The sequence below is a fragment of the Lepidochelys kempii genome, chromosome 7, assembly GCF_965140285.1.
Source record: "Lepidochelys kempii isolate rLepKem1 chromosome 7, rLepKem1.hap1, whole genome shotgun sequence".
Classification (NCBI taxonomy): domain Eukaryota; kingdom Metazoa; phylum Chordata; order Testudines; family Cheloniidae; genus Lepidochelys; species Lepidochelys kempii.
This window is the reverse complement of record NC_136386.1, coordinates 44,305,475-44,377,106: the sequence shown is the minus strand read 5'-3', so window position 1 is coordinate 44,377,106 and position 71,632 is coordinate 44,305,475. Positions and strand designations below refer to the sequence as shown.

Sequence of the window (71,632 nt, the reverse complement as noted above, 5' to 3'; positions counted from 1 at the left end):
TTCCTGGACACTACAGTGCTAATAAACAATGGTCACATAAACACCACCCTATACCGGAAACCTACTGACCGCTATTCCTACCTGCATGCCTCCAGCTTTCACCCTGACCACACCACACGATCCATCGTCTACAGCCAAGCTCTGCGATACAACCGCATTTGCTCCAACCCCTCAGACAGAGACAAACACCTACAAGATCTCTGTCAAGCTTTCTTACAACTACAATACCCACCTGCTGAAGTAAAGAAACAGATTGATAGAGCCAGAAGAGTTCCCAGAAGTTACCTACTACAGGACAGGCCTAACAAAGAAAATAACAGAACGCCACTAGCCGTCACCTTCAGCCCCCAACTAAAACCCCTCCAACACATTATTAAGGATCTACAACCTATCCTGAAGGATGACCCAACACTCTCACAAATCTTGGGAGACAGGCCAGTCCTTGCCTACAGACAGCCCCGCAACCTGAAGCAAATACTCACCAACAACCACATACCACACAACAGAACCACTAACCCAGGAACTTATCCTTGCAACAAAGCCCGTTGCCAATTGTGCCCACATATCTATTCAGGCGACACCATCACAGGGCCTAATAACATCAGCCACACTATCAGAGGCTCGTATACCTGCACATCCACCAATGTGATATATGCCATCATGTGCCAGCAATGCCCCTCTGCCATGTACATTGGTCAAACTGGACAGTCTCTACGTAAAAGAATAAATGGACACAAATCAGATGTCAAGAATTATAACATTCATAAACCAGTCGGAGAACACTTCAATCTCTCTGGTCACGCAATCACAGACATGAAGGTCGCTATCTTAAAACAAAAAAACTTCAAATCCAGACTCCAGCGAGAAACTGCTGAATTGGAATTCATTTGCAAATTGGATACTATTAATTTAGGCTTAAATAGAGACTGGGAGTGGCTAAGTCATTATGCAAGGTAGCCTATTTCCTCTTGTTTTTTCCTACCCCCCCCCCCCCAGATGTTCTGGTTTAACTTGGATTTAAACTTGGAGAGTGGTCAGTTTGGATGAGCTGTTACCAGCAGGAGAGTGAGTTTGTGTGTGTATGGGGGTGGGGGGGATGTGAGAAAACCTGGATTTGTGCTGGAAATGGCCCACCTTAATTATGCACATTGTAGGGAGAATGGTCACTTTGGATGAGCTATTACCAGCAGGATAGTGAGTTTGTGTGTGTGGTTTTTGGGAGGGGGAGGAGGGGGTGAGAGAACCTGGATTTGTGCAGGAAATGGCCCAACTTTATTATCATGCACATTGTGTAAAGAGTTGTCACTTTGGATGGGCTATCACCAGCAGGAGAATGAATTTGTGTGAGGGGGTGGAGGGTGAGAAAACCTGGATTTGTGCTGGAAATGGCCCACCTGATGATCACTTTAGATAAGCTATTACCAGCAGGACAGTGGGGTGGGAGGAGGTATTTTTTCATATTCTCTGTGTATAAATAAAGTCTGCTGCAGTTTCCACGGCATGCATCCGATGAAGTGAGCTGTAGCTCACGAAAGCTCATGCTCAAATAAATTGGTTAGTCTCTAAGGTGCCACAAGTACTCCTTTTCTTTTTGCAGAGAGGTGAGAACACAGAGTCAGTAGTAAGAAATGAGGCAAAAGCCTATATGGAAAACAGAGGGCCTAAGCCATGTCTCAAGTGGATGCTTGGGTTGAACATGGGCATCACCGCACAAAGTAGGTGTGTACAAATACTGATGGATGTGCTGCTTTCACTGGGCACGTGAGCATGCATTGTTGCATGGCTTACAAAGCATTGTACAGAAATGGGCAGAGGGGCAGGAAGCCCCCGGATCAGGATGGAACACTGCACAGTGAGACCTATAGTATCCATAGACTGCCTCTTTGCAGCCACCCTCTTCTTTAATACAATCTGATCCCCGGGTATGTTTTGCCCACTCAGGTCTACCCTTAGCTCCCATCAAGCAGCCATCATGCACATCAGGTGTGCGTGGGGGGGAAACATGGCCCTCCAGTTGTAGCATCTCCTTGCTACCTGATCCTAGCCACCTCAAAACACGCAAGGTCTAGCCAGCAGATTGGAGCAGAATTGCTAATGTGGGTGCCGGGGCAGAGACTGAAGCAACGGGCTGGGCTGAATCAGGGGGGAAATGTGTGACTAACCTAAAGAGACATCAACAGCAGCAACAGAAACGTAGGTGGTAGGAATAGATTTTTCCAGGATCCCACTGGCTGGGTAACGTGTAACTCATGTTATAATAAAAGGGTAAGAGCAATAGGAGGGAGCAAAGCAGCACAGTAAGAAGAAAAGGAGGACTTGTGGCACCTTCGAGACTAACCAATTTATTTGAGCATAAGCTTTCGTGAGCTACAGCTCGCTTCATCGGATGCATAAGCACAGTAAGGGGGAGCAAAGCAGCACAACGTGAGAAGCCGCATCACAGAGAAACAGCCCCTTCACCTCTGTGCACCAAAAAGGTGTTAATCTGTGCTGTGAACAGGTTTGGGCGTGGGTAATGGGGGCAGAGGGGTTGTGTCATCAGGTCACTATGCAAGATTGTGAGCTCACACCGATCTCAATCCCAAATAACTATGCTGAGGCCAATGGAATTGCCTGGATTTACAGCAGTGTAGCTGAGATAAGACTTGGATCCTGCAGCGTCATTCTAGTGATGGGCAAACCTCCTCAAGGGTTCAGCTCGGGTAAGCATGTCCAGCCTCTAGGATCAGGAAGTCTCAAGGGACCAGGCTTTCTTACAAGGCCTCCAGCTATTGCCAAGTTCGGACGGGCCAGGGAATAGCCTTCGCTGGATGTTTAGCTGAGCTGCTTGAAGTCAAGATGAGAGAGATTTAATACATTAGTTACCCTTAACAAACTGCTCCCCTTTCACACTCCCTTTGCTCTCCCTGCCTCTAGTCCATTCCTCTCTTCTGGCCTTCCCATCTCTCTTCCTCCCTCTCACACCGCAAGGACCTAGTCTTCTGGCACTTCCCCAGGCAGATGGCTTGCTCTCTTCCCCTGCTGGCTGCATTCCAGGGACAGTCTCTCAAAGCGCAGGTTTTCTGGCTACCTGCTTCTCCCTCCCTCCAGCCAGCCCTCCCTGGAGCCGCTGCTGGAGCTCTGGCATTGAAGGTGGTGTTCCAGAAAGTGGCAAGGGATCTCTCTAATGCACGATACTCCTCCTTCAGGCAGGAAGCTTGGCAGAGCTAGGAGGAGTGGGAGTCCAGGAACTTCCAAGCAGGGAAATCACTTACTTCTAATCTTCCCGCCTTTCCAGCCTGCCTCTACCTGCCTGCTTCAGGGGGAGATGCAGAATGTACCTTTCCCTTGGCCTTCTTGGTAGGCTGGGTGGTGAGTACAGAGTGCATGAGATTCCATGCTTGGTGGAGGAGTTGGCTTTGGTTTTTACATGAAGATAAATAACAGGGAAGAAACTTGTGACCATAGTCCAGCACAGTGGCTTAGTTCCTGATCCCTGTTCTCTACTAACTTATCTTGGAAGGGCCAGATTGGGACACCTTTACTCACATTGGATATAATGTTGCTCCTCACACAGTCCCTTTGAATTCAAGGAGACTGTAAGTGGGGTCTGATGCTACTCAACATGTCAGAATCCCGGTTGCCGATCCCCGGGGACTGACGGTCTGAGCAGCACGACCAGTCAAATCAGTGGGGGCAGATCCTTCCGTTTACCTTCTGTGAAGAGAAAACTTTGGTGTCTGTAGTTAGGAAGGGAAGAGAGAGACTTCCAGGGTGACTGTCTGTCCCCATTCCCTATGCAGAGCTCTCAGGGAAGTCAATGGGCTCCTCATGCAGGTGCTGATCTAATGGGGTGATTATTGTAGAGTTTCTGCACACTGGCTACAGTAAAGACTGGGTGACCTGCTGTCTCGCTATTGGTTGGAGGTCTGTGATGGGTAAAAGAAGAGAGCGGGTGTAACCGTTTGCCCAGCCTGCTCCCAAGTTGAATTAGTCTGGAGCCAGAGTTGTGCTGAGAACTGCTCATCTGCAGAGCAGCCAGCTGCTAGGGAGAGCTGGCTGGGCAGCTGTCTTGCTCTCAGGATTCTCTCTTGTATTTCAGAAGCCAGGTGCTTTGGGCCCAATCCTGCAGCCTTCACTCAGCCAAAGCTCCCGGTGATGTCCTTGGGGGCAGGACTGGTCAAACATGTTCCATATAAACTGTTTTTTGACTAAACAACCCAATTCGGTCTGCTTTTTAGTGGAAAATGTAGGTGTTTTCTTGACCGGCAGAGCTGCCGTTTAGTGGCAGAGCAACATGCTGTATTTGCGCTCGGGTTCTTTCAAGCCTGCCGTGGCTGTGCCTTCTGTTCCCATGGGGAGGGAGTCTGTGAGTAGCTCTAGAGCCATCCTCTGCCCCCTCTTGCAGCCTCACGCCCTGAAGAGAGAGCTCACCCCCAACATCAGGGAGCTCTGACACAGGCCCCGCCCTCTCTGGTTCACTGTGCGGGTGCTCTTCGTTGGGGTTGAAGGAGAGAAATAAAATGGGGATCTCAGTTCTCTCCCCATAAAGCAATGAAGAACAGGAGAAAAAACCATTGCGAAGACTATTTTCTCAGACTCCTCCATACCATGGGTGAGGGCCCAATCCCAGGCCCTTTGAAAGCAATGACAAAGCTTCCGCTGCCGGCAGTAGAACTTGGATCTGGCCCTTAGGGAATGCCCCAGGGGTAAACTCAGACACAAGGAACAAGTAGAGCCGGCCCAAGTTGCAAGGTTCAGAGCCAGACCTTGGTCTGGATTCTGAGGCTCCCAAAACTCAGGACCGTTCAGCGTGGGGAAGGGTTTGCTCTGGCTCCTGATACAGCGAGGGGCAGAGCTGAGGAACTTTGGATCCAGGTTCAGCCCCAGCCTCTTTCGCAGTTCCTGGGATTTGGACCCTCTCTACAGAAATACTTGCTTGACAGTTGCTGTGCTACAAAACCCAACCTGTGTTCAGTTTATTGTGCTCCAAGGTGCGTTGGCAGGATTTCAAACTCGGTAGCTGTTGCTCAGCTGTTTCCCACTGAGTTTCTTCCTCTCTGGGTACAGCTGTGGCCTTGCCATGACACATTCTCCGAGAGAAAGATGCTGTTGCTGCACAATGGTCTCATCTCCACAATGCATTAGTCAGAGGCAGTAGGAAGAAGGTGCAATATTGGAAGCCGGGGGAAATGCAGCCTACTGCTAATTTCTTTGCTTTTCATGAAATTAACCCGTTAGGGTTTAGGTGGTGGAATCCAGCAGCTGTGGACTGTGAGCTACAATCAGGCTAGCTGTGGATGAACATTTAAGAAGCATACATACTTCCGTGACTGTCGGGGTTTTGGTACATGTTGCAGCCTCAATTGTCTGGGAAAGGGAACCAGATTTCTCTGCTCTGGGCCGGCTTCTTTATGTGCTCACCAGTTTTAGAAGCGTGAAGGGCTTTGCTCAGCAGCAAAATTCCACAGCTCACCCTGCAGTGAGAGCTCCAGATCTTGGCACCATAGCTGTAAGGACCAAATTGGTAGAAAGTTGAGATCTAGCCCACAAGGTTTGGATTGTTGTGATGCAAAGACGAAGGAGTTCTAAGGCTCATATTGCAATCCCTGGGAGTTAGGTGCCTAAATACCTTTTGAGGATCTGGGCCTAATACACCATGTGGGAAGTCAGACTGTATTGTCAGGATGCTCCCCTCTGGCTTTGAAAACTAGCAGGTAAAACAGTTTGATAAGCATTTTCTTTATACAAAAGAGAACATGCTTGTGATGGTTCGGAGGATCTGTCTATGCACAGCCTATGAATACTGGTTGATCTTATGAAATTGCTGTATCAGTGAATGTCCCAGTGGCTGTGGAGTCAGCCATGTGCTGTCAGGGCTGTCACATGTATCTCCCAGACCAGGGACAACGGAGGCTTATTAAAACCTTGATGGTGCCCATTTACGTGGGAGTGCTGGGGGCCAATGGGCACGTTTGTTACACTTGAGTGCCCAGTCCCCTATCTTCAGGACACCCACAGTGTACACTGCTTTGCTGCCTCTGTGGAAGCAGTGCACCCCAGTTCACTGGTTTCACCTCAGTTCATTGCGCTCCTTAGCACAAGTCACTAAAGGCACATCTATACTAAAACACTGCATTGGCGCAGCTGCATCGCTCTAAGCAGACAGGCGAGAGCTCTTCCATGAGCTTAGTTAATCCACCTCCCTGAGAGGCAGTAGCTATGTTGGTGGGAGAAGCGCTGTCTCCGGGGGGCGGGGGGGGGGGTTAAGTTCGTATAACTACGTTGTTCAGGGATGTGGATTTTTCACACCTGTGAGTGATGTAGTTACACCGATACACGTCTGCAGTGTAGACGGGACCTTAGACAGGCTTGTAGTAAAACCAGACTGAAATGTATTTAACAGAGCTTGAGATAACGATTCAGATAAAGGCAAGTAGGAGGACTGGGAAACATAAGGTTACAGTTAAAAGAAACAAAACGTAATCTGTAACCTACATTTAGCTTATGAGACAGGAAAGTAATTAGTTACTATTTCTCACCCACTGGCTAGTTCTTGCAGCACTTGTCCAGTTCAGAGAGTTGGGACCCACTTCATGAAACAACTCCCGCTGGCAGAGTCACTCCTCTGTAATGGGTAACCATACGGACCATGTCTTCTCTTATCCAGTCACAAGCCATTGCCTCTCAGCCAAGAAGGTCCCCTCTTCTGAGAACTCCCCAGGGGTTCATTTGTCTTGTAAATCTCCAGACTACTGTGACCCCAAAACCCATTAATGGCAACAGGAAAGGGGCTTACAGGAGTGTCCTGAGCCTGGTATGTACATTCTGGTTCACCAAAGAATGTCACATGAGGTCGGAAATGAAAGCTGGGGTCACTCTAGTCACTACTATCATTGTAAAATGTCTGTACAGATAAGTAAGGAGTTATGTGTATATGCTGAAAATATGTCCGTAGGGTCTGGGTCAAGGTTTGAGCCCCAAACAGAGAGGGAGGAACAGGTTTTCTGTCCTACAAGAGATGTTTATTTACCTGTGTCTCTGTTGGGATGTAAATTAAGCATTGTAAGCTAATGCAATGGATACCCTTTGCATATGAAGTCAATGAAGAGATGTGAAGTCAAGAGGGAAACAGCACACAGGAAAAATAAGCCTGGTGGTTATCCTGTCTTTGAGGACAAACCATGAACTTTGGGGGGATAGATGTAGAAGGCAAAGAAGACCCCCTCCCTTTCCTGCACCTAGGAAGTAAACAGGCAGTGCACTTACATTAATGAAAATGGGATCTCAGCCAAAAATGGTTGAAAATGCTGCAGGATTCTGGGTGAGAGAAGACAGGAGGTTAACTGGTTAGTTAAGTTTAGCCTCTAGAAAGTGTGTTACAATTTGGTTTTGTATGTAGCAGTTTCTTTCCAGTATTCTGACTTGCTATTCCTTGAATCTCTGAGAACAAATGGATTCTTGTTTTCACTATAAATACATCAGAGTGTTGTGCTTTTAAGCAAAGGGAGCCGAATAACATACGCTAATTCAGACTGTTCTGTGGGGGACAGCAGACCTGGTATTTCTGAGGGTGGTCAGTGGATAAGTGGCAGAATGTTTCAGAGGGACTCTGGGACTGGGCTGCATCTACTGTTAACCTGCAAGGTACAGTAAGGGCTGGCACAGCCCAGGAGCTGCCACCCAGCTGGGCACAAGCAAGACTCTCTCATGCTGGAGGCAGGGTGTGAATAAGGTGACTCTCAGTTGTGGGTCCCCTGAGAATCGTCCCATCTGCATCTAGTCCTCACCACAAACACAGGCTGTCTCCACTGATGACAATCCTTCTTATGTTGATTGAGTCAGCTGTCACACTTCCCTTCTGCAGGGGATGTGTTCCAAGTCTGTTGTGAGTGAAACCTAATATCCTACATGTTAAGTAGCTTTCGAATTGTTTCCCGTGCAAACCTCTTGCATAACTGACAATCAGATAGTTCTTTGCTTTTGGCGGAGACTACACACAACCTCCTCTGGTGAAATATTAAGATGGCTGGATACATTCTAGGAGAAATCAGTGTTTCCAACTGTGATAGGCTGCCCCAGGGTGCAACCTGGAACTGGAGTACCACTGAGTCCTCTGTCTTGTCAGTCTCGGTTCCCTCTCACACTGTGATGTTGTGCCAAGATGCAAAAGCCCTCCAAGTTTCCTCTCACACAAACATCCACAGGCAGGGGCCATGCCCAGCTGCGTTCATGAATGCTCTAGCCAGCTACTGCATGAACCAACAATAGAAAGGCTCCAGCCAATTACTCTCCAGCCTTGTACCGCTGGACTGTCCTGTCCTGTCCTGTCCTGTCTTGTCCTGGTCAAAATCTTGACCAGTATGAGTTTATTACCCAGTCCACCCCTTCCTCAATGTGGAGAGGAATATGCACAAGCCTTTGTTAACTGAGCTGAGATTTTCCTTAAGCACTTCACTCAAACCACATTATTTTTAGGTAAAATATAAAATAGATAGATTTTAAGTGATAAGTGACAGATGTACAGATAAAAGATTACCTAAGAAATAAACAAAACTGCAATCTAAGTCTTATACACTAGACAAGATTTGAATCAAGCAGTGTCTTACCCTGTTAGATAGTGCAAGCAGTCTGCTGATGTTTCATACACAGGCAGGGCCTTCTTCTTTCCTGCCTGGGACAAGCACTTTCCCCAGGTCAGTCTTTGTTCCACACGTGTTCTGTTGTGTGGGGTGTGAGGCCAATCAATGATGTCACTTCACCCCTTTTATATCTTCTTCCAACTCACTGGAAAGGTCTTTTGCTGTGTTATAAGTTCAACAGCCTCCTCTGGGTATGTGCTATCCCTGAGAGGTTTCCATTGTTCACAGTTCCTGGAGCAATCTTTGTGAGTGTTTGTATTCTCCTCAATGAGCCATCAACATTGTTTGGCCTTTTTATTGTTGTACCTGAAAGGCTGCTTGTGGGTGTTCCCAACCACACAACATGTTTCAGTGTCACATACGTAGCAAAACTTCATAACTTCACATACAATGACAGCACATACAGCTTAACAGGATATTAATGTCCAACAGATCAAGACTTTTAGAATGATACCTCACAAGGCATACTGTGTACAAAACATATCATAATTTATATGCCAGTGGTGAATATGGGGGTGCCAGGGTGTTGCTTTGGGGCACAGAGTATCACACCAATCTCTCAGCAGGAGGCTGGGGTTTGGGGATTTCTCACTATCCTGTCAGGAGAACAAAGATCAGGTGTGAATGCTGGGTCTTAAAAAAAAATCATAGTTCCTGAGACATTTAGGGGGAAGGCAGGGGGACTCAGACACAGGAAACTTGGGCTCAGGAGAGAAACATAGGGATGTGCTTTTGTAGCATAGATGTCCTGTTTAACTGTGTGACCAGACAAGGAAGAAAGAAACTACCTGCAGAGGAGAAGCCATGTGCCATAAGGGGGATCTTGGACTCTGAGAGGACTCTGATCGAAGTCTAGAGAATAGTCAAGCAGTGAGGAAACAGAGGCAGCGAAATGCGTGTCGATGTTTACGATTTTTTTTCTGGATCTGTACATTGCTTATTTTAACTGAAGCGACAAGTGTTGATTTGGGTAGCCTCTGTTGGCTATGAGCTATCTATTATGAAGCCTCTGTTGGCTTTGAGCTATCATGTGCCCCTGAAGAGGTGAACTGTAAACCCAGAGAGCCCACAAGGTTGCAGCTCTGGGAAAGGGTGTGGTTAAGCTACTGGGGGGTCTCCACTTTTCCTGGGGGCCTAGGGTAGCTGGGCCATAAGCTCCCGTTTCTGCAAAGGGGTAATAGAGAGGCCATGCCCAGGAAAGATGCCAAAGAGATCAAGAGAAGAGTCTGGAGGCTGCTCAGACCAAAGGAAGCTTAAGAGCACATGAGCCCAATGAAGTGGGACCCAAACAAAGCAGCCGGCTGAGTGTGCAGCTGGGGGAGCTCTACCAGGGCTGGCTGACAATGCTTTACAAGGCTTAACAGAATCAGTTATTGCAGAGTGAGAACACTCGAGGATCTAGGCAAAGGAGAAAAGAGACATTGTCAGAGGAGAGGTGAATGGAAACGGAGAACCAATGAGAAGAGGAGAGATACAGGAAGGCTTATGCTAGTGGTTACTTAGTGAATATCAAGCTCTTATATAGCCCTCTTCCTCCATCAGTCTCAAAGCACTGGCTAGCAACCAGATTACAAGTCCTCAGGAGAAGCTGGGTATATAATCTGCTTGTTAGCCCATTTTGCCACACCTACACTGCATTGCTACCTGTGTGGGCTAGGTTAAAGCTCATATGGGCTACCGGTACTAAAATCACATAGTCACTTGCAGTGTAGATCAATCCTGAGAGAGAGAGGACCCATGTGCAAAATAGTGGGATAGTTCATGAACCTGATCACTGCAGTTCTATGATGTTATTAATTGTGTCAGCACTATTGTTAGAGGGAGAGAGAGAGGTCTGATTTTTTTTAATTTAATTTATTTTTTTTTAAATTCAGAGTTAGTCGCTTCAGATCCTCAAGCTCTGCGTCTGCAGGAGAGGTGGCTCACCAGGCCAAAGCAATCTGACATTTCCATGGGGCGGGTGAAGCTAATGAATCAGGATAGGGACTGCAACGCTAGCTTTCTGCTGAATAGATATAAAGGCAAATGTAAATTCTAAATTTTCCAGGGAGTATTTTTACCTTAGCTCAACATTAATACCGATAAAAATAGTCACAAATTAGTATAGGGGTGGAAAGCAAGGCTTTCTACCATTGAAACCATGCATATGTTTCTCTAGAGAGTTAACCTCTTGTATGCGTTAGTAAAAGACAATGTAAACCATCCAACCTTTGCAGTAATAACTGCCCTTCCACAGCAGAATCTCAGCTAAGTAATTATATGGTAGATCCATAGCAAATTACAGGAAACTGTTCTTTACTTTGTAGGAATTCAATGCTGCAAGGAGGCTGCAGTGTCAAATAATGCAGCTGGATAGAAAAATGTGTGCAGTGTCATTAATCTGCAAATTTCAAAGTGTTGCAAAGGTGGGTAAGATTTATGATCACTGTTCTACAGATGGGGAAACTGAGGCACGGAGCTTGTGATTTTGCTCAAGGTCACATAGGGCATCAAAGGCAGAGCTAGGAATAGAACCTGGAGCTCTGGACTCAGTGCTCTGTCCAAACACTATCTCTCATATGTAATGCTTCAGAGTGTCAGCCAGTTACTGGAGGGAGTCAGGAAGGAATAATGCATTCTATGTATAGCAATCTGAGCTTAAATTCAGCCAGAGCCATCCGGAGCAGAACTCTGGTAAATATTTTCAAACCTGCAGTCCATTGCCCCCACTTTCTCACCCTTTCTCTGCCCCTTCCCCTCCCCCTCCCTCTTCTCATTTTGCCACCGGACAAACAAAAAATGAAAATCAACCCCCAAAATGTTTGGCTTTCACTGAAGAAAACTTGAAAAATTTTGAAAATCAAATGTTGTGCATAACTTCTTTTCATGAGAGAGGTCCATTTTTGATGTGGGGAAGAGAGGAAATGTTTTTAGGCTAAATATTTTGACCAGCTCTAATTACAACCTTCTTTACTGTAAGAGTCATCAGAAACACTGAAGTGATAAGCTATCTCTGACGTACACATTGATTCTGCAGGATTTCAATAATGGTACTTCGGGAGAGTACATCTACTACCTATGGGTCACTTCCCTATTGTCTTCACTTGCTTGTTGTTTCCGACAGGCATTAATTCGATACCAATAGACAGCAGCATTCCTCTTTACTAAGATTTCAACTACTTCCTCTGCTTGATCTTGTGATCAGAACTTTATTTGGGAGCAGTAACCACAGCAGAGACAGGGAGGAGAGCATTTTGGATAGGCGTTTGCGAACAATACTATTAGCTCTTATACTGCTATAACTTAAGCTTCTGATGTTTGTCTCAAGATGTTAGAGACAAACATCAGAAGCTTAAGTTATGGCAGTATAAAGCTAATAGTATTGTTCGCAATGACCCAAATGAAGGGAGACATTAAAACACAGAGGGGAAAGTTTTGAATAATGTGGAGTTGATGCCTTTACTTTGTAAATTGCCAAATACATGTATGTCCTCATGAGACTGAAGTTAGAGGGGAAAGGATGGGTAAAGGAGATAAAGTCTGGGAACATGGGAAGGAAGAAGAGAATTCATGGCACGAAAGAGAAAGCAAGGATTATCAGCTACTCTGCAGGTGAGGAAATAGATATCTGAATTTTCAACTAGTGAGGTAAACCCTATAGAATATCTGCTGGCAGCTCTCCAGATTTTGTACTAATGGATATAGAGTAGGGACACATGCTCTTGTTTTTCAAGACACCAGCCAGCTTGTGCACTTTAGGATCAAGGCTGGTTTCTCCGTACCAAAGATAACTTGATGTGTGAGAGGCAGCACAGAATGTGATGAGTAAGATGGTGATAAACAGCAGGAAATAAGGGAGTTGAGAGAACAGCACCGGAAGCATCAACAGAGGGGATTGGGATGGAAGGGCCGGCAAAATAGCTATTGAAGAGCAAACCAGGCTTGAAAGTCAAGTGGAATCAAGGTGTTTGAGCAAGCTTTAATACATCCTCATTTTCTAAGGAGAAACTATGGGGCCAGATGTCCAGATATAATCCAAGAGTGGTCTGTGCAGGCAAGATTATAAATAGACTAGGAAAGGGAGTGATGTGTTGCTACTGATGAGATCAAGAACATAGGTATTGGTGTGGATGGGGAAAGATGAAAATAGATATGAATATGGGATCCAAGTAGAGAGAAGGAGATCTGAAGAAAAGAAACTTTCAGAAGCAGGACAGCCTCCTGAGTGAGACACTAGCATGTTAAAACCACTTGGACCGCTTTAACAGTCCAATCAGCAGCTATAGTGATACATACATACTGCAGTTATTATGCCATACTCTTCTCTCCCAGCAAAAACACAGCTTGTCCTCAAGTGTGAGGGATTCTTAGGAATATAGTCCAACAGTCAGGAAGCAGCCTGTAACAGCCTATGTACAGACATCACAATGGTGGCAGCTAAACCACACACATGACTAGATGAACACAAATGAATCATGAGCCATTATTCTGTTTCTTATTCTATCCAGTAAAAACATACACACACGTACAGATTAAAGTGGCCAAATGAATGAGAGGGGAATCGTGAGTTAGGTCTCTGCAAATAGCCAAACCCACTCCCCTCTCTCTGGCTGAATTCCTCATCCACAAAACGGCCAAGAAACGTGAACAGCTGACTCCATGGGCATCATGGCCAGATACAATAGCTACATATGACAGTATATCTGGCAATCTCTCTGATCTCATTCCAGTGAGGTTTTCATGATCAGGTATATTTCTGATTCCTACATGTTTCCTCCAACTGGATCATGGGGAATTCAGACGTGGCTAATATAGGTCTGACTGCCTGCTCCACCTTGTCTTATTCATGGTAGAGTGTGTGTGTGTGTGTTAGTATATAGAAATTTGCAAAGAAAGCTCTGTTAACTGATAACATTTGCACTGACTAGCAGTGATTTCCCCCCACCCCCTTCCTCCCCCACTCAGTGGAAAAGGACCCTGTTGGAGGAGGTTATTATCTTGATGCTGATTACATTGGTTTCTACTGCATTTTCTAATCACTGACTCATGGGGGCAGCATTCAGACAGACTTGCATAAAGCTGCCTCCTTGCAGTCCTGGGCAGAGAGAGGCCGTGACTCAATGTGAGCCTGCCAACAGGACAGGAAGCTGAGCAAGATGGTGCTCTCAGAATGAAGAAAAGGAAGCGCATGCTTTCTCAATTACCTCCACACTTGCCTCTTACTCTGACCTATGACTATACACTCAACTAAAGCCTATTTGAACTGGGCTCAGGCATATCTCTCAACATTCTAATGCACAGACAGGGGACCAAACATACCAAGCAACATCTAGACGTGAGCTTTGGCCAAAGTCAATGGACCAGATCTCCCACTGTCTTGCCCATTGTGTAGTTATTAACATCAGTGCAAAGTGGTTGGAGTTTGATAGTGCTTTGCACCTTTGTCAATGACTGCCCAAGATAATAGAGAATCAGGTCCACTCAGCCCACCCAGATATTTCTGGATGTCATATATTTTTTTTAACTTTACAAATGCTTTCGATACAGATGTGCTTTCTTTGTATGACGTTGCTGTTTCATTTATGAATCGCATGGACTCAGAGGTCAGCTAGTATACAAGTTAGTTTCACTGTGGCTTGTAAGTACTGAAACATCCTGTTCTGTAACACCAATATTTGTAACTTCTTACAGCAACGCTCCTTACTGAATCATAATCGTTTCCCACAATAGCCAACAGTAAAAATACACAGGGCAAGAGGAAGTAGACTACCATATTTTGTTCCTGTTTCTTAGGCCTTTAACTCACTGATGCCCGGAGCTGGCGCTGCATATAAGAGGATTAAGCAATTGCTTAGGGCTCCAAGCAGCAAAAGGGGGCCCCCCTATTCACTTATTTTCATAAGAATTTGCCTGTTTTATTATGGGGGGGTGGGGGATATTGCTGCTTAGGGCCCCCAAAGGGCTGGCACCGCTACTGCTGAAAACAATAGCTTTTGTTCCCACTTAATGAGTTTTGCAATGGGACTATTTACATGCTTAAAGTGAATCATGCATTTGCTGAATCAGGACCAGAATGAAGACTCAAGCTCTTAAAGATCAGCCTAAGAGGAAACAGCATTTGATAGGTTTTTTTTCATTTAAATCAAAAAGAAAAGAAAATCCTCCTTAAAAGCAACCCAAATGCATTTCATGAACAAAGTATCAATGACAAATGGGTGCCTCAGAAAACTGTAAATCTTCAGCATATGTAAGTGACTACTGTACCACAAGGGCACTGGTTAAACTAAAGTTCCAGTTACAAGCCCTGACTTTGGGAAATCCTGATGTGGAGCTTTCAAGACCTTTTCAAAGACAACATGATGTTTGTTGCCAGTCTGAATAAAAAGTGTATTTTTAAAATGTAATTTAAAACAAATGAGTTGAGTAGCTTTTAAAATCTAAGCATTTATAAAGAATGAGGCCCAGAGTTTTAAAACTACAGTTATTTTTCTATGATATGTAGGCTTGTCAGAACTTGATGGTTTTTTTTTAAATTTGATAAAAAAAATTTCTTAAAAAGCTGAGAAAAAATGATCAATTTAAAATGTTCACAGTTGGGGGATGGTTCAGACATTTATTTATTGTCAGTAGACATTGAGAGTCAAAACATTAAAGCTTTATAACCATTAAAACAAAAATTGGCAACATCACACATCAAAACATACAAAGTAAATCAAACTTTAGTACATCCTTAAATCAAACTTTAGTACATTCTCAAGTTGCCTTTTTCTTACTTTGCCGATCTCAATTATGAGCAAAGGGGAATATTTTTGTCCTCTTGTGTAAATACAGTGAAATCAGCATTTATTGACTAAAAATCTAATCCTTCCAAACCTGCATATACAGCCCTGATCCTGCACTCTCCTCTGCATAGATGACCCTCCTGATTTAGATGGGATTCTGCCTGAGCACAAGGGTCTGCCTGCAGAGACTCTGATTAATCTTTCACATTATTTGATAGAAAAATGTAGAGTATTAGGCTCCTGACAACAGAGATTATGTCCATCCAAGGTTTAGAGGGTCTGTCCTACTCTCATTGAAGTTAATAGAAGTTTGGAAATTGACTATGAGAGAAGAACTGGTCTGTATGAAAACAGAACAATCTGTTTTTTAAAATACTCCTACATGTTGAAAAGGAGAGACTTGTAATGTCTGATCTGTAACCAGAAGACTTTATACCAAACACTGAAAGCTGCAGGGAACAGAGCAGTCATCCATTAAAAAAACTGACACAAAACAGGATAATTCTTCCAATTATTTTTATATTTTGAAAGTTCAATATTTCAGTATGCAAGGCTCATTTTTATGTTTGTGCATGTTGAAAAGCAAGACACCCTTCTAATCTAAAAATGTACAGGGATTCACATATAAACATGTTCTTTTAAAAAATGTAACCTGAAAATAAATGGGAATTTAGAAGTTCAGATGAGTCTGGGTTACGTTTTAGTTTGTAACTACACTTCATGCTGTTTTTTTTAAATTAGACAACTGAGTCTCTTTGCACCTAAAAACAGAATTACTTTAGAGATTCAGCTGAATCGTTATTGTTCATTTTAATAATTTACCAGTTAATTTGTAAAAACTAGCCTGAGCACAAGAGATCAGGAGAGGACTATTTAAAAAAAAAGGAGGAGGGGGGAGATTTCAAGCTGTTTGGGACTGGATCTGTCTTTACTCTTGTGGCTTGGGCAGCATTGAGTCTGCTTAACACAATGTATTAACAGGTTTCAGAGTAACAGCCGTGTTAGTCTGTATTCGCAAAAAGAAAAGGAGTACTTGTGGCACCTTAGAGACTAACCAATTTATTTGAGCATGAGCTTTCGTGAGCTACAGCTCACTTCATCGGATGCATACTGTGGAAACTGCAGCAGACTTTATATACACACAGAGAATATGAACCAATACCTCCTCCCACCCCACTGTCCTGCTGGTAATAGCTTATCTAAAGTGATCATCAGGTTGGGCCATTTCCAGCACAAATCCAGGTTTTCTTGCCCTCCACCCCCCCACACAAATTCACTCTCCTGCTGGTGATAGCCCATTACCAGCAGGACAGTGGGGTGGGAGGAGGTATTGTTTCATATTCTCTGTGTGTATATAAAGTCTGCTGCAGTTTCCACGGTATGCATCCGATGAAGTGAGCTGTAGCTCACGAAAGCTCATGCTCAAATAAATTGGTTAGTCTCTAAGGTGCCACAAGTCCTCCTTTTCTTTTTACAATGTAATAAGGAGAAATCGTGTTTGCTTGAGTGTTCTCAGCTCAGTGAATGTGCCCAGCTTAGCTGCAGTGCCTGGGTCTCTGCAGCAGCCTCGCTAGCACCCGTGTCCTAATGCTCCCACGGGTGTGTGCTGGATGATCAACCTGAGCAGGACGGGTATTAAACCCTGAGCACCAAGGCTCACAATGGAGAAAAATGACAAGCCCCTTTGTAAGTAACGCCGCTGCGGCTTTGATCAATTGCGTGACAGCCCTTGCTCCTGAGCCTGCCTCTCCCGACATTCAGTTACCACTCTACCTGCGGCTCCATTCACCTCCTCTGAGCCCGCCCCCTTCCCGCGCTTTGCAATGGGCAACTTGAGACACCAGGTTCCAAACACCCCGCCCCTCTTCCCCCGGATAGGACCTCTCGCGTTCCATCGCCGCCCACTGGAACGTCTCATTGGCGCCGCGAACGAACGGGAAGGGAGGGGGAGGAGGGAGACTCCCCCCTCCCCCCAACGGAAAAGTCGAGTGGAGCAGCGGGCCAGTCAATCAGTAAAGCTGTTTAAAGGGCCAGCTAGGAGCCCCGGGACGTGTTGCCGAGTGGTCTCAGCGCTGTTGGAGCAGTTTGTTTGTGGAGTTGAACTGTGGGTTCAATCTTTGTATCCAGGTACCAATAATGCACGAGGAGGTTCCTGCTTCGAACCCCTTGAGGACGTTGCAATGCTTCCATTCTGCCAGTGTGAGCTGAACCGGCCAGTGGCAGCCAGCCCCTTGTTGAGTTGTGCAGATTGTAACACAGAGAGCATATACTTTGGAACGCCCAGGCTCACATACCGCCCAGCCTGGACTACACCAGCCCGCAATCGCAGGGGGCTGGACCCGATTTTCCACTCGCTGGTGCTAATCAGGAGTGACTCCACTGAATTCAGACTGGTGTAAACCTAATTTCCAGAGGGAAATCAGTCCCGCTCTATCCTGACGCGAAATAGGGATTGCTTCACTCCCCTCTGTCATATTACAGAGTGTCCCTTGTGTGTGCTGTATGCTACCCCTGCTTGTGTCTTGTTAGCTCAGGAGAGGTTTGGAGCAGCACAAACTCTGTGATGGTTTTTAGAGAACAAGGGAGACTGGGTTTGGGAACAGCCCTAGCTCCAAGCAGTTTAGAGAGTGCGCAAGGGAATGAGAAAGGTGCAGTGATGTGCGAGGATCATGACAGACGCTGATTATTACGGTAGAGAGAGTGAAAACATCCAGATTATGGTCACAAGAGCCTGCACAACAACCGATGATGTGCAGCAATCTAATATTTAGTTAATTATTTCTGATTGCACTATTCTGTCTTTGAGAGAGAGACTCAAGTCACCCAAAGTAACTGAAGGAGGTGCCCATTCATTCCTCCTGTCCTTTGTAAAAGAAGCCAGTTTATTTTTCCGTACCTATTTAAGGATGAAAACCTCCTATTAAGATCCACTATTTGCCCGACGGCTGATCTACTGGGCTGTCGCTGTTTTATTCCAGGGTCGAGTGGTGCCCTTACCCCAGCACCTTCCCCATTGATAAACAACGGGAGAAACCGGGTGGAATAAGCTCGTGTCTCCAGCCTGTGACACGTACTGGTTTGTTCTCACTGAAGTGAAGGCAGGCAACGAGCTGCTCTCGGCTCAGGCACAGAAATATTGTGCAGCTGTGTGGAAATGCCTCACCTAACATAGCCAGTGGGTTCGCTCTGCTCTCTCAGCTCTCCTTCCTTTAAGATTGTTTTAAAACCATGTGGTAGCCATGGTGGTAAGGGGGGAGGAGGAGGGTGTTTTCCAGAAAGCGGGGGGACCCGGCCCTTCAGGTTGGGGGCAGGCTGCACTTGCCATCGATTTCCCAGGCGGTGGCAGCTGGGTCCATGGGTAGAGGTGCGCCTGGAAGGGTGGGAGAGCCCCGCGTCCCCTTTAAGGCTGGCCTCTCGGCTGCGCTCTCCCTCCCCGGTCCCGCCTCCCGGAGCATGACACGCCGCTCCGATGGCGAAGCCCCTTTTTAATTGAGGCTGTCAGGCGGCAGAGCCAGCCCGCGAGGGTAGGAAGCGAATCGACCGCGGCGGTAGCGTCTTTCAGGCTGGAGCGGTAGCGGCCACGCTGCCAGAGGGCGAGGGCAGCCCCGCAATCCGCAGCGAGCGTCCACCTCCCCGGGGCGGGGGCAGGCGCCGGGCGATCCCCCTCTCGCCGCTTCTGCAAGGGGAAGGCGGCATCTCTGCTTCAGCAGGCTCCCCCGGAGGGAGGAGAGCGGGTCTGGCAGCCCTGGGATCGCTCTCGCCTCCCCTGCCTGCCCCTCTGGCGCCCGCTGCCTGCGGCTCGGTGGTGCACTGGGAGTGGACCGGGGGAGGGAAGGGGGCCTTTCCCTTGCGGCAGCGGCGGCCCGTGGGCTCCCTTCCTCGGACCCGGGGGGCGCCCCCTGTCCTCCGAGCCTCATGAAAAATCACCTGTGGGGCAGCTCCCCCCGGGCTCCCATGGCGGCGGCGGTGCCGTGGAAGAGCGTGGAGTGGCTGCAGGAGGAGCTGGAGTCCGGCGGGGGCAGCTCGCTGCTGCTGCTCGACTGCCGCCCCCACGAGCTCTTCGAGTCCTCGCACATCGAGACGGCCATCAACCTGGCCATCCCGGGCCTCATGCTGCGCCGCCTCAAGAAGGGCAACCTGCCCATCCGCTCCATCATCCCCAACCACGAGGACAAGGAGCGCTTCGCCAAGCGCTGCAAGGCGGACACCGTGCTGCTCTATGACGAGGCCACGGCCGAGTGGCAGCAGGACAACGGCGCCCCCAGCTCTGTCCTGGGGCTGCTGCTGCAGAAGCTGCGGGACGATGGGTGCAAGGCGTATTACCTGAAAGGTAAGGGGCGGGGGCGGATCGGTCCCTATCCCAGCCTCCCTCCCTCCCCGAAAAGGGGCTCGCAGATCGCCCTCCCTAAACTCGCCAGTCCCCAATCTGCCTCTCTCCTCGGACCTCAGAGCTTCTCCCCCCCACCCATGTGATCACAGATGTGTTTCCTTTGGCGGCCCCGCAAACTCTGTCCAGCCCCCCCGCCCCGTGCTTTGCAGTTTATCCCCCAGGACGGATTTCCTATTTTAGGGCTTTTTTCCTCCTCCTTGTTTCCCCTCCCCCATATGCCCTCGATTGGCTCTGACTCTTCTCTGAGGAGAAATCGAGACTTTTGGGGGGATAATAGACCCCCCCCCACACACACACACAAGGATTATCTCTTTTTAATCTCCTGTGTGTGGAGGGGGAAGCCGAGCTAGGATGTGATTTCAGACTTGGAGCGAAAGACACACACACACTTTCTTTTGCCTGGATTATTTTCTCCCTTGTTAATCTTTTTACAAAATGGTTCCGTGTGCTGAGGGAGTGGAGAGTTTGGCCAGATCGCCCCGAATTTTGCATTTGTGTCTTGGGAGGGGGGAACCGCTATCACCACCTCCTTTGCAACTCGTCTGGGAAGCGAATTGACCCCCTCCCCTTTTCCAATCCAGAGGCTAAAAGAGAACAGGGGGATTCCCCTCTCTCCCTCCAGAGAGCAGGGCAGGGTGAAAGTAACAACCTAGCAGATTCCTTTCCCTTCCCCACCCTTAAGGATTTGCCCCTCATCCGTTTCTTTAGTCCACATCTGATTCCTACTGGAGGGAGATAGATGCATCTTTCGTCTTCTTTTCTCTCTCAAAGGAAAATTCAGATTGGCACAGATCATGCGCAGTCTCCTATGTCCTAAACTGACCTGCAGTAATTAGAGCAGCCCCCAAAACTCCCCACAGTAAAGCAGAACTTTATTATCCAGCAGAGAAGAGTGGAGGCGGGATACCCCATTGGCATGAAAACAATCCCTTGTGTACTAATAACCCCCGCTCTCATGTGTGCCTCTGACTGGCTGTAGAAACCATTTGGGGACAGACGGTTTGCTCCCAGAGTATTTTTAAAGGCCTGCCTCCGGCATTCTGGAGTGGCAGGGTCCCTTTCTTGACATTTACCCAGAAGAAGATCTGACTATCTTCCCCGTAGACTAAAGCTTAATTTTTTTTAAAAAAAAGCAAAGTTTGAGTGGTCAGAGCTTCATTTTCCATCAAAACTGCTCTTGGTTCCCCCTCTCCATCTTGAAATTCCTAGATCCAGTAACCTCTGTGGAAGAGGGGATGTTTCTTGTACTGATACCTTCCCCTTTAGCCTCTGAGACACACACTCCATTGATGTACACCCAGGGATAGCTCAGAGCAACTAGGTTTCCTCCCCGGGATTCACTCTATAGAAGTGGGAGGGTGCCTTGCTTTTAGTCTCTGAAGAAAACGCTCAACTCCTCGTAGCTCCATACTTAAGATCTTGATTTATATTCCACTTTGTTAATTATTTTCTTTCCTCCTCTAACTGTCTCAAAAGGCACCCCCCGAACACTGGCCTAGTTAGACACCCTCTGTTCCCAAAGCACACCCCATTGCGGTCGCTGGGCGGCAGGGTTGAGGCAGAAATGGTAAATGAAGCAGAAGCAAAATTGTCACTTTCAACCATTTAAAACCACACTCCGCTTCCCCCCCCCCCCCAGGAGCCCAGTGATATGTGGGGGAGGGAGGAGATGATCAGGCTCTTTGGAGTGCATGGCGGGGGTGGGGAATGGATTATCTGGGGACAGAGCATTTCCTTCTTTCTAGCATTTAGGTCTGTTCGTAAGTGAAATAAAGGGACCTGCCTGCCGATATGTTTCAGTCATAGCTTTTGATCTGATTGTGGATATGCTCTTCCCCTTCCTGATGAAATCCCTTCCCCCACCCCATATCTCTTTAGTGTTATCTGATTAGCTCTGTCATTTGCTTTTTAAACTGCTCTCTCCCATAAGAAGGAAGAAACAGCTTTGAAGTTACTTTTAAGCCATCTTTAATGGTGAGGGGAGGAGTTAGATTTCTCTTGCTCTCCTTTTTTCCTGGGGCTTTGGTGGGAAATGTTTTCAATTAAAATTCCAAGATGGCTTCTCCATGTTGTCTTTCTCTATTGGGGGAGGGAAGAGGAGGAGGGGAAGAAAGAGCCCTGTTTTCATGAATGGATGTGGCTGGAGCTGTCTGTTCTACTCAATGACCCACTCACAACCACCAAACCCACTAACAAAGTTTCCAGGAGGCTTTCTAATGACACCTTGTCAGCTTTGGATGATGATGGCTAAACTCCTGTTTAATATATATTAAAAAGAAGGTAGATTTCTCCCCCCTCCCCACTTTCCGTTCCTTCCTCAGACTGCTAAGCTGAGACACTGAAGAGGAAATGCTGAGAAATCAGCATTTTGGATCCTCTCGGTCTCTTCTTTGTATTTTTATATAAAACGATTCTCTTATGTTAAAAAATTCTGTAACAAATGATCCAATGCAAAGTGTGTCTGTACCGTACAGCTTAGAGGTTGGAATCAATCTACCATGCAAAACCCATGTCATTTTAACTGTTTTTAAAGTGAAATCTTTTGTAGATGGGGTTTGAATGGTTTGACTGTTTTTTGTGGCTTCCTTACACGTTAAATAGCACAATAGCTCTTGTCTGAGCCATCTCAAATGGAAAAAGACTTAGGTTTACATCTCCACGAACCTCAAGGTATTAAATTATTAGGAAACTAAAATTTACCAAAATTTACTAAAATTTGACTCTGGTGAAAGCCAGCTCAGGTTCAATGAGTCTCTTGCAACTGATTTTTAAATGGGAAGTGGATTGAGCCCCTACTTAGTAATTCTGCTACCCATACTCCTGTACCATACTACATCAGTAGTTCCGTTTACTTCAGTGGGACTGTTTGCTGAGTAAAGTGCTACTCTACAGGAGTAAGGGTAGCACTATCGGGCCTATAATCTACATTTCAGGGATCTGAATTTACACTCCCTTTTTGCTAGGGAGAAACAAAGACCAAAGTAAATTGTGTTTTACCAAATTTAACCCACTAACGGATGCAAGAATCTCTTGTTTTAAATAGTAACTTGCCTTTTTTCCCCCAGGTGGCTTTAACAAATTTCAGACCGAATATTCTGAGCATTGTGAGACCAACCTTGACAGCTCCTCACCCAGCAATTCTCCTCCTGCATCTGTCCTTGGCCTTGGAGGACTAAGGATCAGCTCTGATTGCTCTGACGGCGAGTCTGACAGGGAGCCAAGCAGTGCCACAGAGTCGGATGGGAGCCCAATCCCTAACAACCAGCCTGCCTTCCCTGTCCAGATCCTACCCTACCTGTATCTGGGTTGTGCCAAAGATTCTACCAACCTAGATGTCTTGGGCAAATACGGCATCAAGTACATCTTAAATGTGACTCCCAACCTGCCAAACATGTTCGAGCACAACGGAGAGTTTAAATACAAACAGATTCCCATCTCGGATCACTGGAGCCAGAATCTCTCTCAGTTCTTTCCTGAGGCCATCGCTTTCATTGGTAGGTGTTGGAATTCCGCTGTTGGCAGAACATGCCTTTAGCAATCACAACTTGAGATTGCAGTGAGCTACGGTGCCATAGCAGTCACCACTTGTCTGTATGTGGATGTAAAAGTTGTACACTTCTCAGATCAGATGTTGGTCACGTGCCAAGATCAAGCCACCCAAAATCAACTGCTTTTCAGTGTCCAATCTGAGGTACTTTTTGAAGTGCCTCATCTTCAGAGTACTGGTGCTGACCAAGCCCGTCTCCCTTTAAGGCATCTGAAGTTGGGTTCCCCACAATTGATTACTTTTAACAACCTCAGCTATGGGGCCTGATTGTCCACTGCCTCCCACCTCACATAGGTATTCACATCCGTATAAAATTACTATACAAGGCGGTGGAGAATCAGGAGTAGGGTACCTTCTTGTTTTGGGAAATGTGGACTGACAAGAAATGTTGTGGTTTGACTGATGTCTACAGTTGCCTGTTCCCCATACCTGTAGGGAGATTCTTAATCCTTAGAGGTAAAATCAGAGGACTTGTCTACATAGGGAAATGTATGGGTGTAATTATACCGTTCTACTTCTACTGGTGTAACTGCCAATGTAGCTGCTCCTATTCCAGTGTAACACGGAGTTCTAGTGGTACAATAATAGCAATACAATCATACTGATATAGTTATGCTGGTAAATTTCCCTGTGTAAACAAGCCCTAAGACACTTTTACTAAAGGTCCTTGCAGGACAGATCCCTTCCCAGGTTAGCTTTAACATCCAGAAATGCTTTTTGTTCTGTGGTAGATGACTGTCAGGCTGAATAAAATGCATGCTTCCAGTGTGCATGTCAGCTGTTCAAGGATGGTAGTCATTGGCCTACTAACACCAGATTTTTATTAGGATTGAATGGCACAAGCAGCTGTCCTCAATTGAACCATTAGAAAGCTTTGATATCTCTAGGAAATGAAATGATCCCCTTGCCTTCATACCATAGGCTGTGTAAGGGGCCTAGGTGCTTCTACTGTGAGGCCTTAAATGGAACAATACAGTATTAGGACCTTGGGTGCTTTGCAGCTATGTTGGAGGAACCAGTTGCCATTGCTCCCCCCATAGCACTGTTCTGGTCCAAAGCCCAAGGGTTTAGCAAGGTGCAGGGATGCTGTTTCACCTTCCTGGTGGATGCATCAGGTTCCTGATGAGCTGTGGCATTTGGGTTGTTTGTGCTATAGTCAACCCATGTTTCTGTGAACACCAACCTCTTGTGCTTTGTCTTTAATGACAGGAAATGGAGGATTATCTCACTTGCTTACTATAAATCCAAAACTTAGAAATGGGGCTTTGCTCAGACAAAAGACACACACACTTCAGCGAAATTCTGAAATTGCAGGAGCAGCAATGCAATCTGAAGAGTTGGTGTCCTTTCTCTTGGAGTTTCTCACACAGTAATGGGGACTAGGAAGTCAAACCTGAGGCTTATTTTTAATTTTTGTATCCTACTCTCCGCCCATCCCTGAGTCTGTAGTGTTGGAGTACTTTTTATTTATATATATTTTTTAAAAGCTCTGGCTTTGACTAGAGCGGGACTGGAGGTTTCCTTTCTCATGGTACCTTATTCTTCACAGCCACGCTCTATGGCAAATGACTTGTTTGAAACATTGTTCTGCCCAGAAGTAAACTTTGCAGTATATTTTAACGTATGCCATGTTCTTAGCGGCATTCCTCTCTCTCTCAACGCTATGATGTCAGTTCACGCTATGATGTCAGTTCACGCTGTTCAGGCTCTGAGAAAGAGACAGTACATCTGTGTTCTTCAAGCAGTGGCAGCAGTTGCTAAGAGAAATGGCAGTTTTACTGCAAGCTATCTTTCCTTTTCCCTCTGCCACCGTATGTCCTGATAGATTCACTATAGCACAAATCTTGCTATAGGGAAGTCTGTTTTCCCAATCCCCACGCCTAAAGAACAAGATCACAGTAATTAAGTTCCTCTATTTTAAAGTTCACTTGAATCCATTTCCACTGTACAGTAGTCCGAAAATAAATGTCTTTAAAAAACAAAACACACAAAAAACCCCCTCAGTTTTGCTGATTTTTGTGTGTCTCATTTCTGGTCACATGACGGGTTCGACTTCACAACCCCATCTTAGCACTGATTGATTAATATGAATTGTGAGAGGGGTGTGGAGCAGGTCTGGGTGCCAGGAACTCTGGAGTTGGAATTTCAACTCTCTCTGGCCTTGGGCAAGTGACTTAACCGCACTAGTTTCTTCCCTTTATGAAACCGAAAGCAATCCTACTAACCTCACAGGGGTGTTGTAAGCTTTAATTAATTAGTCTTTGTTAAGCACCGGGAAGCTGAAGTGCTAAGTATGACTGAGTGCATCACTGGGGTATATTGTCAGGGTGCCTGATTTTTGAGGAGAAAAATATGTGGAGTTAAATTACAAAGTGTCACTCTGAACGGCTGGAGCAGTGGGTCCATTGCTGGCAATGACCTGGTTCTATAGGCGTGAAGCTGCTATCTAGCCCTGCTCCAGGACATGCATTTTTACTACAGAAGTCTAAATGTATCCTTGTTTTTCCCCCTCTTTGTTTCAGATGAGGCCCGTACCAAGAAATGTGGTATCCTGGTTCACTGCCTCGCCGGCATCAGCAGGTCTGTAACAGTAACCGTTGCCTACTTGATGCAAAAAATGAACTTGTCCCTGAATGACGCCTATGACTTCGTGAAAAGGAAAAAGTCGAATATCTCCCCGAACTTCAACTTCATGGGCCAGCTCCTGGACTTTGAGAGGACTCTGGGGCTCAACAGCCCATGTGACAACCGCTCCCCCAGTGAGCAACTGTACTTCACCACCCCCACCAATCACAACCTGTTCCAGCTGAACACCTTGGAGTCCACATGAAGGGGATGTTGTTTGGTTGGGAACTCGAGCCTTGAATAGCTTCTCTTGAGCATTTCAAATATTAAAAATGTATGTATCTTGCCAGGCAGCCTTGAAAGAACTAGTTTCTCCAAGTAGAGGTGTCTGATCGCTGCTTTAAAAAGGCTAAGGCCATTTATTAGTATCCTGATGCTAATCAAAGTGGATCAAAGAGTAGTCTCTTTACAGGGGTTATTTAATATGGGGGATCTTGTGGCGTTCTGAGCGCAGCTGTTACCGGCAATAACTGCTTTCCTGGATGTGTTGAGACTAGTGAACCGCACACACTCACACAAACCACACGCAAAGCTACCTGCGTGGTAGGTTGTTGTGGAAAGTAGAGGAGACTTACGCACTTGGCAACCTTGAACAAAGGGTGTTGGCCCAAGACTATTTTAAAACCCACGTTTACCTTTTTTTTTAAAAAAAGGTAATCTTACCCTCTGAGTCTTGGGCTCCAACTTGTTTTAAATATGTAAGTTCCTGACTGTTTGTACAGACGAGGTTGCAAAACCAGTATTTTATTTTGTTCTTGTTTGATCTTTCTTTTCTTTTTTCTTTCTTTTTTTTTTTTTTAATCAAATGTTTATATTGACCAAATGCATTTTGCACACTTTGTGAAGCCTTGAGACGTCCTGGCATATTACTGGGTACACCCTGAGAGAGACACATGCTGCTGTTCTTGCTAGCATCTGGTAGGAAGCTTTGTTATTTGTGAAGGCCAGTTGGTCTTAGCCTCTCTGCCACTTCCACACTCACAATCATAAACTCTGCACTGAATCAGCCAAGGTGACTAAGCTGCAAGCTTTTTTTTTAAATACCACCCCCATTACCCCACCACCAAAAAACACTGTCTGCTGTTGCCAGAGGTAAACCTGGTGGAGCCTCCAGAGTTGGTAGAAGCATGTCTGAGGCTAGCCCTCATCCTCTGCCGTCAGTCGAATGATGGTTGGTGTCATCCAGCTGGCCTGAAATCATTCCAGCTTCTGAAGTGAAGAAAGTACTTGTGATGTTGGCACTTATCTGGCACACTTAATTCTTTTATGTGTGCAGGGGTGGGAATCGAGTGCTACTGGTACTCCAAAAGACTGGAGCAGAGCAAAGTTTCTACAGCATGACACTGCTGCGGAGTCATGTGCAAACCATGGAAGGGGAGTGGAAATGTGTGAAATAATGACCAGAATGTTGTAAAAACTGGCAAATTCCAAGACTTTCAGAGCGTTCAATGGAGATTCGATGGGTTTCCTTTTTTTGAGTAACTTTTTGCCGTGCCTTCTAGAACAAGAAGACTTGTTCATGTTTCTGGCTAACGTTTGGCAAAGGTTTCATACGCTGAAGAAGTGGTACTAACGTCTGGGAGGAGGGCAGAATGGATCTGGAGGTTTCTTTTATTGGCTGCAATGTAGTCCTTCCCTTCTCCCCACCTCCTTATCCACTGGAACTCTCATGTAACTAACATGAAAAAGAAAAAAAGAGAAAGCCACGGAATTTTTTTCTAAATTTATCCAGGTTTTTGTATTTTTTTTTTCAAAAAAAAAAAATAAAAGAAGAAAAAAAAGAACCCCTCCATATAGAGGAAAGTTCGATGCTGTCGTCATGATTTTTTTTTTTTTGGTTGGTTGTCTTCTGTTTGTTTTTTTTGTTTTGTTTTGTAACAATGTTGGGATTGTGGGTCATCAGGGAAGGGAGAATGGACATAAGTATGGCTGAGAGTGAGCGAGCAAATTGAAAATATCCTAATTGCATTTTACCTCATGGAGGAACTTTTTTTTTTTTTCAGGGATTTTTAGACAGTGCATCTGTATTGCATTACAGCTAAGCTGGCTTATAAAGGCTTCCTGTGCTGTAAGTGATCTGTCTTCTTTAAAGGAAAGAGATACATCCTCTGATTAATCCAAATGAGAGCTTGTTAGCGAGGGATGGTTTTTGCTTTCTGAGTTATGAAGGTAAATTAATGACCCTATATATATACTGAACCAATATTGGGACTTTTGTTTATATTGCAAATAAATATTATTTTTTCTTTAAAAATCATGTTTCTGTGTCCAGTGCTTGGCTAGTCAGCGAAACCTGTCTGTATAAGGGCGGGCTGTTCTCTTATCCCTTTTTATGGCCCGTTTTATGTCCTCCTGTGACCGTGAACGGCACTTTCTGGGTTGTGTTCAAGCATGGTGTTTGGTTTCGTGAACAGTGTAACTTCCGATGAAGTGAGCTGTAGCTCACGAGAGCTTATGCTCAAATAAATTGGTTAGTCTCTAAGGTGCCACTAGTACTCCTTTTCTTTTTTAGTGTAATTTTTGAGATCTTGCAGTAGTGGGGGTGGTGGTGGGGAGAATGAGGACTGAATACACCAGAGAACAAAGAACAGCATGAGACGCATACTGGTTTTGACCCTCTTGCACCGCCACCCAAAAAAGCCCTCTGTTCATAAGGCACATGTGGCTTGAGGGGGACACCTGGCCCTTGCCAATAACTTCTATAGTGGATGTAAAGGGGCCGCTTTCATTTCAGTGGCAAGTAACGGTAACTTAGGGCCTGATGCTGAAGCAAGAAGTCAGTTGGAATTGTAGATGCTCTGCATTTTTCAGATCAGGTTGATAGTCCCCTTGCTACTTCGTTTGGCATGTTGAATGTCATGTGAAATCAGGAGTTGGGGGAGAGGGGAGCTCGAAATCACCACATGTACTTCTAGTTACAGCCCAGCTGTGAGGGCAGAGCCCTAGCTCTGGTACCTAACCGCCTGGTACAAGAACTATGACATGGAACCATTTCTAGAGTTTAAACTTTGGTGCATGATTCAGATTTGTGACTTGGGCTATGCCCTAATGCAGATGTAGTTGTATTTCAGAAAGGAAGTGATAGACGGGTCTTTACTCTGACTCAATGGCCTGATAGCATCTGTTTACCAAGAGGAACAGAAAGATCCTATCTATTTGATCTGTAGTCCAAATGAAGACAAAATGCAAATCACCACTCATTCATTTAGGCCAAACAAGATTATTTTGTTGTTCAAATGGGTTTAACACCTACAAAGTGTTCATGTGTTTTTTATTTAGTTGAAAAGTTGAACATTCCCCCACAGAACTGCAAATCCAAGCTGCACCAATGTGAACTGGGAAGTGAAACTCGGCAGTTTAGTTCCATTGTCCCAGCTGAGAGAAATTTTAAAAAAAGCAAAGTTCTATTTTTTCAGTATTCTTTGTTTCAATCCAGTGGGTGAATAACAAACTTACTTATTTTTAATCCTTTCTGTGGACCAGAGTCCTCAAATGAGGTGTTTTTTGTTTTGTTTTGTTTTTTCTTTTTGTACCTGGTGTCGGGGAACAAAAGACTGTCGCTTTTTATTCTGCAAAGGACCTCAGATGTAGTGGTGGTGGTGGGGCTAATATAGTCAAAAGTCTGAAGCAGAAGAAAAGTGAACCTTTGTGTGTTGCTTACCTCCCCCTAATGTGTCCCCATCGCAGAAAGCTTACTGCATGATAGAAATCCATATATTGATTTAGAGGCTTGTTTGTGGTTCGACAAATGAAAATCCATCTTGTACACAGGGAAAGATGGACCTTTAAATTTTTCCTCCCTTAATTACATGGTACAGCGGTTCATCTGGAAGATTGGAAACCATGAAAAAGCATAAATGTGGGCTGGAAAGGTGCAGAACAGCTCAGCAGGTAGTAACGTGGTTATATTCTCTTCAATCTGATTTTTCTCTTTCCTACAATACTGTTGGATAGGATTCAGGTTAATAATAGCATTTAGCATCAGCCATGTGAGCTGGCTTTCACAGTAGCTTGATTGTAGCTGTCTGGAACAGTGCAGATGCTATTTTTAATCTCTCTAACTACAAGAATTTGTATTCATGCAACGTCTGTGTGAAACAAGCTATGTTAGTTCTGAAGGGCTTGATCTCACAATGCCCCACACCCTAGCATGGCTTCAGGTGGTTGCAAATGTTACCAGCAGCAGGTTGCATTAGAAGGTCCTTTTGCCTAAGTTGTGAAAGAGTTTGCCCCTGCTAAGCATCCCTACCTCCGGAGAGTGGTATCTCCCAGCGGTCTCTTAAGGAAGTTTGTCCAAGTTTCTCTGGCCCTGACATGGAAGCCCAGCCATGTGCTTAAGCATCTGTGCGTGTTAAGGAGCTCTGGGGTTCTTGCTCCTTGTTACAGAGGATTTGCACAGAGACATATGACTTCTGAAGTCTTAGAGATAATTCCGTGAGGAGAAAAAAACTGAAAGCAACCAGTAAACACAGCAAAGCCCTAAAAGCCACAGAGAAGTGTAGTAATCAGAACTAGAAAAGGCTGATGAGACGGAGTCTATTTCTCCTGCCCTAGCAAGTACATGTGCCCAGTGTTGGATGAGCCCCCAGACCCCTCAGTAGCTAAGCAGAGGAGCTAGGGCTGGGTGAGAGAAATGCCACTATCTGGTGAAATTCAGATGAGTGGAGTTCAGTGCAGCCAGAAGATGCTGTTTTACATACAGCAGGGAAGGCTTCTGGATAAATAATTAGCCTCAAGCAACTCATACCTTGCTCTTACACAAAGTGGGTTGCTCTACAAACAAAGCTAGGTGACCCCTCTCCCCCTGATTTGGGGGGAGAAACCCCTTCAAATATTCTCAGCTGTGATGCAGCAGGCACATGGGAATTGAAAGGGGAAATTTCACCTGCAAGTTGCATCTCATCCATCCCTATCTTTAAGTGCTAGGAGCCCATCAGACTGGCCCTATAGGGCCATCTCTGTACTAACGGGTTGCTTTTCATATCCCTGCCTCTGTCAGTTTCCAGCCAAGGAAAAGTAGGAAACTCTGAATTTATGCTGACAGTGACCTGTCAGCCAATGTCACAGTGGAAGAGAAGGGAATCTAAGATTTGGCTTTTTTTTTTTAATGGCTCCCCACAAATCTTTCTTACTTACCTATCCCCAGGGCATAATCTCCCCTCCGAACCCCCCACTCTCCCACGGATTGTAATAGTCCAGTAAGTTAAGTCAAATGCCTCATCAAGAAAAATGGGCTTGAATGTTGGAAATCTGGGACATTGGCTTAAAAAAATCTCTGTAAAACAAATGGCTCTGCTTTGGTTCTCCTCAAATTTGGGGGCTGAAGGGCAGTAGAGCACTAGAAAAATTTACGGGAATTCGAGAGAACTGGGAGCTAGAGCTACAGGTGAGGTGAACATAACAATGGCCCTATTGCATCAGACCAAAGGTCCATCTAGCCCCGTATCCTGTCTTCCGACAGTGGCCAGTGCCAGGTGCCCCAGAGGGAATGAACAGAACAGGTAATAATCAAGTAATCCATGCCCCATCACTCATTGCCTTTCGCCTTCATGCCCTGCTAGCTGCCCCACACTCAGCTCTGACTCCCCTCGGCACACAGCCCTTGTGCACGGTACACAGTGCCTATGCTCCCTACTCCAGCACCTGTGTCATTGCTGGGCAACCCTCGCCATGGCAACCTGCCACCCTCTGAAAGCCCCAGCCCAGCCTGAGATAGATGAGGTAGCAGCCCAGATAGGGTTGCCAGCCCTCCAGGAATTAAAGATTAATCTTTAATTAAAGATTGTCATGTGATGAAAGCTCCAAGAATACATCCAACCAAAATTGGCAACCCTAGTCCTGGAGGAAGGAAACAAAGTCCTAGAGATTAGTTCAGAGCTGGGGTAAATTGCTAAAATGGCAGGATTGGAACAGCACATGGGGGGCAGGGGGAACGTTTAGGACCTTCTGGCTGGTCCAGTGTCTGCCATGCCCCTTAAAGGGGCTGTGTTAGCCGGGGGTGGGGTGGGAAGGTTGCAGTGCAGAGGCCCTTGCTCTAGACCACTAGCAGATGTACTGAGAACACTGCTTTAGGGTAGAAGCCCCAGTTTCATTGGCAGGGGATGGTAGGCCCTACCCCTGCTCCCTCCCACCCCCCACCAGTGCAAGCAAACTCCTGGGCATGTCCAATGGAGCTAGACCAATTGACACTAGCGGAGGGTATGGTCCCATGAACTCTGTTTCTTTTCCCCTGCTTAGGTTATTTCTGTCCAGGAGTCTGATCCAATTTGCATTAAAGCCAATGAAAATACTTCAATGGCAGTTGGACTGCCTCTCACCTAGCTCTGAGCTCTTAGGTTATCACCACAGGCCAGAGATTTGGGATGAAATCCTTCTTGCCATCAACGTCAGTGGGGCCAGGATTTCACTCCCAGACTCTTCATTCCTCTGAATAGTGTCAAGCGATAATAATGTAGGCTTGGAATTTGCCTCTTGCTTTGTGGCACAGAGAGCCAAATAAGCAAAGCAAACTCTTAAAGCGTTAAGCCCAATTTGCCTGTGTGGATTTCCAGAGTAACAGGATTGCTGAGGTTTCCCCCCGCCCCCCCTCAGTTTTGAGCAAAAATAGGATGGGTATAGTTGGAAATTTTGAATGCATATAAATAGTTCAGCTAATCAACACATTTCTGTATTAATAGCCAACTGGCACATGCTCAGAGAGTCGTGCACTTGGCTGCTTGAAAAGTGCTTTTTTCTTTATCACAAGCTTAAATTCTTCCCTTTTAATTGTGTTTTGGGCAAGAATTCCATGCTGGTGAAAGGGGGGTTAACCTGGGAGCACGAGTGGCTGAATGGAACAATGTCCACAAAACAGATGCAACCTGACTACCGAGCTGCAGGGAGATCTCTTTGAATCAGACCTATCCTACCCTGCTGTCCGTATCCACCTGCTCCTTTTCCCCAAGTTCCTCCATCCAAACCCTGATGCTTCCCTCCTCCCGGGTTTACCTAAAGGCTTCTCCAGCCCAAGCGTTGCTAACTTCTCCCACCTGCCTGCTCTGATTTTTCCCTGCTACGAAGGGCTGCTCAGCCATATCCAGGGCAACTCTCTTGCACATTCATCATGGCCTTTTTTTTTCAGACTCTCTCCCAGAGCTGCTGGTGGTCATGGGAGCTTCTCTGGAAGGGGCCTGGGACAGAGCTTGGGTGAGGGTAGCAATGCATGGATAAGGAGGGGATCAAAGTGCTGGAAGGCAATGAAGGTGTAGTAGACCGTGCCATGGGGCATTACCTGGCATTACATCGGCAGGGTCGGGGGAGACATTGGTCAGGCGAGTTATCAGCAAGGATGAGGGCATTTCCTGGTCAGGCTGTTTAAGAGCAGTTGGGCAGTGGCTGGAGTAGCCATGATGGAGGAACATGGTGCTTTGCTTGGGGAAGACATGGGGGCTGGGGTTATTTCCTGAGGGGTGCATGGAATGAGGCAGTGACTCAGCAATATTTGGAGGGGCTACTGGGGTGGGGTGTGGGGCAGGAGGCTGGAGGATGCAGTCACAGGGTTGGGACAGACCATGGCTGGAAGGTGGGAGGATGGCATTGCCTGGAGGCAGCAGCGATAGGGATAGCAGGGTACCAGTGACAGCAATAGAATGGCACCAGCACCAGTGAGCCTCTGGAGGTTAAACAGGGGATCCCTCCTGCTTTTTACCAGAGGATCTCAAAGTGGGGGACTAGCACACACCAAGACTCCTGTTCTGCAACGAGAGCCTCACCCCTGTGCCCATGCAGGGCTCTGGACATGGGCAGGGCCCACCACTGCACAGCCATGCTGGAGGCTCAATAATAACTCAGGGACCCCTCCTGAATTATCAGTACCACTTTTGTTCACAGCTACCAGGATAGCAGGTGTTTCTCGGAGGTCTCTCATCCGGTTGCTGCCAGTTGCTGCTAGTGGTTAGCCTGTAACTGGTTGCCGGTTCCCAGTCCAAGCTAGCGTAGTGGAAGGATAAGGCCCCATTTAAAATCTAGCCCTGAAAAGGGGGCGGAGCTGGGGGAGAGGAATAAGCAGAAATGAAAAAGAATTTAGCCTGGGGGTTTCTTGTATAAGTGAGTTCCTTTCCTTTCCCCAACAGCTGCTTCAAGTCCCAGCTCTAATTAGTTACCATGGCACCCAGGAGGAAATTGAAAGCTTGATTCTGAGTCCACTCCCCTTTTTGCTGGAGTTGGTCTTCCTGCCTGCCACCTGGGGATGGCTCAGCTCTTGGCTGAAGGATGGGCTCCTTTGTGAACACTGCTGGTAACTTTAAGGGCATGTCTACACTGGCAGAGTTACAGCATCGGGAGTTACAGCACCGCTCAGAGAGCGCTGAAGGGAAACTGCTGTTGTGGGTTCACACTGTCAGCTGCCTGTGCAATAGCATGTTCATGCTTGCAGCAGTATTCGGAGCTTTGCACTCTGGGTAGCTATCCCACAGTGAATTTCTTCCTCTTCTGCCACTAAGAATTGTGGGAAGACGGAGGGGTCACGGGGCACCCTGGGTCCTGTCCCAATGACTTGTGATGCATTGCTTCACATGCCAGCAATCCCTGTGCTTCCGGTTGCATTTGGTGCCATCTTTCAATGGTTTTTGTACTGCACGCCCTGCCTCTTCGGGCTGCAGGAATGGATCCTGAATGGGGAGTAGTATGCTGCTTGCTCTGACCAACACGTCACGAGTGGCAGTGGAGTTATTCCTTAAACTACAAAGGCAAGAGGAGCGGGACATTGATCTCACCACGCGTACGAGCTACGACATGAGATTGCTTGTTGCATTCATGGAGGTGCTGACCACAGTGAAATGCCACTTTTGGGCTTGGAAAACAAGCACTGAGTGGTGGGATCACATTGTGATGGATGTCTGGGATGATGACTAGCAGTGGCTACAGAACTTTCGGATGAGGAAAGCCACTTTTATGGGACTGGGTGATGAGCTCGCCCCAGCCCTGCAGTGCAAGGACACGAGAATGAGAGCTGCCCTGCCGTTGGAGAAGCACGTAGCGATTGCACTGTGGAAGCTGGCTACTCCAGACCTCTACTGATCGGTCGCTAACCAGTTCAGAGTGGGAAAGTCACTTGTTGGACTCATGTTGATGGAAGTGTGCAGGGCCATTAATCACATCCTTCTCTGAAAGGCCATGACTCTGGGCAGTGTGCGTGACATTGTGGCTGGCTTTGACGAAGGTTTCTAACCATCAAAGGAGTGAAGTTTTGGAATAGCCTTCCAAGGGAAGCAGTGGGGGCAAAAGATCTGTCTGGCTTTAAGATTAAACTCGATAAGTTTATGGAGGAGATGGTATGAAGGGATAACATGGTTTTGGTAATTAAATATTCATGGTAAATAGGCCCAATGGCCTGTGATAGGATATTAGATGGGGTGGGATCTGAGTTACCCAGGAAAGAATTTTCTGTAGTATCTGGCTGGTGAATCTTGCCCATATGCTCAGGGTTTAGCTGATCGCCATATTTGGGGTCGGGAAGGAATTTTCCTCCAGGGCAGATTGGAAGAGGCCCTGGAGGTTTTTTGCCTTTCTCTGTAGCATGGGTCACTTGCTGGAGGATTCTCTGCTCCTTGAAGTCTTTAAACCACGATTTGAGGACTTCAATAGCTCAGACACAGGTGAGAGGTCTTTTGCAGGAGTGGTGGGTGAAATTCTGTGGCCTGCGTTGTGCAGGAGGTCAGACTAGATGATCATAATGGTCCCTTCTGACCTAAATATCTATGAATCTAAAATGGGCTTCCGTAATTGCAGAGGGGCGATAGATGGCATGTATATTCTAATTCTGGCACCAGACCACCTAGCACATTAATCGCAAGGGGTATTTTTCAGGGGTATTGCAGGTGCTTGTGGATCACTGAGGGCGTTTCACAGACATTAAGGCAAGCTGGTCCAGAAAGGTGCATGATGCATGCATCTTTTGGAACACTGGCCTGTTCAGGAAGCTGCAAGCAGGGACTTTCTTTCTGGACCAGAAGATCACTGTAGGGGAAGTCGAAATGCCCATTGTGATCCTGGGAGATCCTGCCTACCCCTTAATGCTGTAGCTATAAGCCATACACGGGGCAACTTGACAGCAGCAAGGAGTGGTTCAACCACAGGCTGAGGCAGTGCAGAATGACTGCTGAGTGTGCTTTTGGCCTTTTAAAGGCCCACTGGCGCTGCCTCTATAGGAAGCTGGACCTGGCCGATGACAATATTCCTATGCTTACAGCCGTGTGCTGTACGCTCCATAATATGTGTGAAGGGAAGGGTGAAAGCTTCACTCAGGGCTGGACCGCAGAGGCTCAGCTCCTGGAGGCTGAGTTGGAACAGCCAGAGACCAGGGCTATTAGAGGGGAACAGCATGGGGCCATAAGAATCAGGGATGCTTTGAGGCAGCAATTTGAAGCTGAAATCCACTAATATTTGTTGCTATGCTCGGGAGTGCAGTGCTTGTAATGCAAGGAGGTGACTGTGATTGGTGCAGATGATGCAATATGAAGGTTTAACGTAACCGTCTGTTGCTTTGCAGGACTCTGTTTGCTTTCAATTAATAGAATAAAGATTGCTTTCAAACCAACACAATTCTTTTATTAAAAAACAACAACCAGAGGAGAGAGTGAAACAAACAAAAAAAAATCCGCAGTGAGTGGGATGGGTGAAGGGAATGTCCCAGGAGGAGGAGGGGTCCCAGGAGAGGTAAAGATTTGTGTATGTCCAAAGCTCATAGCCACCTCTCTCCTTTGGAGTACAATGCAGCGGGTACTGTACTTCAGCAGGGCCAAACTGCAGAGGGATGGGTGTTAAGTGCAGTGGGTAGTTGGAGTCCGCAGTGCTGGACTGTGAGGGGGGAGGAGTGGAATGTGAGGAATGGACTGGAGCCAGGAGGTTGATAAGAGTGTGTTGGCAGTGTGTGGGGGGATCATGGGAAAGAAATTTGTGACAGTGGCTGCAGGGGAGGGCAGGTGCGGAGCTGCTCGATTTGAAGAGCTAGTATCACCTGGAGCATATCTGCTTGGTGCTCCATAATGTTTAAGAGCCACTCCAGGGCTTAATTCTGGCGTGCCGCGTTCATCTTTTGGTACCTCTTCTAGCTGTCCTGCCACTCCTTCAATTCCTGTTTCTCGGCAGTGGAGTGCATCATAACATCATGCACAAAGTCCTCCTTAGTTCTTCTTGGCCACTTTCTAATTCTGCGCAGCCGCTCAGCCTCCGATAACAAAGAGGGAGGCTGGGCTCCCAAAGTCATCTCTGTGAAGTTTAAACGCAACATTTTACAGAAGCACTATTGTTTGCAACACACAGAACACTGATTCAGTGCTTTAAAACACAGCCAGTACTCACACACCTGTCACTAACTGGCTGAACCCAGGCAAGCACAGATGAGCCACAAGACCCCCAAAATGGTGAGTAGCTGCAGGGGCAAGGTAAATCACTCTTCCCGGACCCTGCTGTACACTGGGCACATGGCTCTTGGGGCAAGCCAGCATGGGGAGGGGAGGCATAATCATTCCTGTCCTCACACTTTCCACAGGATGTGATCCTTATGGAAGATATCTCACTGCTGAGGATGAGCAGGGAATCAAGGGAGGGTCTTCTCCACACCTGTGGCTTCCACCTTGGCCCCTATGCAGCTTGCCTGTGTGCAGCAATCGTGTCTCCCCGCCCCCCCCCCCCCGCCCCATGGCACAGTGGGGTGGGAAAGTTACTGTTAATGGGGCAAGAAACAAAGCAGCTCTGCCAAAGAACCTGTGGCAGTGGATTGCCCAGTATCTCCATGAGAGTTTCCTGGAGATCTGAGGCAGATTCCCGTGAAGAGAGGGAGTCAATCAACAGCCTGTTCCGCTACTCAGACTAGGCACGTGGTGGGAGACAAGCCTGCTTTCTGCAACCCTCCTGCTCCCAACAACTCGCTTCAGAGATTCCCAAAGTCAAATCCACTTACCTGGGGCCTCCTCTTCTGTTTGTGCTTTGCCAACATCTGACAGCTGTGATTTGCTAGCCTCCTCCTGAGTAAAAAAAGAGCTCCTGGCTGCATGCATCTTTGACCTCTGAGTCGTCCTCTGCCTCTAGGTCCCCCTTCTCCTCCACATCCTTGTCCAAGATTTCCTCCTCCTGGCTTGGTCCACTCTCGATTGGCACACGAGACACCGAAGTATCCACAGTGGCCTTCGCAGTGGAGGTGGGATCACTGCCAAGTATTGCGTCCAGCTCTTTGTAGAGCTGGCAGCTCGTGGGCACAGCACCGGAGCAGGGGTTTGCCTCCCGTGCCTTGTGGTAGGCGTTCCGCAAACTGCTTCACTTTGACCCTGCACTGCAATGTGTCCCAGTCATAGTCCCTTTCTGTCATGCATTGTGAAAACTGTCCGTAGGTATCATAATTCCTACGGCTGGAGCGCAGCTAGGATTGGACAGCCTCCTCTCCCCAAATGCTGGTGAGGTCCAGCAGCTCGGCATTGCTCCAAGCGGGGGATCGCCTGGTGGGGGGAGCAGGCTTGGCCACCTGGAAAGATGTGCTGAGACCACTGCACACGTCACCGAGCAAACGGGAAGGGGACTTTCACATTTCCAAAGGAATTTACAGGGTGGGGCTGGTGGTTGGTCACCTGAGGGCAGGGCAGTAGAGCTCAAACCGACGACCAGAGAGGTGAGAACAGACCTTGTGGGACACCTCCCAGGGGCCAATCGCAGCGCTGTAATCGGCCACGGTGTCTACACTGGTACTGTACCTCCGGTGCAGAAAGCTGTATGCCTCTCGTTGGGGTGGTTTTTTTACAAGGCTACAACTGCGCTGTTTCTGCGCACTAAGTGCTTTGGCAGTGTGTCCACCTTGGGAGTTACAGCGCTCAGAGCTGCTTTACTGTGCAGAAACGTGCCATTGTAGATGGGGCCTAAGTCTCATTGGTGTTCTTGTGGTGCTGTTCTCACCCTGCCTCAGGCATTCTCCTCTCCCTTCTGTTCCATTAGCTTGGGGCTCAGCTACCTGCAGGCTGTGAAAGGAGCTGATGAGTGGTAAAGGTTTTTCTCTTCCTCTGGAGAAGAACTCCTAAGGGAGACCACCTGTGCGACATGCTGCCTCCCAGGGCTTCATTTTCCTGCAGATTCAGGCATTATCCCAAATGTTGTGGCTGTTATAGACCTGGGGAAAGACTCAACATGAGGCAACTTGGCTGAAATGCAGTGTAAGTCAGAGCTGAGCTGCAAGAGTGCCTAGGGAAAGGGGGGGCCTAATGCAGCAGGTCTGATTAGACCTTGGTGTTGTTTCTTTCTCCTCCATGACTTTGTGATACAGGAGGACCAAGGAGCAGTAGGAGAGTGGTCGAGGGGAAATATATAAGCCCTAGGCTAATTAAGGCGTGGTTCCCTGTAGACTAGGTAGGGTGGCTACAGGTTAATTTGAGCATGTGTAGTCAATTAAGGCCTGTCAATTAAGGCCTGTTAAGGAACCTAATAAAATCCCCCTGCTTCAGGCAGTTGGGAAGGAGGAGGAAGGAGTGAGGCCTAGAGCTTGGAGGAGTGTTTTGAAAAATTAGAGAATCAAAGTAGGGGAGGGAGACTCCCTTCCCCAGCATCTAAGGACTGGAGGTACTGGGTAAGAACCTACAGGGGTTGAGAGGGCTGTGGCTCAGAGTGAGGTGCAAACCCAGACCCTTCCCTTCTCTACCACCTTCCTGGGCTACTAGGAGGCCCCTTGGTGTCCCAAGAGCAGGAACAAGGGGTGGCATCTTAGTCCCCCTGCCAAGAAAAGTGCAGGACCCACCATACTAACATCAGCCATCTTGTCATTGCTTGTTCATGCTTTGCATCATTGTTGCCCCAGCAGTGGTGCAAATGAAGACCAGGGTTTGTTTGGTTTGAAGTCAGACATGGGGGTGTTTAGCTTTGACTGGAGAAAACTGTTGGCCCTGCTGCACTCCGGTGTAGGGCGAGCATTACACTCTCTGTGGCTTAGGCACATCATGCAGGAGGGAGCTCTGTGTGGCTGGGACCCAGAAGAAACCCACCCTGCCCAATAGGGCATTACAGCCCCTCTGGTACAGGTTGGGGGAGGGTGTACTGAATACTGACACTGGGCAGTTTACTAGGTGGTGGCTCATTTGGACCAGGCCTTAAAAACAGAGGTTCTGGGTGCTCTCTGCATGGCCACGAAAGCCCCCAGGGGCCTCTTGCTAAAGGTGGGAGCTTGTCCTAACGTCAACTTGTGTGAAGAGTCCTTTGCCTGTGTTCGTGGTGGGCAAAGTGATTGCTGCATGTTCTGGATGGAAGCCGCAGGGCCCTGGCAGTGGAAGCTCTTGCCATTAACACAGACTGTGGTACTGTTTGCAGCTCTCCAGTGTATGTAAACACACATGCACTTCCCCCTAGGACAGAGTTCTGCCAAGGAACAACAGCCAGGGGAGGGGGCCCCACGGCTCCTGAGTTTTATTCCTGGCTCACTCTCTAGCCAGGGGCAAATTGCCTTACTCCTCTATGCCTCAGTTTACCTCCTATGAAAGGCCAAGTTTGGGATAGCTCCATGGGTGACCCTTGATGCATGCTGTTGAATGAGAATTTGCATATATGCCCCATCCTCTTCCGGACTCTGCCCTATTCTCTCCCTCCTTTGATTCCTTGGCTTGCTCCTCCTCAGCAGCAGCTACAGCTGCTGCCTCCATCCTGGCCTGATGCCAGCAGTGGGACCAGGGAGAAGGGGCAGGGGCACTGACTGTGCCATAGTGGCCCTCAGGGGCAGAGGGAAGGAACTGCAGTTCATGCATGTAGCCTGGCTGGATGCACGAGGAGACAGCCAGTCTGGGAAACAGGGCTGCTGCCTGCATGATGCCGGGTGAGAACTGAAATTTGGTAGCCCCAGAAAGGGGCATTGTCATTGGTTAAATCAATGATCTCCCAAAGCTTAGAGCTGAAACTGGCAACCCTGAACATGCGAGAGGGGGAGGTCTGCAGCTATGTCTTGACATGGGTGGGGGGTTCCTCTATTATCCTTTGCTGGGCATCAGAAGAAACTCACATGGCCGAATCACTATGAGCCCTGCATTTAAAATGAAGGAGCTGTGAAAATGCGAGCAATAAATATTTTAGTGATGTCCCACAAGTGAAGTTTTTTGGCAAGACTGACTTTAAATTTGCACTAAGCTATTAGCTGGAGAAGTGAGGGGAAATGGCCTAAGAACCATGTCCTGAATATTTATGGCTTTGAAAGGAAAGATTTCTTCCAAGTGTAAATTAAACATAGAGCTCAGATATCTTTGGGGGAGGAGGGTGGAGAGAGAGAGTGGGGGAATCCATCTAGTGAGCAGTCTGGCTCGGCTATTTATGTCTAATGAGCATGATCTGCTCATAAGTCTAGGAGAAGCTTGAGGTACAAAATAGTCACACAACTGAAAGTGGGAATAATAACCTATTTCTCTTGTATGGCAGCTTCCATCCCAAAGATCCCCCAAAGCTTTAGAGACTCTACAGTATATAGACAAGTGTCACTTCACCAGCTGCTGAAATAATATATCCAACTCTCGAGACAAAGAATAAAGAACCAGTGCACCTAATGGTATGTTTGGGGGAGGTTTCCAGCCAATGACTATCACCTGCAGGTGCTTTTTTACTGTGAAATAGAGATTATTTTCTGGGGACGCATATAGCAGTGATCCTAAGATACAGCAATAGTATCTGGCGTTAGGCTAATCTTGTGAGACTTTACAGGATCAGCATTGGCTGGGTCAAAACATGGGCAGGTGACTTCCAGGGAAAACCCAAGTGCCACAGGAGGTGGATTGGTGGGTGTACAGGCAGCATGATGCTTTCTGTTGGTATGAAACGCTGTGATGGCTGGAGGTCTCCTCCTTTGAAGTGTAAAATATAGGTCCTGACTGGCCACTAGAGTTCCAATGACAAGTTTTGAAAGATTCTGAGATCCTCCCTGAATTCCTACTTGAACATTCTGACTGAGCTCAGCCCTCCTGCACATGTAATTGCATAGGGGATCCTTCATTTTCTGCCCTACAACTCTTGGGCAATACTGCTGTGCACTGCCAAACAGCTGAAGTATTCCAATCCAGAGGTGGTTGGATTTCATCTCTAGGCAAAGGCTTCCCTTATGTGTCCCTCACCTGCCTCAGAGGGTGTCATGAGGCTCAATGAATGTTTGTAGAACACAGAGAGCTCCTCTATTATACGAGGCACCATAAGGAAGCAAAGTATTATAACTGAGAAGCACCTTGATTTATCTGTGATTAATCAGTAAAAATGAATCTGCACTTAGCAAGGGGCTTTTGTCTGGGAATAGGCCACCAGCAGGACTGATGATGCATCTAGAATCCATGGAGTGGACAGAACAAGCAATTTCAATGACAAAGAGCTGGCTGCAACTGGCTTCCGAGTTTCTAATACAGCCGAGGGTCTTCCCTGACTACTACACGATTCCTACTTAGATGTATTTAAAGTGTGATGAAAGATGCATCTGCTTAGCTTGGCGGTTTAGCTGGCGGGGGATCTATTGTTGGGAAAAGAGGCAGGACTTTTGACATGGTCTTCCACAGTATTCTTGCCAGCAAGTTAAAGAAGTATGAAGGGCTGATGAATGGACTAAAGGTGGATAGAAAGCTGGCTAGATTGTCGGGCTCAATGGGTAGTGATCAATGGCTCCATATCTAGTTGGCAGCCTGTATCAAGTGGAGTGCCCCAAGGGTTCGTCCTCAGGCCGGTTTTGTTCAATATCTTCATAAATGATCTGGAGGATGGTGTGGATTGTACCCTCTGCAAATTTGCAGATGACCTAAACTGGGAGGAGTGGTAGATAAATTAGAGGATTAGGCCAAAAGAAATCTGAGGTTCAACAAGGACAAGTGCAGAGTCCTGCACTTAGGATGGAAGAATCCCATGCACCGCTACAGACTAGGGTCTGAATGGCTAGGCAGCAATTCTGCAGAAAAGGACCTAGGGGTTACAGTGGACGAGAAACTGGATATGAGTCAACAGTGTGCCCCTTGTTGCCAAGGAGGCCAATGGCATTTTGGGATATATAAGTAGGGGCATTGCCAGCAGATCGAGGGACGTGATCATTCCCCTCTATTCGACGTTGGTGAGGCCTCATCTGGAGTACTGTGTCCAGTTTTGGGCCCAACACTACAAGAAGGATGTGGAAAAATTGGAAAACGTCCGGCGGAGGGCAACAAAAATGATTAGGGGACTGGAACACATGACTTATGAGGAGAGGCTGAGGGAGCTGGGATTGTTTAGTCTGCAGAAGAGAAGAATGAGGGGGGATTTGATAGCTGCTTTCAGCTACCTGAAAGGGGGTTCCAAAGAGGATGGATCTAGACTGTTCTCAGTGGTAGCTGATGACAGAACAAGGAGTAATGGTCTCAAGTTGCAGTGGGGGAGGTTTAGGTTGGATATTAGGGAAAAACTTTTTCACTAGGTGGTGAAGCACTGGAATGTGTTACCTAGGGAGGTGGTGGAATCTCCTTCCTTAGAAGTTTTTAAGGTCAGGCTTGACAAAGCCCTGGCTGGGATGATTTAGTTGGGGATTGTTCCTGCTTTGAGTAGGGGGTTGGACTAGATGACCTCCTGAGGTCCCTTCCAACCCTGATATTCTGTGATCTGATTTGGTTGCCTCATACATTCCTACACAGAGCAATGATGGGATGCAGGTTGGAAATGGGAGAGAGTGCTGCAAATTGAAGGCTGAGATGAGACCCATATGGGGAAAGCATGCAGAGTGCCCACTAGCATTAAAGGTGGGGGCAGGGAGAGGTGGTGGTGGTCAATCGTGGATTATATGTAGGCTCAAGATGAGGGTTGGAAACTGAATTAGGGAGATTAGGTTTGCTGGTGCTGTCATCTCACAAATTGTTCCTGTACCATCTGTGGCCTCATCTGGATGAGAATGAATAGTGTTCCCTTCTGATTCAGACTCTGAGACAGGTTTCAGAGTAGCAGCCATGTTAGTCTCTATTCACAAAAAGAAAAGGAGTACTTGTGGCACCTTAGAGACTAACCAATTTATTTGAGCATAAGCTTTCGTGAGCTACAGCTCACTTCTATACTTTTTATACACTCAAAGCATGAAAAAATGGGTGTTTACCACTACAAAAGGTTTTCTCTCCCCCCCCACCCCACTCTCCTGCTGGTAATAGCTCAGCTAAAGTGATCACTCTCCTGACTCTGAGACAGAAGCACAGAGGCAAGTTTGGGTTTGGGGATTTGAAAGTGCAACATCTCCTGGAATTCAAAGAGATCTGAAGTTCTGGTTGTGGCCTAGCTCCGATTAGTAGCTTGCCTTTCACGGAGACCAGATGAATGCACACAGCCTTAAAAAAATAGCTGGCAAAGGGACAGAATTCAAACATGAAGAAACCTCTGTCTTCTGGAAAGCCACTTGCTGGGGTTCCTACGGCATTACTTTGGTAGCTCTGGTATTTGCTCTGCACCCAAGTATTCTGCTCTTCCTGTTTCCAACTGCTGCCCTAAAGACAGATTCTTTGGGATTTTTGTACCTTGTGTGTTTGCTTTTCCTTGCCTACTCAGAAGCCATCCCAGTGCCACCACTGGTAAACATCTTTACAGTTGCTTCCTGTACAATCCTGTCTCCAGTTCTGTTTTGTTTGGTCTTTTTTACATGAGAGTTGCTGTAATAAAACCCTGAACAAAGTTGCAGGAATTCGACAGGGCTATGCTTTGATGGCACCTGTTATGGAAAAGCCTATACCAGAGAGGCTCAAAGGGTTACAAGCTTTAGGTCTGCATCTATGGTTCTTGAAAGCATGGGTGGGTTTGGTTCTAGAACTTTGAACTGACCCTTTACAAAGATTGGGGGAAATTGTGAATTCTGGGTCTGGATTCAGAACCATGTTGCCCCAGCGCCTTGGATTTGGGATTTTGGTTTGGGCCTCTCTGCACCACATTAACCATGCAGCCAAATCTGTCTATGGAAGCAGGTTTGTAGTGTAGCTCTGACAGTTTTATCAATTTTTGGTTTCCACTTTGGGTGTGAAAATATGGTCTTGTGATGCTACTTCCTTCCCTGAAGGGTTGGCTCTGTGTCACACCTGGGCCATGTCTACACAGCATAGCTATGTTGCTGTCACCTCAGTGTAGATTCAGCCTACAGCGACAGACAGGGTTTTTCCATCGTGGCAGGAACTCCACCTCCCCAAGGGATGGTAGCTAGGTTGCTAGAAGCATTCATCCATCAACCTAGCTGCACCTACACTGAGGACTAGGTTGACAAAGTAACCTCCATTTTAAATGTCACCCAAGCCCTAAGCTCCAAGGGCCTGATCTGAAGCCCACTGACATCTGAAAAACTCCTATTGACTTCATTAGGTTTTGGATCAAGCACTAAGAGCAAAGGCCAAATGCTTTAGGCTTATGTAAACTAGACATCACTAGCCCTTTGTTTATGACCCTACTCTCACCAGCACCAGAGGCAAACAACCATAGACTTGAATGGGAACAGGACTGGCTCCAGTGTGCATCATTGACCGTCTTTCCATGGGTGCCAGCTGTCTTTTCCTGCACTGGAACATGTACCATTGGATGTTCCCTTTCCCTCCGATGGTACCCAGTGTTCCATGTGTTTTTTTTTTTTTTTAATCCAAGCAAAACAGGATGTAGGCTTCTGTTCTTGTTCCATTTCCCAGTGATGTAGGTTAGAGCAAGCGCCTGGATGTATCCACCCTGCATCCAAACATCTCGCTTAGCTTTCTGCTAAATAGAAGTCAACATCAGGCTTGATATCCATTCATTCATTCCCCGAATAGCTTTCTCTCTCATTGGATGGCTTCTGGCCGCTGGGATAGTCCAAGCCTGTTCTGACAGGCCTCTTATCTGCCTCCAAGCTGTTGCTGCTTCCTCTGCCTCTAGTTTTGTGTGGGAGGTGTTTTGTCTTTCCTGACTTGTGCTGACTGAAATGTGTGCTGAGTTCTGCCCAAACATGCGCTGCTAGTACAGCTCAGTGCTGAAATTCTCCGGTGATTATTTACATCCACAACATGTTTGGGTTGTGAATACGAGTATCTCACAGTTTGGGGCGGGTGGTGGTGGTTTGTTGTTGAAGACTGGTGAAGCCACAGTGCTTCCCTTACTCAGTAAGCTTCCAGCAGCTGAGTCAGGCAGCAAAACAGCAGCCAGCACACTAGCTTTTGAGTATTGTCATCAATTCCAAGGCCAGAGGGACCAGTGTGATCATCTAGTCTGACCTCTTGTGTAACATGGCCCAGAGACCTTCCCCACAATAATTCCTGGAGCAGAGCTTTTAGAAATGCATCCAATTTTGATTTAAAAATTCTCAGTGATAGAGAATCCACCATGATCCTTGGTAATTTTTTCCAGTGGTTAATCTCTCACTATTAAAAATGTATGCCTTATTTCCAATCTGAATTTTTCTTCTTTCAACTTCCAGCCATTGGATTATGTTAACCTTTCTCTGCTCGATTGAAGAGCCCATTACTAAACGTTTGTTCCCCATGCAGGTATTTATGAAGTGTGATCAAGTCACCCCTTAAGCTTCTTTTTTAAGCTAAATAGATTGAGCTCCTTGAGTCTATCATTATAAGGCAGGTTTTCTAATCCTTTAATAGTTCTTGGGGCACTTCACTGAATAGGGTTGCCAACTGTCTAATCACACAAACCCAAACACCATGGCCCCATGCCCACTTACTCCAGCTCCCTTCTCTCACTCCATCACTTGCTGTCCCCCACCCTCACTCACTTTCACTGGGTTGGAGCAGGGGGTTGGGCTTGGGGGGGGGGGGGGTAAGGCCAAGGGCTTCAGAGTGTGTGGGGGGTGTTCAAGCAATTGTTTAACTTTAATAACTGATCCAGCAAGCCCAGAGGTGCCAGGGCTATGAACTGCCAAGCCTAGAGGTGCTGGAGCTCAGCCCTGGTAAGCCCTGGCACAAATTAAGTAGTGGGTCATACCAGTGCCAGATACAGAGTACAATAACCGCCCTACTTCTACTTGAGTCCCCTGTTTATACATCCCAGGATGGCATCAGCCCTGTTCTGCACTAGTTGCTCAGCTGACTGGCCACCACAAGCTCCAAATCTCTTTCATGGTCACCACTTTGCAGGACAGAGTCCTGCATTGTGTGAGTTTGGCTTATATTCTTTGTTCCCAGGTCTGATGTACCCTACACATGAATGCAAAGGTTTGAACTCCACAACAAATACTTTTCTCCCTGCCCCCTGAAAATATCAGTGTAATAAGCATGCTCCTTTCTTTAATTACTCAGCTGAGACCCTGGGCAGTTTTTAGAGCTTAAAGAAAGGAGGCGAGACAAGAAGGAAGCAGATTGAGCTCTAGAGAATCTCAACGTTTTCTTTGCCCAGCGTGTAATAAGAATCAAGTCCTACTGGAAACTGCCTTCTTCCAGCTTGGATGCAAAAGGATTTCATGTCCCTTGAAGGCCTGGATTATGTCTGTCTCGCTTCTCTAGGGACCCAGGTGGCTGCTAGACCAGCACTTCTCTTCACCTCTGCTCCCATCTGAAACTCAAACAAGGCAGCGGAGCTCTGAGCGCCCAGAAACCCCCTTTCTAGTGAAACTGAGGAGGTCACTGCTTGGCTGCTGTGCTGGAGCTAGTGACTGGGGGAGGGGGAGGAGGACTCTGCCTTTTGTTCAGTAGGAGACTCCTGTTACTTCCCAAACCTGCCTAGCCCAAAAGTAGCTCCCTTTTCATTCTGCCTGTTCCCATGGTCACCTTTGGCTTCTGAAACTGCTTTTGGCTTGGGTTCAGCTCAGTCCCCCTTCTAGCCCTCAATGGAAAACAGGGGCGATCCTCCTGGGTGTGTGAAGGACACAGCTTGGGAGGAGCTGGTGGTTGGCCAAAAGGGTACAACATACAGCATCCGATGAAGTGAGCTGTAGCTCACAAAAGCTTATGCTCAAATAACTTTGTTAATCTCTAAGGTGCCACAAGTACTCCTTTTTTTTTTGCGGATACAGACTAACATGACTGCTACTCTGAAACATACACTTTGCATCCCACAGAGGGAGGGAGATGAGGGCCTTGGCTTGCTCCACAGTGATTATTCTGACTGATCAAGAACAGAGGCATGTTCATGTCACAGCTGGCTCCTGTGTTGTCAGCCTCAGTGGAAGAACCAATCACTGCACAGTGGCAAGTGAACGACCCTCTTTCATGCTTACAGAGGAGTCCCTGGCTGGAGTGCACACTGGTAGGGCAATGTGCAATGTACCCTCTCCTCAGGAATAGGAAGGAGACAACAGAACAGGAAAGAAAGGTACTTACCATTGGGAAGACAGAAAGATGCAGCATAATTGCCACAGGGTTATCGCTACTTGTTTCTGCCCAATTTAAAAGGCCAGCTCCAGAAAGGCATGCTGGGGAGAGTTTCTGGTAGAGGGCTGTCAAAGCTAATTCCCCACTCTGGCACTTCAAGTGCAGAAGGTGGGGGCCTGCAAGGAGTCTAAAAACTAATACTGGCCATTCCAGGCTTGGATTAAGCTCCAAGGTTACAGCTTTTCTCTGGCCTTGGAGGGGTAGATGCTGCTACCACCCAAGTGCAGAAACCCTTTGAGAACCCAGGAAGGCGCACTTGGGAATTCCTTCCTGTGGGGTACCCTCAAGCCCTTTCACCCCCACTCTGGGGAAGAGCTGAGAGAGAATGGGGGGGGGAGGGGAAGAAATCAACTGTTGCCACCAGCTAATTAAACATGTGCACAAACCTCTTAAGACACACAAGTCCAATTCTGTTCTTAAAGGTAAATTTTATTAAATAAAAAAAGAGAATAAATCTGGGAATTCAGGCTATTGCTAGATTTTTTTTTTTTTTTAAAAGAGCAACTGCAAGGATTAATCACCAAGAATAGTTTTCTTGAGGTTCAGCTTAAAAGTTACAAGCAAAACGAAAGCACCTGGGGTTAGTACAGAGGAGTCCACAAGCCATAATTAAATACAAGGGGTAACCCAATCACGTCTTCCTAGACATTTCCTGATCTACTTACATATTTGGGGTTTCAAATGAGTAGTTCCTAGGTATGATACTGATTTCCCCCCCCATACCTGGCCCAAGCTTCTTACAGCATAGCTGCTGCCCTGTCTGCCTCTCCCCGGGAGAACAACAGACAGGCCTACTAAAGGGGAGTCTTGTTTCAATTTTAAAAAGTTCTAGCCTTCCCATTGGCTCTTTTGGTCAGGTGCCCACTCACTTCCTTTTACCTATGCATCACAGTGGGACTTTTTAACCCTTTACAGGTAGAGCAATTAGAGATCAGCTACTAACGGGGATCTTATAGCTACTGGCTGGCTGGGCCCATAAAAGGGAGCTACCCCTCCCTGTCCTTCATTTATCACAAGGGCAGTGCTGTAGTGCGGAGAATTAGTGGGGGAAATGCAAGCTGCTGGGGAGATGCTCCAGGAGCACATTGTACATATTGCCCACATAGCACAGCGGCGGCACAAGGAAAAGCTGCCCTGCTGCTGTCTGTGTTGGTGCTGCCCTTTGCCTAATCCAGTTTCTTCAGGCTCCCAAGCTGTGCCCCTGCTCTGCACAGGGCCCATGGGCTGAAATAATTTATGACCATGCTCTGGTAGCTCCAAGTAGCAGGGCTGTTTGTGCAGCAGGCATTCCAGGGAAGCAATGGGCCGCCTGCTGCTGCTGATCATCAGCTGTGGATAGACAAAGCGCTTCAGACCCTTCTGTAGGGAATGGTCCTGACGACTGTGCAATCCATCCACTGCACATCTCTAAATTTGATAGCCCAAACTCAGCTCTCACACTGCTCTAAATCCAGAGTATTTCCACTGACTTATTCAAAGCAATGTAACTCATAGTGGAATTTACGCAGGTTTCCTCTTTTTTTTTTTTTTTTTTTTTAAAAGTCCCCAATCAATGCTTCTCATCCTGCAGAGATGCATTTGGCCCAGTGTATGCGGTTCATTACCCTTCCATTTCTGGAATCCAGGCCACCTCCTGTTATCAGCGCCAAGCTACCATGTTATCTGGCAGCACTCTCCACTCGGGAGAGGCCCCAGGAGGTGGGTAGGTCAGTCTGCAGAGCTGTTGAGTTATTATTTAATCACATTACATCAGCAGCGAAAGCACTGAACGCCAGTGGTAACGAGTGAATTACTCTCTGCCCTGTAAGGCTGAAGAGCAGCTGCCTGTGGTTCACCTGGCTTTAGTCACTGTCACTGGTTTCCTTTCCTCGTGGGAACTGATCTCACTCCCACCATTCAGCTAACAAGTTGGATGACTGGGCACTCCCTTTGAAGTAGGATGGGGGCACTCGCTGATCTCTTTTTAGATCAGGATGATTCGCTCCCTGCTGAAACGCAGACACCTGGTGTGGACCAGGACAACAGCACATCACACAGCAGTCTGGCCTGTTCTGGGAAGGGAAGAACAGAGGCTGTAGCTGAAACTACAGAGAATTTTAGGGTTGCAGAAATGGGTCAGCATTTGGCTAGGACTCTGGGGCTGACTCCTATCCTTCCCATTTCCTGAGCCAGAGGCAGGTTGGTAGCTGGTGAGGGGGCTTTGCATAGGGCTGATCCTTGCATTATTTGGTTTGGCCAACAATGCAGCCTCAGGGCCCATGACAACCCAGCCCTGACCATTCAAGGAGAAAGTGCTGTGCACCTTACGGTTAATGACTTCATGAGGACCTCTTCTCAATAGATTTCCCCACCAAGGGTTTGGCTGTACTGGGGCTTTAGTCCCCGCTAACTTGGGTTAGTGGGCATTTGGAGGGAGAGATAGCTCAGTGGTTTGAGCATTGGCCTGCTAAACCCAGGGTTGTGAGTTCAATCCTTGAGAGGGCCATTTAGGGGTCTGGGGCAAAAATTGGGGATTGGTCCTGCTTCAAGTAGGGGGTTGGACTAGATGACCTCCTGAGGTCCCTTCCAACCCTAACCTTCTATGAAAGCCTGTGCATGTATGACACAGATCCCAAAAGTGCATTAACTCCCCATTTGCTAAGCAGGCTGTTCTGAGGTTCATAAGATACTAAATTCTCTGTTAATTGAGTTAATGCGTAATTGAGTGAGTTCATTGACAATCCTCCTGCTCCTATTCCACAATGCCCTGAGCAGCCTTGGCCAGCCTGTTTGTTTCCCTGTATGGCCCCCACTACTCTAGGTCACATTGTCCAGTGGTCCCCTTCCCTGGTCAAAAGCCCATTTGCTGCTAGATTGGATTATATCCACATCCCAGCAATATTATTCTAGCAGCATTTCTGCATGCCTCGAGCATCCATTTGGAACCATGCAGAGATCTTTGATTTCCTCATCATCTAGGGAGAAATGCTGATGCAGAGAAATGATTGCAACCGCCACAATAAGAATATATTCGAGAGAGAAAGCACCAGCGGGGAGACAACCCAAATCCCCAGCGCTTAGTGCAAGCCCCCCTCGTGTGTGTGTGTGTGCAATGATGTGGATTGAAACAGAAAACAGCTGTCCATGTGCCCACTGTTCACTGAGGTTTATGTACTGCACACCACCTAGTACGCGTCTACTTGGCATGTAGAAAACCTGGTGTATAGATGTACCCCAGGAACTGCCAAGGAGCTCTTAGTCTGAACTTGGGGAATCCTATCTAGGGAGAAACCCAGAAAGTTTTGAGCTTCAGCAGGTTACAGTGCTCTGCTCTTAGTTGCCTTGAACATATGCTCCTGCTGGGCCAGCGTTGTCAGCAATAGGCCAGTGAATAAATGCTGCTCATGGAGTGGCAACTCTCCCTTCCTCTCCAGCCATCAGCAGTTGTGGTGGAACTTGCCTAGTTCTGCTGTGTTGGGGAAATAAAGGTTTGGAGGGGCAATTACTGCCTGCAAACTACAGAGTAGGGGTAGAGTGCAGGGATGGGAAGGGACCAAGGAAGATAAATCTACTGCACTGCCATTCCCCCAGTGCCCCCCGCCCCCATGCAGAGCAGAGGTGCAGGGGGAAATGCCGTCTCAGGGATTCAGCCGCAGGCCTGGGGATAGTCTTTCATGCCCCAGCCCTTACAGAACTCCCTGTATCCAGGCCTGCTGATGGGATCTGGGCATGGAGTGGGAAACATAGCCCTTAATGCAGGTGGGGTAGCAACAGGTTCCGTAGTGTTATGACTGGGTATATATCCGAGGGAATTACAGTGGATGTATATTACTCTTGTTATGTATTAGGTTAGGAAAGGGAGGCTGCCAAAAGGTAATCACTCTAACAGCAACCCTCCCACAACCATAAAGGTGATTACAGTACATCTGCTACCAAAGGGGGATTGTGACAGCTTGAGAGCTGCAGACATGGCAATACACGTTAGCCTGAAGGCACTGGGTAATGTGTGCGGGATACCCAGAGGGAAAAAGGATTCCTTTTTGGCTAATGAAAAGTATTGATAAAACTTCCCACCCCCACCTGCTGTGTTGAAATCAGTGGCTTCATTAAGTAATGGAAGATGATCTCTATAGAGTATCAGAGTAGCGGCCGTGTTAGTCTGTATCTGCAAAAAGAACACAAGTACTCCTGCTCTTTCTATAGAGTGTGATGATACAAGCCAGGCTGCTCCTGAGCCCCTTATGAGTGTGGGGGTGGGATGGGGGGGCATGTTTGGCTGGTGGGGAGGAGGAAGGGCACTCCACTTGTTCTGTGGTGTTTTCGGGCTGTGATGCTGTGTCACGGTGATGCAGTCAATGCCTGCATTGTGACCATGTCATCGTGCGCTGACTCACAGAAAAGGCCGTCACGATGCCCTGACTCTAAGGGCGCCACAGGATGGGTGCTGTGCTCATTCTGCTACTCCCATAGCCCTGCCCTATTTATCTTGCATGACTGTCCCACAGATGTTGGGATGCAATAAGTGGCTACCCCAAGAAGGCTCATCTAATGGTGTAATGAGGCTTTTCTCTCCTCCCCTAACTTAAGGGGTGCCATGTTCCTGGCCAAGGAGGAATGAACAGTCCAAGGACTCCAAATCCCATCCATGCCAGTGCTTGGTTGGGTGGAGGGAGATGTTTAAGAGATGTGATGACTTCACTCTTCCAGTATCTGAGCAGGCTGCCCCCATGCCAAGCCCACCCCATGCCATCCTAGAGCAAGCGTCAGAGAACCTGGACTATGATACATCCTTCTATGTGATGTTCTTAAGTCATCAGCCCAATAATTCCATACTGATTTGCAGGGCTGTTATGGTATAATAATGACTCTATTAATCTCTGTATCCTTAGTTGGCGCCTTCCTGTCCACACATACTAGCTATTCCTTATCAATGGGAAGGAAGTGCCACAAGATCTGTTCCAATTGCCAGAAGCACAAGGGTTGTGGTTGGGGGAAGGAGGATTTTTTTTTTTTAGTGTGGTGGTGTATGTACCAAATGAAAGGAAGCTGCAGAGGAAATTTCAGAATGTATTTAGTGAATGGAAAAAAACTATTAATTTTTCCTAGAGTAGATTTAATTTGTGATTTCTGATAGTCCTGCATAATCACATGGGTGAATAATCTCTTTGATCTTCTGCTTTAATAAAAGGATAAGAAGCAGATGCTGTGTGCATCTCCCTGAAAGATGCAGTGGAGTGGGGGGAGAAGGGGTTTTAAAAACTACCTTCATTTTCAACCAAATGTTCTGGTTTAAACCTAACACTTTGGGTAAAAGTTTTCTCTTTTGAAAGAACTGAAACTTCCCCCCTGAAAACTGAAATTTATTTAAATGTTTTTTGAAAACACCCTTTTTTCACCCAACTGAAAAAAAAAAAGTGGGGAAATTGATATTGGCGGGGGGAAAAAGAAAATTCCCGAAGTATGTGGTTTGAAAATAGGCGTGCATATTTCTACCAACTCTAGTGGCGGCCATAATCTCTGTAGAATTCAGCACTGCAGACTCTGCCTCCTGCACTCAACTTCCTCCTCAGCACACCCTCTTCCGTATGGGCTGCGAGGGTAATAGTGAAGGGCTGCTCATGGTTGGGTATTCTCCCCTGGCCAGGCACTGCGCTGGAAGCCACAAGAATGGTGTACAGGCCTGAGGCAAAATCAGCCCCACAGATTTATAATTCTTTATATGCTGCCTCTCCACCTGGCACGATCAACTCATTTGTCCTGGTGTTTCTGTGTGTGAGCATGTCACAAAGTTTAAGGCCAGAAGGGACCATCAGATCATTCAGTCCGACCTCCTATATCTCCCAGGCCACTAAACACCAACCAGAACCAATGATCAGAGTCAAACCGAAGTATCACAGCCCTCAGGAGACTGTTCTGCACCACTGAGGTGCACCATGGCCCCTGCCAATGGCAGGGAAATAGCTGAGTTACACCTTGGCAAGTGACCTATGTCCCATTCTGCAGAGGAAGGTGTGACGGTGCACCCCATAAGGCTTTATGGAAATATGGTTATGAATGTGTGTGTATATATATATGACATATGCCATGTAACATATCTATGTAAAGGTTATGACCTACTGAATATATTCATCCTATTTGTATGTGTCATTGTTGTATTCGAAGTTATGAATATTGGCTGTATACTTGTTTGATTTTAAATAACCTTAGGCATTTGGTCAGCTTCTTTAGAAAGGAATTTGCAAGTTAGTGCCCAGTCAAGAAGCATTTAACAAACAATGGAAGGCCCCAATCCACATAAGAAGTCTTCCTGGAGACATTCAAGATACCATGTGGGCAATGGCTGTTGCCTGTAAAAACTGAGGTATGCATGGACACGTGACTTGCCCAGGTGACTCAAACTCCATCTTGAAGCTGGGCTCTGCATAGGAGAGAGGAGGGGTAATCTCCTCCCACAAGAGTTTATTTAAGCCCGTGGGAGATCCCTCCATTTTGTCTTCTGCTGGCTAAAGAGAGCCTTTCCACCCACAAGGATACCTGAAAGAAACTGCAACAAAGGTCCATAACTACAGGGGGTGTGAGTGATTGCTGGACCCAGACTAGGAGGACACTAGTCTGTAAAAGGAAGCTACTGGAATTCCTCTGAGGGTGAGATTTTTTTATCTGCGTTCAGTTTTCTTACTGTATTAGACATATAGACTTGCGTGTTCTATTTTGTTTTGCTTGGTAATTTACTTTGTTCTGTCTGCTATTACTTGGAACCACTTAAATCCTACTTTCTGTATTTAATAAAATCACTTTTTACTTATTAATTAACCCAGAGTATGTATTAACACGTGGGGGTGGGAACAGCTGTGCATATCTCTTGATAGTGTTATAAGTTGTTTACCCTGTATAAGCTTTATACAGGGTAAAATGGATTTATTTGGAGTTTGGACCCCATTGGGAATTGAGCATCTGAGTGTTAAAGACAGGAACACTTCTTAAGCTGCTTTCAGTTTAAGCCTACAGCTGTTGCGGGACGTGGTTCAGACCTGGGTCTGGGTTTGCAGGAGGCTAGCAGGTCTGGCTCAAACCAGGCAGGGCACTGAAGTCCCAAGCTGGGAGGGCAGGGAAAGCAGGGGCAGAAATAGTCTTGTCATATCAGTTGGCAGCCCCAAGGGGGTTTCCTGTGATTCAGCCTGTCACAAAAGGCTCCCCTCCTGCCCCTACAGGTCCATACCAATCTGACCTGGGGGTAGGGTGACCAGATGTCCCGAATTTTTTTTAATAGGGACAGTCCCAATTTTTGAGTCTCTCTTATAGGTTCCTATTAACCGCCCACCCCCCTCCTGATTTTTCACACTCGCTGTCTGGTCACCCTACCTGGGGGGAAATTCATTCCTGACCCTCAACCATGTGAAAGTATGTACGAGGTGTGAACATGTCTACATGCCTGGAGAAACTCTTCACCATGCAATACTTCCAAGCTGATACTCGGACACCGCCAAAGAACACACAATTAATAAAACACAACAGGGCGTGTACACTTATTGCTCTGCCTTAGCGGAGCAGTATGCCCCACCTTGGAGACAGTGTTGCAAGTTCCTAGGAAATGCCATCATGTCCTTGCAGGTTTGGACATGTTCAGTCCCATACCCTCCCTCCTGGTCCTAGCTTGTGACGCGGGAAAACAGGTGGCCGATTTTTGTTGGTATGAGCCATTTATTTATTACCCAGATTGGCTTCCCCTCTCCCCCATTCACTTAACATAGAAGTTGTGATAGGTGAGATCTACAAAGATGTGGAAGTTAGGATCAGCATCTAGAAGTTCAACTGCTTCTTAGCAGCTATCTGGATCTCCTGAGCATTCAAAAAGTTAGCTGGAAATCTTACCAAAGCTTGTCAAGACATTTCTGCTTCATTCTGGTTTATAACACCACAAGATTAGCCACTCCTGAAGACTAAGGATGGTGCAGTGGCTGGGCCACTAGCCTAGGACTTGATAGAACCCACTTCAATTCCTTGCTCTGCCACAGACTTTGTGTGACCTTGGGTAAGTCAGTTAGCCTCTCTGTGCCTAAGTTGCCCATCTGTAAAATGGGGATAATACCACTGTCCTGGCTCACAAGGATGTTGAGGGAAAATAAATTAACTATTAGGAGGTACTCAAATACTGTGGCACTGAGGGTCAGTTAAGTCTCATAGATACATGTTTTGCCTCTTGAAAAGCCCAGAAGCAAAAAAGCCAAAGTGGGAAATAATAGAAAAAAGTTGCCCACATGGTTTTTGAATTTATAAAAAAACAAATTCAGTGTGTGTTTTGGATGAATAAATTCTATTCTTATTTCACCCCCATCTACTTTGCTCCCTTTCCTTTCTTAGGTTATGGGTGGTGGGATCGGACCCAGGTGAAACATCTGAGCTTTCAATACAAGAAAGCCAACCAAGATTTTATTAACACAAAAACAGCTATACTGGGTCAGACCAAAGGTCCATCTAGCCCAGTATCCTGTCTTCCAATAGTAGCCTATGCCAGGTGCCCCAGAGGGAATGAACAGAACAGGTGATCATTGAGTGATCCATCCCTGTTGCTCAGTCCCAGCTTCTGGCAGACAGAGGCTAGGGACACCATCTTGATTGGTGATTTTTTTTTTTGGCTGCCCAAGGGAGACATCTTAAAAAGGTCTGATGGGTGTCTCAAGTTGGGCAACCCAAAATTGCAGGGTGCCAAAACAGTCACACTTTATAAGCGGGTTAGATTTACCAAGGGTTGAGAAATGATGCATAGAGAGGTTTGCGTAAATGGTGAATGAGAATTACACCCTCAGCTCAAGGAATAGCCATACCCTGTGTGTGACGGGCTGGCAGCAGCGTTCTGGTACATGGGAAGCCATAGGGAAGGGAAACGCTATAACCAGAGATTATGTACAAAGCGTGAATGAGGATTTCAACAGGGTGCGGACTCAAAGCATTGCCACATTCCAGTTGATTTCCCAAAGTCTGACTTCATGGAATCCTGGGCAGAACTTTCAAATGTGCCCTGTGCCTCTCGGAGGGGACAATGTGTTCCAGGAAAGAGGGAGTGGTGGAGACTGCACTTAAAACTCTCACTTCTGTGAATGACTGATGTTGATCTGAATGCCGCTTGCCTCCTTTCTCCTTGGAGGCATTATTCATTCATTAAAGTTTCTGCCTGGAGACTTGGGGCAGCTTTGATTGAAGGAACCAATTTCCTGAAAGCTAGGGCCTTTCCTAAGGCAGCTTCCAGTTCCAAACAACTATAGGGATTTTTTTTTTAATATAACAATGGTGTGATCAAAAGACACTGTTGGAGGGGAAGAGGGAATTTTATACCAGTTTTATTGCAGATCATTTTGAAGTGTTGTCATTGGCAACTGAAAGAGATGAAGTGCCAGGAAGAAGTTTAGTTAGATGAGGTCAGATACTTAGATTGTAACCTCTCTTCGGTGCTGACTGTCTTGTCATTATATATGTATACAATGCCTAGCCCGGTGAGGCCCTAATCCCAAACTGGGGCCTTTATGTGCTACCACAATATTGAAAATAATTAATGAGCTGTGTCTCCTAGCAGAAATGCTACAAAATATCAACCCTCACCCAGTGTATATGGCTGAGGGTTTTTTAATCACAATGGACACAAAAAAAGGAATCAAGAGAAATAGTCAGCTCTGCCTTTGCATGGTTTTACTGACAGAGCACAAGGACTTTGTGCAATACTACCTAGTCTAGAGTTGCAGATTGCAAACAGGAAGTTACCCTCTATTCAACTTTTCTGTTGCGTATGATTAGTAAGATAATAGCTGACAGTAATATAGGTATACTATGCTCACGGTCACATCTGTGCATGAGAAAAGTAACTTTATCTGTATGGCTGCTTTCTGCATTATGGATTTATAATTTTATTTTTTTAATCCTAAAAACCCCTATTTCCCAAGAGCACCAAGCAAGCTACTTGCATGTTTTAGTCCTTTTACTTGTTAATTGAAACTGTTTCCTACTTTGAAAGAAGCTCAAGTAGCAAGGCGAACGAAGGGTCAACAGGAAAATATGTAAATAATGTTGTTGCTTCATTTCCAGGCTGCAAGTTTTTTGGCATCTATGGGATGAACCTTTTTGAAAATATATCGGGGCAGTACAGAGGAGGAAGTATTAACTATCAAATATCAGTGTGTATTGTAAAGCAGAAAAGGAAGTGATTATAATTTGTTTGTCTAGTAGATCTTGGTGAAGGCTGCAAAACACTCAGAAAGAATTTAAATAAAAACCACAGTTATGCTTCCAGAGGTATTCACAGCCGCCTTTCTGAGCTTTCTGGGGCTATTAGTCTGAGGTAATGTTGGTGGAATGTGGGTTTGTTTACGTGGCCTTCTTAAAAATCCCTGCTCTAGATTTTCAGTAGTGACAGGTGATTTTGGGAGCTTCAGTTTTTGGATATTCAACTGGAGATGCCTTTAAAAGGCCTGATTTTTCAGGAAGGACTGAGCCAGAGGTGAAAGCAGACAGGTACGGTGTACGGGTAAGAAGTGGCCACTGGTATGGGCCCATACACTGCCAATGTTAAAGCTCTGCCCCTTTTGGCCCCCGCATCCTCCCCCATTGGCAGCCCTGCGCATAGGGTCCTTAAAGTGCTGCCCTTTTTGCCCCCCCCCGGGCCACCAAGGGGGGGGGGGTAAAAGGGTCAGCTGGCCAAGGGCCCAGGGCTCCCGGCCGCCGCTGCAGTGGCTGGAGTCCCAGGCCACTTAAATCACTGCTGGAGCCCTGGGTGGTGCAGGAGGGGCAGCACTGAAGGGCTGGCTGGGGAGACTGACGCCCCCCAGCCCCGCCCCTTCTACCCAAGGTCCCGCCCCTTCTGCCTGAGGCCCCATCCCTTCCGGGGGCCTGGAGTTGGGCCCCGTACCAGTAAGACTTTTAAGTTACTTTCACCCCTGAGCTGAGCACTCCCCCTCTGAAACTCAGGCCTCTCTAAAATGCTGCAAGTTGGGCACCCAAAATCACTCATCATTTGGGAAAACCTTGGCCTCCGTGTTGGTTTGGAAGTTGTCTAATGAGGGTGCAGAAACAATATCCCGTGATCCAGATTACCAGCTGCATAATGCAAATTGCAGATAGCAAGTAATCTAAGGGATAGGCCGTGAATTATCTATAAACTGAAATATGTTCTCATAAACCATTCACTGAATAATTGAGCGTAATGAACACATTCATCAAAACTCAAGGCTGGTCGTGGTCTACATATGCAAGGCAGACAGGGTTGGAATTTGACAGAATTTCCCCAGCCCTCCTTGGAATACATGAAACTGTTCAGACTGTGTATGCAGCCTGTGTGAGCTTATGAAACATGATCCTTTCCGTGCAGGAATGCGACGGTTTAGTTTTTTCTCCCGCCATGCCTCTGAGCTGGACTGTGGAACAACCAAGGTAGAGACACTTTCCAAAATGTCCAGCCAGGTTTTTCATGAGACCCAGGGCACGCTGGTGTATTGGGACAGGATATTTTGGGAGTATTCATTCAGTGCTGTGGATACCGCTCACAAAGCTGGATGTAGTCAATAAAACCTTCTAATTCTTTAGCATGAACTCGGAGTGTATTTATTACAGGTTCCCAATAACAAATGGGTTTTCCTGTTCGTTTCAAGCCTTTGGGCTTGAGGGGTGGATACTGGGTGTATCTCTGTTGTTCCTACCTCTAAAGGTCTGTGTATACTTGTGTGTTGCCATACAGCATTTGGCCTCCTTATTTCTGTGCTGTTTAGATACTTGATATGGTTCCCTTGATCTCTCTGATATGGGTGATGGTTGTAATAACTGGATGTTTGACCTCTGTTGAGCAGTGTTGTAGGGCCCTTGTTCACCTGGGGCTCTCCCAGCCTCTTCTGATATCCATGGATCATTATGGTGTAGACCTCGGTAGTATGCCTTTCCTGCAGAATCCCTCCCTGCATGCTATATCTGCTGTGTCTGCCAGCAGCGTCACTGCAGCGGAGCAGATGCAGTGCATGTACTCTGCCAGGTAGCCCGCTGTGCCCTTCGCCCCAGGAGTAACGCCTCTCAATCCCTGATGGGGAGCATACTCTGGGGAGATGCCCGTCTGCACCGTGCGCTTGCATAATCGGGAGATGGCGCTGCATATTGGCTGCGAGCCATCCAACTTACAAGAGGAGGGAAGGCTGGAGTAATTAGGAAAGGGTTTTATGATATTTAAAGCAATTGGTGGGAGAGAAGGGAGAATGTGGAAAGAGGGAGAGAGATCGTAAGGAAGAGATTAAAGTGTGTCTTGAACCCAGAAAGGCCCTCCTGAGAGGGAGAAGGGGAAAATATAAGTATTTTCTCTTGCCTTTATTTGCATCTCTACCCTTCTCACCTGTCACTCAGCCCAATCCCTAGTAGCAGCACTGGGGAGTGGGATGCTGGGCAGTGGGGTATCTGTCCTGTGCTGAACCTGGTGGCTGAACCTGCCAAGCCAGAGTCTGATTTCACACTGGAAGCTAATGGGGTAACCCCAGATTTAAACTGGTGTGAAGTCACAGTCTGGTATTGGTGTGGTATCTGGTACCTTCCCAGGGCCAAGTCTTGAACAGAGATCTAACTGTGCTGGGACCATGGCCTGTCATGCTGTCCAATAGTCTCTTTGTCTCCTTGTGCTCCCCCATCTGTCCATATCCCATCTGTTGTCACTTGTCTTGTATTTAGATTGCAAGCTCTTTGGCACAGGGACCATCTTTTTGTTCTGCGCCTGGCACAGCAGGGTCCTGGTCCATGAGTGAGGCTCTTTGGTGCTTCAATCATACAGAGAATAATAATCCACAGACAACAGCTCTGTCTAGTGAACGAGAAGTGATGCTTTCTCTTTGCTCCTGCTGGCTGGGCTAAACCCATCTCAGCAGGAAGCCACTCTGCCTAAGGAATAGAAGACTCAGGACCTGATCCTGAGAGGTGCTGAATGTCCTCAACTCCCAGAGACTCTAGCAGGAGTTGAGGGGGCTCAGCACCACCTTGCAGGATCAGGCCAATAACGTGGCCAATGTCCGTAGGATATGGAGGCCACCAAACTTCTGGGTAGTTGGTAGGCAGGATTTGCACAGGAGTCTCTAGAGGTCAAAGGCCAGCCTAGTAGCTCATGGATTCAGGCAGCACACTGGCAGGTTTCTGATGGTGAATTCTTTATAAGTAGGATTTAGGTTTCTGTGTCCCATGAGAGACCCCCTCAAAACAGATGCATCTTAGAGCCTGCTCCAGAGCCCAGGGATGCAATACTCTAGTCATGGGGCTTTCCATCAGGTTCTAAGTCCTCAGGCCATTGCAGCCACCTTTAGAACATCCTTGCTTTAGAATGGCAGGGATAATTACTATTTCAGTGCCACAGACTAATGGTTACAAAGATGTTAGTCAGGCTTATTACCAATGAATGTGTTTAATATAAACTGTTCTCTAAACCCCGCTGAATTGCCACGCTAATGTGCCAGTGTGCAGCAATAGCAAAGCTAATTGGATCACATAAATCCACCTAATTAATCCTCTGCTAGGGCTCATCGATGACTTTGGATGTACAGAGTACACTGGATGCAGTATACTACTGCCCCTTGATTAATAAATACATTTGTGCACTCTGTAGTCAGAGAAGGGCAGACACAGGTCTAAACTCCCATTACGGGCACTTGGAATGAATTATTTCAAAGCACCTCTGCATCCTCCTCATTATTGTTTTAAGGTGAACTGTTTGGATCAAGAGCTTGGATCCTTTTGCTTCTGGTTCGCTGGTTCAAATAGAATCCAAGCTGGATGTGATCAGAAGACTTTGCTCCTGATGGCTCTTTACAGTCCTACAAATAAGTTGGTGGTCCCCCCAGTTTAGTCATAGTGGATATCCATCCTGAAATGGGACAAAAATTCAATTTCTCAAAAATGTTTAGAAACCAAAAATCCCTAAAAAACTTGGATCAGGCCAGTTGATATGGTTTTTGTTTTGATTTTTCACTTTTTTTTAAAAAATAAAGTAGCTTTTAAAAAAACAATAAATAAACTTTAAATTTTGAAATGAAATGTAGGTACAACCCCCAAGCCAGCACTTTTTTGACCTTTGATGGGGTGCTTACACAACACAGCCCCATGCTAACCCTTTCCCAGCATGGGGTATGTCTACACTGCAATCAAAACCTGCGGCTGCTTTGGGTCAAATGACTTGGGCTTACAGGATTCAGGCTATGGGGCTATAAAATTGCAGTGTAGGTGTTTTGGCTCAGTGCAGCCTGCTTGAACCTCTGAGTAAGGGGAGGAGTAGGCCAGCCCCTGGTTTGTGGGATGGATTGAGGCACAAAAGGACGGTGTAAAGCACTAGAGACCTGCCTGCAACAAGGTGGCTGCCAGTTGGCTGAAGGTTTGGTTGTTTTCATCTTTGGTTGGACTTTGATAAAGGACTCTGAGGCCCCAGAAGGGGCTGGACTCTGTCAAGTGTCCTGGACAGAAGGCCAGGACACCCCTACAGCTGGAGTTGGCTGAAGGACTGTGGGAGAAACTGAGGCAAAAGTTGCTGCTGCACCACATCTGGCCAGGACGGGGGTTGTTGGGGCGACAACTCTGCCACACGGCCATTTCAAACCTTCTTTCCAAAATCAGGGAACTTTGTTGGAACAGACCCTTTCGGCCAACAGCCTCTGTTTCACCAAATCTCCATCTTTCGACCTCAACTCCCCAACCATCCCTAGAAGACAGGCCCAGGAGAGGATGAGCCATGGATATTGCGCTGCCCTGTCCACTCTCAGAGGTGGGTTATTGCTGACGTAGAGTTTGAGGCTTATTGGCAGGGAAGAGTGATGGAAACTGGTACTACCTCTGGTCATGCAGCCCCTAACTTGTGAATAAACAGTGATCTGGGTTGACAAGCCTGTCAACCCAACACCTTTCACAATCACTAAGTAATACAGCTGGTCAAAAAGCTTGAACTGTTAGCAGGCAAGGTCTGTTCACAGATCTGCCATGTGTTGTTGGGTGAGTCACTTAATCTCTCTGGCTGCATCCTCCCACCTTTGCTCGTGCCATTTAGTACCGATTTCAGTGGGACCACACAAGAAGTAAGGTGGTGCTAAGTAGGAGTGAGGGGGGAAGAAACTAGGCCTCTGTGTCAGTTTACCTGTATATGAAATAGGGATAATAGTTAATAACTGAGTGTGTGTGCACGCGAGTAGGGGGATGTGCCATATGTCTGTCTATACACTGTTATATAGGGCTAGATTGTGCAGCCTCTACTCACATTGAGGAGCACTTACTCACAGAAGTATCGCATTGAAGTAAATAGGTGAGAAGAAAGGGGACATGCAATGTATCGATAAACAGACAGATGCAGAGAGAGAGACATACCCACGTGAGTTATTAGCCCCAATGTATATATGGGTAAACTAAGACACAACCTAGCCCACAGTGTTTTGGGCCATTACTACAGAGTATTGTACTAGGTGGTTGTTAGGCTTAATTAATGTTTGGCCAGTGACTGAAGTCCTGGGATAGGAGACACTAAATAAGATCAGAGTGGTGTAGCAGGCAGATGAATGACAGTAAAATGACGTCATAGGAACTGCACAAATATTTATTTCACGTTGGCTACAGAGTGCAGGCCAGTTCCTTAATCTTGAAGACACTTCTTTAAAAGCTGTTATGTTTTATCTCTGCCTGAAAGGTTGGACAACGTTAGGAAAGAGGAAGAAAACCAAACCCAGAAACCTGCTCTTTAATGATAAGGCAGGAAAGAAAAAAACAGCAGTAGTGCTGAGGGGCGCTTATTGACTTCCTGGATGTTAAAGATGCATTATCATCCCTCAGGCTGACTTGGGACATCAAAATTACCCATAAAGAGCCTGCTGGTTGAAAGCTAAGAGGAGAAAAAAGCCAGTGTCCTTTAATTAAAAAAAAAAAGTTAATTGTCACAGTGCCCAGGTCTCCAAATGTTTATTTTCTTCTAAACGTTCAGACTAGGATTTTCAAAGTATGTTCATGTCGGTCACATATGCGCATCAAGCACTCCTCCTGCTCTCCATGTTGATTTGGTTAGCTGGCAAGGGACTGAAATGAACAGGATCTTTGTCTGTCCAATCCCACTGTTATCACAAGAACAGTCAGTGGCAAGAGCAGAGGGTATGAAGAGCTGGCCTTGACTAGCAGGGAAAGCTCTCTTGGCTCACCTATGGATCAAACCTCGGCTGCTGTAACTAATGAAAAGCGGGCTTTCTCTGTGGATGCAACCGCTGGGTGAGGGACTTCGGTAATTGGGCTGAATCAGTTCTAGGGTCTGCCCACAAGCTGACAGACACCCAATAATTGTGTGTGTTTGTGCATCCACCCTGACTGGCTGTGGGTTGATCTCCCCACTGTAAGAGCTGGAATTGTAATGTTCTTTCAGCCTTCATCCCAGAGGGCTCAATAGAGGATGGGAAGAGAGTCACTTCTGTTATCAAGAGGAAAGGCAGGGCTCTCTGACTTGCTTATTACAGAGTAACAGCCATGTTAGTCTGTATTCGCAAAAAGAAAAGGAGTACTTGGGGCACCTTAGAGACTAACCAATTTATTTGAGCATAAGCTTTCGTGAGCTACAGCTCACTTCATCGGATGCATACTGTGGAAAATACAGAAGATGGTTTTTTTCCATGATTTGTGTGTATAAAAACAATGGGTGTTTATCACTACAAAAAGGTTTTCTCTCTCCCCACCCCACTCTCCTGCTGGTAATAAACACCCATTATTTTTATACACACAAATCATGGAAAAAAAAATCTTCTGTATTTTCCACAGTATGCATCCGATGAAGTGAGCTGTAGCTCACGAAAGCTTATGCTCAAATAAATTGGTTAGTCTCTAAGGTGCCCCAAGTACTCCTTTTCTTTTTGACTTGCTTATGTTTCTCTGAATCTTGCTGGATAAATATCTCGACTCGTGAGTGTTAGGAAGGTCAAAGGTCTATATTTATCAGCCACCTTGGAAGGGTCCAGCTTCCCACATCTCTGCTTAAAGGTGGCTGCTCATTGGAGGAGGAGGAGGTAAAACAGCTTTGATCCCTGGAGGCCACCTGCTGACCCTGTAAGATCACCTCTTTTAAATCAGGCATGAAGGAAACAATGGTGTTTACACTAGACCAGGGAACTGTATGTCAGGAGACACTGGTTTTATTCCAGTTGCCACCATTTGCTTGGTATGTGACCTTGAGCAATTCACTTTTATTCGCTAACAATAAATGCTGCAATAGGCTGGTGGGGTTGTCCGAAAGATCTTTACTGACTGCTCAGCATTCTATATGATGATCTCCAGTTTGATTGGCAGCAGCCCATATCCTAGCTTGTGCCCCTCGTGATATCCCAAACTAGGTCCCTTCCGAAACCTGGCCTTTCTTTTCCAGTTCCATTCACTATACAACAACTATACCGGACTGGGCCAACATCACAGCTGACCTCAATGGAAGCTGCATCTGTCTAGCTGAGAGCAGAACCGGACCCCCTGCATCTGTTTCTCTGGGCCAGATCCTGGTCTCCTTGCAGCATCAGTTAGACAAGAGTTTAATAACACTACCCCACTCCATCTGTGATCCTTACCCACCCCAGAGAGATAGTCGTACTTGTAGGCTTTAGGACAGCAGTCCTCAACCAGGGGTCTGAGGCCCCCTGGGGGGCTGTGAGAAGGATTCAGGGGGGTCTGCCGAGCAGGGCCAACATTAGACTCACTGGGGCCCAGAGCGGAAAGCCGAAGCCCTGCCACCCAGGGCTGAAGCCAAAGCCTGAGCAACTTAATTTGTTGGGGCTCCCTGTGGCATGGGGCCCTGGACAATTGCTCTGCTTGCTACCCCCTAATGTCAACCCTGGCTTTTATATGCAGGAAAAACAGGTGGGCCATGGAGTTTTTATAGCGTGGGTGGGGGGGAGGCTCAGAAAGAAAAGCGTTGAGAACCCCTGACTTAGGAGGTGTAAAATGCATTAGGGTCCCTGGATGAAAGTGGAAAGTGTTATTTACCAGTTGACCACATCCCCCTGCTACAGATTTCAAGTGTGCTCCCAGGTAAACGGCACCATAATTCAGAACAAATATTTACTATAAAAGACTAAGAGGCCAACCTGGGCAGGCAGCCATGAGCCTTGTCTGAACTTGCCTTCTGTTTCCCTGGCCGCTCCCTCCTGTTGTTCCCCTTTGGAAATTAAGAGCCCAAGTCCTGTAGCACTTGCAGAGGATGCGGCGCAATTTGCTGAGCCTCAGCTGCGTGCTAGGAGAACAAGATGAGCTAGGAACGATCCGCCCCTTTGCTCTGAGCACAGGAAATCCCCAGCCCCCGCGCCCCTCTCCTGCAGGAATAATTGCATTAGCAGGAAAATGCTCTGGAGGTGCTGGGTGATTCCCGTTTCAGATTAGCATAATTGAGGACAAACTTGGAGTGGCAAACTAATGCATAAACCAAACCTGGGCTAATGATGCAAATGACCTTCCATAAATACTTGTTTAGCTCTCTCAAAGTGAATTCACTTGGGCCTCATTTTGCATTCATTTTCTGCAGAGATTCAAGCAGTCAAATTTAATCCCTAAAAATGTTTGTGGGAAAATGAAATCCAAACTTGTATTCACAGGGTCAGACTGTCTGGGTAAGTGAATCCCTCCAAAGTTGCCAGGAATATTTATCAGCCCGAGCAAACAACCTACTTGCCTGCCCTATATCATCACAGTGACAGGGGGAAAATGAAAAAAAGACAAATATGTTAATTGCCCATCTTTTTGCAAGGTTGAGCAAGTCATGCATTAAAAAAAAAATCCTTCTGAGTAATACAAACAATTCTAGGTATGTGGTATCTGTTGTCAACCACATACCACTGATGCAATAACACAACAAGGCATGTGATTGTACAGGAAAACTGCAATAATATGACAAGATATGTGGTTATATGTTAGAGCCATGCAAGGACAAACCTAGTGGACAGACGGACGGACACACACACGGCTTGCAATAGCACATAACAAAGTATCAGCTCTGGGTGCATTATGAAGGCCAAGAAAATAACCTGGAAAGGGTCCTCCCAGCATAAGTGTGCAAGATGTTTGCTATAAAAATGGAGGTCATAATTTGTCAAATCCTTGTGGAATATATGGACTGGCTGTTAGTTTGGGGAGGCATTTTTGGCCAGTTCCTTCGCTGGTGTAACTCCACTGAAATCCATTGACACCAGCTGAGGATCTGGCTGGTTAGGTCTCAAATAACCCTTCTAAATTCATTGGCTAACCTCTTGGTAGTTTCTATAACTCTTCCTTATAGATACAGAAAACAGAGCCCAGCACACTAGGGGAGATAATTGGCAAACTATTATTATTATTTTTAAAACCACGTGGAAAACTCTCTTGCTTGTGAATAACCTCCCTTTGGAATCTACTCCAGACACATGGCAGTTTTAGCTCATGGGCTCTGGCTGGATGCCAGAGTAAGAGTCACTTTTATCTAAATTGTGAGGACTGAGGAGGGTGGGGTGAACAGGAGAGGAGTAAGGGAGGAGGAAAAAATGAATGGGATGAGAGTTCAGGCAGGGAGGGAGCTAGGGTTAAAGTTTCCAAGAATGCAAGAAACAGCCTCTCTAGACAAAATTTCATTCCTGGCTCTGCAGCGTTATTGTGGCTGTGTCCTCTGCCGTCCTCTGTACCAATTGCATTTGGAGTGAGGGAGGAAATGAACACCCAACAGCCATCATGGTCACCTTTTCAGGCTGGTCAACAATGAAGAACTGAACAGCTCACCCAAATGTCTCAAGAGCTACTTGCTGTTAAAAATGATGGCTTCTCATTTCAGTTGCCCATTTTCCTGAGCCTCAGCAGGCTAGCTTATGCCAGAAAGGCAGAAAACTGATGGACGAACTGTTTAACACAGAACTTTATTCCACATGCATGCCACCCGTGTATATGGCCTAATCTTTCAGGGCCCTCTTGCTTAGGCCAGTTTTATGCCTGCCTATTTGACCCGGTGCCATTCAAACCACCAGGTGTAGTATCTTGGTGACTCTCTTACCAGAAATGTTGAATCATGAAGCTGACACTAAAGCATGGAATTTGCAAAGCTGCCTAGAGGGTTTGTCCTATTTTCTAATGAGAAATGGGCATTCATATTCCACTCAAATAAAGCTGATTCTGTCCACTCTGTTTCAGTAACTCCGTCGGCTGCTGTTTCACAATCACATTTGTTCCTTGGCAGGCTGAGAGCTGTGTGTTTGCAAAATATGCCAGTAGAATGCGGATTACATTTTTAGCCCTTGAAAGAAATTAAATTTTAAAAATCTGTAGGGTTGACTGACAGTAATAGTACAATGAACTTTGAATGAGGGCACGATGGGCTTGTATTTCTAGCTGATTACTGCATTGTCACACATACCTTTGGAGCTCTGTCTCCAGAGGCAGGCGTAGCATGCAGGATCCCTACCCATAGGGAACATTGCCTTTAACAAAGGCAACACCATTCATGCACCAATCTGTGACCAATCAGGTTTAATCTGCCCACACTGCACGTTTGATATAAGGGTGGCAGAAAAGGAATGTTGGGCAATGGAGAATTAGCCCCTTACTTGGATTTCATGTAGACTGCTTCAAGAAAGAGAATTAACCGTCATGCTCCAAGTAGTAGTAGTGGAAAAAAAGTGTATCTGGAGTTTGCCGTGCCAGGATTCAAGGTGAATGGGCATGGATTGAGGGTGTTCTCTTTCATTACTAGTGGTAATATTATGATGATGCTTAAATGCCCCAGATCAGGGGCCCGTTGTGCTAGGTTCTGTACAAACACTTAAGGTTTATCCCAAACTTAGACCCAGACCCACAAAACTATTCAGGCACCTAATTCCAATGGAAGTTAGAAGGCTAAATACCTCTGAGGATTTTCTAGGCTTTGTACTCTAAAGAGGCAAGGCACACAAAGGGGTGGGGGGAAGAAGGACTTGCCTTATGTCACACAGCAGATCAGTGGTACAGCTGAGACGAGAACCCAGCTCTCAACCACAGCCTAGTGCCTTACGCTTTAGACCACACTGCTTTTCCCACACGTTGTGTTACTTGCAGGTTAAGAGCCAGCAGATGCTTGGGACGCAGCTGGGAACCCTGGCTGAGGACTGAGCAAAAGGTGCTCCTCTGCTCCCATGAGAATCAAGCAGATTGGCCAAGTGACCATGTGCCCTTCTGTTCTCTGTCCGCTGGTCCCCCATCTGCAAAATGCCGCTATGCAAAGCATTCTGAATTCCTCTTACTAATGGTGCCACATGTGCATGTTATCGGCTGAGACTTTTAAGGTTGCCTCATAGAATTTGAGTGCCCAGTTTCCATAGCAATGAATGGGAACTGAGTGTCCAAATCCCCTGAAAATGTTGGCCATGATTTTTCCACCAGGCCTATTGCCCTGGGTTTGCCATTTTGTGTGTCACTTGGCAGAGGTGTCACACTTCTAGCATTTAATTTGGAGGATACAAAGATTTCACAGGGATCAATAGGAAATTGTTAATGGTGCAGGTTAAAGTTTGGGCCCCCTCGGCCTTGATCATGTCTCCTTAACTGGGCACAGGTATGTCCTAGTGTGATTAACATTTGTACTGGTTCTAGAAAACAAAGGGCTGGTGGATGGGGGTTATTCCCCCCACAAAAAAACTCCAGCCTACCATGAGGGGAAAAGTGTTTATGAAATTTAAAACAACTAAGCTTGATGTGTTTTTATTTTTTGTTTCCAAGTCTTGTGCAGTGCTGGAAATGCAAACACAACAGCGTTACGTTAGGCTGCAAGAAACGGAGGGAACCTATTGCTGTTACTTATCACAGTGGCTCCTACAGGCTCCGTTATGCTGGACACTGCACATGAACATAGGAGGTAGGCCCTATCTTGAAGAGCTCATCATCCACATAGGCAAGACAGACAATCAGTGGAAGGGAAAATAGAGGCACAGAGACCCTCGCACTCCCTCTCCTTCCGTGGCCAAGCTAAGACTGGAACCCAGGTATCATGATGCATAGTCCAGCACCCTGTCCGCTGGATCATGCCACCTCCATCTGTTTAAATGTTCTTTCATTCTCTGAGCTGCATCAAATGCAGTGAAACGTGAATGGAATTTAACCATCTCTTCTGTTCCAGCAATCATAGCGTTTATGAAATGGGTAAGCACATTTTAATATGATGTTACCCTAACCCTCCCTGGCTCATGCTCCAGCCTCGATCCAATATGTCCAGCACAGCCTATTGCCACACTGGTTTGATATGTCTGGGGAGTTCAGTGAAGCCGATATCTCAGTGGATTTGCAAAATTACCCTGCACCAGGGCAGGCAAGGTCACATTCTAGTCTCTAATTGCTCCTGGCTGGTATGAAATTACAGGCTGCAGGCAACAGCAGAGCAGTCTCCTGGCCAATCCACCTTTTTACTGCCCTTTGAAGAGGTTTGCTGATAACCTGAGTGTGGGGGATGGGACAAAATGCAACTAACAAGGGAACTCCTTGGAAGGTACAAATTTCTGCACCCTTCTGAGTAGCTCTCTCCTTTATGAATGGTGTTTGCCATTTCTGCTTTTTTACTGTTCTGTCTCCCTCCTTGGTTTTGGAAATGGCTCCAAATTCTGCTCTTGGTTCTTGTTTCCATTGTTTTCCATCCATTGAATGGGCTCCTTGCCTCTGTGCTTTTCCATGCTTCTGTCTGTTATCACAAATCCCTTTTCCTACTCGGTTCCTGAATGGCCTCACTGCCTCCCTCTGCACCTTTGAGCTGACATAGCTTATCAAGATTGGCTAGATATAGACTATTCCCAGTCACATCTGAATCCTCTCTGCACCGTCAGCCATTGCTTAAGGCGCTGCCATCTCTACCATGCTGGTTGCTGAAACGGCTGCTTTGATGTGTTTCTTTAATTTAATAGGTTGTGGGCCTATTGCTTAATCCCCAACAAGGAAGGCCAGAGCTCTGCTTTTTGGCTGCTCCCTGCCCTTTAGAGTCCTAGAGTTTAAGGCTAGAAGGGGCCTCCTGTATATCACAGGTCATCTAGTCTGACCTCCTGTATATCACAGGTCCCCAGTGCCCGCATGCTAAACCCAACAACCAAAAGGAAAGCAACGTATTACAGCCTACAGGAGACTAGACTACTCTGTGCCCCAGGCAGAGAATTGGCAGGACCGAAGGGCACTAATGGCAGGGATGTGATTAAGTGAGATATAATCCTGGCAAGTGACCCGCACTCACATGCTGCAGAGGAAGGTGACCCCTGCCCCAAGGTCACTGCCAATCTGATCTGGGGGAAAATTCCTTCCTGACTCCACGCATGGTGATCAGACAGACCCACAAGAACCAGTCATTGTCTGTTTCTCTCTCGGTCCCAGCTCTCTCTTCAAACACTCTGGAAATATTTGGAATCCCCTTTATGCCTAGGCTTGGGTTTCTTTTTTCTTTT

The 71,632-nt window shown here is 46.7% G+C and overlaps 1 protein-coding gene across 1 annotated transcript; it reads left to right on the top strand.

Annotated features, from left to right (window-relative positions):
• Positions 1-18,772: 18,772 nt before the first annotated feature.
• Positions 18,773-27,829, top strand: DUSP7 (dual specificity phosphatase 7). The gene is made up of 3 exons (XM_073352459.2): positions 18,773-19,712; positions 22,838-23,266; positions 25,842-27,829. The coding sequence occupies exons 1-3, from the start codon at positions 19,298-19,300 to the stop codon at positions 26,147-26,149; spliced, it is 1,152 nt and encodes a 383-aa protein (XP_073208560.1). The 5' UTR covers positions 18,773-19,297; the 3' UTR covers positions 26,150-27,829.
• Positions 27,830-71,632: the final 43,803 nt, after the last annotated feature.

Coding starts and splice junctions, on each gene's coding strand:
- DUSP7 (XM_073352459.2), top strand. CDS start 19,298: ATGAAAAATCACCTGTGGGGCAGCTCCCCCCGGGCTCCCATGGCGGCG. Junction 19,713..22,837: donor CAAGGCGTATTACCTGAAAG/GTAAGGGGCGGG, acceptor TTTTTCCCCCAG/GTGGCTTTAACAAATTTCAG. Junction 23,267..25,841: donor TGAGGCCATCGCTTTCATTG/GTAGGTGTTGGA, acceptor TCTTTGTTTCAG/ATGAGGCCCGTACCAAGAAA.